The sequence below is a fragment of the Hibiscus syriacus genome, unplaced genomic scaffold (assembly GCF_006381635.1).
Source record: "Hibiscus syriacus cultivar Baekdansim isolate YM2019G1 unplaced genomic scaffold, ASM638163v2 tig00112488_pilon, whole genome shotgun sequence".
Lineage (NCBI taxonomy): Eukaryota > Viridiplantae > Streptophyta > Magnoliopsida > Malvales > Malvaceae > Hibiscus > Hibiscus syriacus.
The window spans coordinates 388,749-460,837 of record NW_024063342.1 but is presented as its reverse complement, the minus strand read 5'-3'; the positions used below and the strand labels follow the sequence as shown (position 1 = coordinate 460,837).

The 72,089-nt window shown below is 35.5% G+C and overlaps 1 protein-coding gene, 1 long non-coding RNA gene and 2 pseudogenes across 2 annotated transcripts; 2 read left to right on the top strand and 2 right to left on the bottom strand.

Moving 5' to 3' along the window:
* Positions 1-18,055: 18,055 nt before the first annotated feature.
* Positions 18,056-34,098, bottom strand: LOC120180042. Its single transcript, XR_005521663.1, has 3 exons — positions 33,963-34,098; positions 29,663-29,666; positions 18,056-18,067 (listed from the first exon to the last, which is right to left on the bottom strand). It is a non-coding gene; the product is annotated as an uncharacterized LOC120180042 (long non-coding RNA).
* LOC120180040 (PXMP2/4 family protein 2-like) lies at positions 32,874-35,327 on the top strand. Its single transcript, XM_039185470.1, has 3 exons — positions 32,874-33,258; positions 34,052-34,145; positions 34,669-35,327. Exons 1-3 carry the CDS (start codon positions 33,121-33,123, stop codon positions 34,917-34,919), a joined length of 483 nt encoding a protein of 160 aa, XP_039041401.1. The 5' UTR covers positions 32,874-33,120; the 3' UTR covers positions 34,920-35,327.
* Positions 35,328-35,466: 139 nt separating this feature from the next.
* On the bottom strand, positions 35,467-64,912 carry LOC120180062 (annotated as a pseudogene).
* A 2,808-nt stretch (positions 64,913-67,720) lies between these two features.
* On the top strand, positions 67,721-69,379 carry LOC120180085 (annotated as a pseudogene).
* The last annotated feature ends 2,710 nt before the right edge of the window (positions 69,380-72,089 follow it).

Here is a 72,089-nt window from a genome sequence, read left to right as displayed (position 1 = left end):
ACTACTCTATCTAAGTATAGTTAGTGTTGATATGTACTAATATAAAATGTCATGGCAATGTAAAGTAAATGTGGGTAGATATAGATTGATAGTATGATGGGGTAGCAAATGGAAATGTAGTGGCAAGAATATATTTTAATGGTGAAAATGATTGAAATGTCAATGCAATGAAAAATAGTAAAAACAAAAAAAATGATAAGTTGATAATCCTCACACGACAAGCTTCCACCGGAATAAATGGTAGGGATTGATTTAAGGATGCAAAAACTTATTCCTCATGTAGATTTAATCTATCTAGACTTCACTTTCTTGACAGGGTTTGCTGAAAATGCTCTCGCTATCTCTAGTCAAAGGAACCTAACATAATAGAATGTCACGGCATCTCCTCTCTGTCTCAGCTATGGCAACGTAAACTATTGATAAAAGCTACCTTTTTTAGTCATTAAAATATTGTCTTAGTCTATCACAAATACTAAGGGATTATGATATAGTATCAATACAGGTATTTTTTTAGCTAAGCTTCTCTCAAACACCTAGCTTAATAAAGTACTATAGCAAATGGCTTATGTGGATCTTTTCTTGTATTTCTCTCGAATACTACAAGTATTTTTAGCTAAGTTTCTCTCAAACACCTACCTTTCATCTAAGACATGGACACTCTTATGCCTCTTACAAACTTAGACGATGAAGCATTCATAAGCAAAGCAAGCAAATAAAAAAGAAAAAAAATATAAATCTACCATTAAAATAAAGTTAAACATCCATAAAACAACCCCACCAAATAAAGTTAGTTCATGGTGGGGTCGAATCATTCATAGACCAAGCCATGAAATATTCATTCCAAACAACCCAATAATAAATGGAAAAATAGCATCAAAGGGAAGGGAGAAGAAGCCTTCGACGCGTGCCATCAGAGCTCTCCTCTACCACCAAGACTCGCCTTAACTCACTAGCTCCTCTTGGATGTCTAGCTCGCCACTCCTTGAAGCTTATCAATGGAGGAACACCACTCAAGGAAGAAGAAAGGGATGGTGAAAAAGATAAGAAAATATTGCAGAATATTCCTCATCTCCTCTTCAGTCTCTTGTGAGGTGTAATATATAATAAAAATATCTAAGGGTAATGACGAGGTTGTTGAACTCAAAATATCCCTCATACCCCTAGGGTCACTCCTTGTGTGTGAACCTTATCTTTTAGGTGGCAGTGCTCCCCTAGCAGGCAGTTACAACCATCATTCACGTGCTGTGCGAGCTTTTCTTTTACAGAAATATATTTTTATCCATTTATGCGCCAGAAATGCAAAGCATTTCAATCTGCTTCAATAACATATGATGTCATGACATTCCTTCTCGGTGCGACATTCTGCTTGCTATTTCTTTCACACCATAAGCAATCTGTATCTTTCTCTCATACAACATCTTTCAAAGATAAAATAGCACTACCACCACAAATGCAACTATATTTAACTACATGATCCTAAAATGACTAAAATGTGCTTTTAAACAAATAATAAATTAAATGAAGATGACTTTAAAAGTATCATTTTTAGGAAGTTATCATACCCCCAAACTTAAGTTATTGCATGTCCTCAAGTAATGGATAGCAATTAACATAAGTAGAACGTCATGGCAATTTTCAACAATAGGACAACAGGACAAAAATAGAATTTTAACCCTCAGAAAAACTGGCTTTAACATGCTTGACATATCAAGAATCCAAGTACTTTTCCTTAGGTCAGATTCTTTGTGGTAGTGTATCTGCGTGATTATATCCAATTTCTAATCAACTCTAACCAAGGCATTTACTTACATTAAGCACATTTTTACTCCCTTTTTTAAATGTTGCTACGAGGGAGTCAGCTCATCACACCTACCTTCCCACACTCTAGGTGAAAGGGAGCATACCTTCCACCCCCAAGCTAGTTAAGTAGAGTAATCCTGTGACTAATTTAATTCACTCATATGCGCGTGGCTGCCATTTATTAAAGAGAGTTTAAGGCAATGCCATGGTAAAGCGGAGTGTCCCTCTATAACAATGCCTAAGAATTTATTCACAGTTTCAGTTATAATGGAGTTATTTTTTATTTCTCTTTCAAGCACAATAATAAATTTCAATGCCAAAACTAACTAGGGTTTCTTCATAAAATTTTTCTAAATTTCCTAAGTATAGAGAACATACAAATCGTGTAAAAATATTTCAAAATAGTCATTTATATTAAATTTCTAACCTACCAAGTTCATAATCATCGAGTATCATTAAGACATTTTATCTAACTGTCCTACCACTTACTGATGCCATGGTATAATGTTACCCGTTAATGTTATCATGCATATGTTCTACCAAGAACACTACTTCCCCCAAACTTAAGGGAAGCATTGTCCTTAATGCTTAAGAGAACTGAAATAATAAAACTATATGACATGAAATAAATGAAAAATGAATGCAAATGATGCAGTGGAGGTACCTCATGGTTTGTGTGGTGTTGCCTTAGAGGTGCTGACAGCTCCTCGTCTAGTGCGCATTCGCAGTGGTGTAGGACTGGATTCTGAAGAGCTAGAATGGTATTGCTCTACATTGAAGCGTCCATCCAATATTTTGGTACATCAGCCATTGCGTTATTCAGAAGAGATGTCAGGCATAGGAACTGGACTGGGCGTTTTTTTAGCTTGATCAACATATGAGTCAGGGGTCTGGGAACGTTGAGGGTTAGGAGTCGGTTCTTCAACTAGAGGATCGACATCATCTTGCTCTGGATCGGGAGATGCCTTGGCATTGAATGTCAGTAGAATTTCATCCAGAAAGTTTGGAAAATTTTGTTGGACATGGGGAAGGATTTCTTGGAACATCGTTTCCACCACAACATATCTCTGTTTGACATATCCAAAGAAATTTCGAATATCACTGTGTAAAGCTTGTAAATGAGTCTGAGTTTGTATAGCAACTTCTTCAAGAGCAAGCATCCTTACCTCGGCATTAGATTGTGCAACATCTGCAGATTTCTCATGAATAGGGGCCTTAGATTTTGGGTTTTCAAGTCCCAACAATAATGGTAATCTAGCCTTTGTAATGCCCGAAACTCCAGATAAAATTTCATCAAAAGCATTTTTACTTACCTTTTTCTTTCGACACAAAACATTAATCAAATTTGGAAACACTAAAGCACTCGCCTTTTTTCCTAAACAATCATGCACTTGTTGAACAATGATCCTACCCTCATCAATAGAATGGGTTTCCAGAATCAAATGTAAAAGCATTAAACTTGTAAGAGATATCATCGTATTGTGGGATGTGGCCATTAGCTTGTGCTTCAGGAAGTGGTTCCACAGTTTGGCACGCGATTGGAGATGTTCATGGTTAATCGAATAACGACTAGTTTGGTAACCATTCCATGAGGTATTTGCAAAGCATAAGTCTTCCAAAACTCCATCATAAGTGGCACTGTCAGCTTCATTTTTGAACTTGGCATGTTGGTCTTCAACACCCTGCAAAAGAAAGTATCGATTAATAGTAGTTGGTGTAAACTGAATATAATTACCTTGCAAAAACAAATGGAATGTTGGTTCGGTTTGGAAATGTTAGCATAAAACTCTTTCACCAGTGAGATATTCACTGAACCAGGATGCCTTGCAAACTTTTTTCATTTGTGTGGAACAACTATATCCATCACATCCGATCCTAAACTGCCATCGACTTTATCAATAAAATGAACCCCAACTTAAAGAAAAGCTTCATATTTTTGAAATTTTGAAGCTTTACTTTGGCTTCATCATTTTTGAACTGTTGAGCGATGGGAGCTTCATCTTCGGTGGGTCTTGTACGTACCATTTTTTCTCAAAGTTTTGAAGAAAGAAAGAAAATAAAGGAAGAATAAGAAAAAAGGAAAAAAGATAAAAAAGAATAAGTAAAAATAAATTGAGTGATAAGGCGATTGAAAAAAATGAGTGGATGGGGGTAAATGGGTAGGTGGGAAAAGAAAAGTAAATTGTAAAAGTAATGGTGTTGAGAAAAAACACTGGAGAGAGAAAGTGAAAAAAAGAAATAAAATAAAAGAAAAAGGAAGAAATCAAAAGAATCTTTTCCCTAATTGATTAATTTGTCGATTTTTCCATTTGGTAACTGCTCTTTGCACGGCTGTAGTATTATGGTCCCCTATAAAACAAATCAAAATTATCTACAAAATAAAATAAGAATAAAAATAAAAAAAAGGAAAAAAAGGAAAAATAAAATTATTATTTATGCACAGTCAATGGAATTAAATGTCGTGGCATCAAAATTTGGTTCTTAGTTGGGCACACTTCAGCATCGTACAGATACAACACTGCCTTGTTGTTCAATGGTGGGACTCCATTATAAGATTTCAGACGGTGTCCATTAACTTTGAAAATCATCCCATCATCTATATTCTTGATATCAACAACTCCATGGGGATAAACATAATATACCTCAAATGGACCTGACCATCGAGATTTAAGCTTCCCAGGAAAAAATTTGAGTCTGAATTATAAAGCAATAATTGTTGGCCAATATGAAAATATTGTGGCATCAATTTTTGGTCATGCCACTTCTTGGTTTTCTCATTGTATATTCGAGCATTTTCATATGCTTGTTCTCTAAACTCTTGTGTTTCATTAAGTTCCAATAATCTCTGCTCTCCAGCTAATTGAGCATCAAAATTCAATTGCTTAATGGCCCCGTATGCCTTATGTTCAAGTTCAACAGGGAGATGACAAACCTTTGCTTACACCAGCTTGAATAGTGACATGCCCAGGAGTTCTAAACACTGTTCTATATGCCCAAAGTGCTTCATCTAACTTTGGCGACCAATCCTTCTATCTTGGGTTCACCACTTTTCTAAAATCTGCTTGATCTCTCGATTGGATATTCTACTTGGCCATTTATCTGTGGATAATATGTTGTGGCAATCTTGTCAACTCAATATGTTCTTAATGCTTTAGCAATCAATTTGTTATCAAAATGGGTTCCTTCATCACTAATGATAGCTTGAGGTACTCTAAACCGAGTGAAAACATGCTTATGTAAAAACTTGAGTACGGTTTTAGAATCATTCCTTGATGTTTCTATTGCTTGCACCCACTTTGATATATAATCCACAACAAGTAAAATATATAGATTTCCTCCGGAAGATGAGAATAGTCCCATGAAATCGATGCCCCAATCATCAAACAGTTCTATTTCCAAATATTTGCAGTGGCATTTCATATCATCTGGATATGTTTATAGTACGTTGGCATCGATAACAAGATTTATAAAATGTATAAGCATATCTAAATAGAGTTGGCCAGTAAAAGCCTGATTGCAGGACCTAAGCAGTAGTCTTTGCTCATCCAAAATGGTCTCCACTCGGGGCTGAATGACAATGGTATAAAATGTCTCGTGTTTCTTCTTCAGGTACACATCGTCTAATGAGCTGATCATCACATTGCTTAAACAAATATGGCCTGTCCCAAAAATAATACCTTGCATCATGCTTGAATTTCATTTTACCCTAGCTGTCTAAATCAAAAGGCAATATTCCACTAACAAGAAAATTAATAAGGTCAGCGTGCCACGGGATTGTCGTGGCATATAAAATTTTCTCATCAGGAAATTCTTGAATATTTACAGTTTCATGGCATTCATAACTGTTCTCTAGCCTGGATAAATGATCAACAACTTGGTTTTCAGTTCCTTTCCTATCTACCACCTCTATGTCAAATTCTTGCAAAAGTAAGATCCACATATTAAGTCTAGGCTTTGCATCCTTTTGTTCACTAAATATTTTATAGCTGAATTATCAGTGTTAACAATAAATTTAGTGTCTATTAGGTATGGTCTAATTTTATCAAAAGCAAATATCATGGCAAGTAATTCTTTCTCAGTGGTAGTGTAGTTCAATTGTGCTTCATTCAATGTGCAGCTAGAGTAATATATAACATGAAAAAGTTTACCTCGGCGTTGCCCCAAAATAGCTCCTACGACATAATTGTTTGCATCACACATCAGCTCAAATTGTGATGTTCAATCGAGAGGAACTACAATAGGTGCCGAGATCAATCGTTGTTTCAACTCAGTAAATGCTCCGAGGTATAACTTGTTGAACACAAAGGGATGGTGTAACCCCCTAGACCCGACCTATGCGTTTCGACTAAGTCTAGTGGATCACATTATGATTATTAAAGACATTTTTCGCAACCGTTATTCCATCAATATAAAATCACATTATAAATAACATGAAATTATAAACAAATTATACTATCAAAATCCAACTCGTAAATATAGTACAAATAAATAATAATTTAATTTAAAACATGTCTTCAAATTCAAAATCACAATAAACCGAGCAGAATTAGCAAAAGAGTTATCATTATAAAATCTGATATTTTAAAATAAGGTCCATGTCACCAAAATAAAATGAACTTGCCAGATAAAAACATTACAATCTGATTTACTTCAAGAGATATGTTGATCCTCCAAGTGCTCGAACCAAGGTATCTAATCAACAGTATTTGAAAGGGGGAAAACATTTTCAAAAGGTGAGCTAGGCTCAGTGTGTCCCAACATTTCCATAAAATCACAATAGGTACAAATCATAGTCCAGTAATCTCACAAATTTGTAAAAGAGTTTAACTTTTTGAAAATCATAGTTTAAACCCTTTTCTGGTACACCATCAGTAGTTCCCAAAATTATTTTCCATATAGCTTACTTTATGCACATAGCAAAAAGAAAGCCGACTTAAGGATAGGCTCTGAAGCTTGTATCCTTAAGCCCAAGTCAATAAGTCCATATAGCTTACCCTAAGCACACAACAAAGGAAAGCCGACCTAATGAAACATCTTGGGGCCCTCAAGAGTCACATTAGGCCCAGTTAGCTTGATCAGAGCTATTCCATCGTAATTCAATTCCAAATTCAATTGCACCGTGACATAAATTCCATAAATCCAAAAACATGGTATCATATACCATTTCAAAACAAAAATTTGATAGCAGCCATATTCCATAAAATTGTCACATTAATTGGTGCATCCATAAAACAATAACCAATGAATTCGGTGTACCACATATTAAAACCAATAAAACAGTTCAATAATAAGTAGGGAACACACCTCGACAATAGATTCAATAACAAATCTACTGATTGCTGGTTTCACTACGCTCTGCTACAGTTTTCGAACGGGTGAATACTGGTACACGTGGTTTAACTGATCTAGAAGAGCTGGGTCGAGCTGTCGAACGATCCGGAGAGTCTCTTGTATCTTCAAACAATAATATTTATCAGTCTCAAATCCTATTTAATTGTTTAAAGCTAAACTTCTTAAGTATATACGCATTTTTCGGGTTTGACTATCAATTTGAGGTATTTCGAGTCTTAATTTGGCCAAACGATTGCGGAATCGGAATCAGGGCGTCGAAAACATAAAGTATGACTTTTCGAAAATTCAAATTCTTGGTCAAAGTCAAAGTCAACCACTTTGACCGTAGATTTGGAGACCTTCGGATTCGAATTTGACAAAACGGACGGAAACGGATTCGGCACGTCGAAAACTATCAGGATAGGTATACTCGGAAAAGATTAACGGTCGTTAATGCTTGGTCAAAGCCATTCTAGTTTTGGTCAAAGAAAGTCAACGGTCAACGGTCAACGTCAACGGTCGGTCGGGTGTCGGGTCACGGTCGGGTCGGGTCAGACCGGTCAAACCGGTCAAACCGGTTCAGACCGGTCAAACTGGTTCGAACCGGTTGAAACCGGTCAAACCGGTCAGAACCGGTTTCTAGCAGCCACTCGCCCTGCGGCGGCGCGTGTGGCGCGTGAGGCGTCCTCCGGGGCCCTAAAAATCCCTGAAAATTTCTAAAAATTATTTTGAGCGATTTCAAGATACTTACAACGATCGGTTCAAATTTTTGAACGGCGGAGAGCTCGATTTCAAATCGGCCGAATCTTTGACTGCACCACCTCCTCACGCGCCGCCGTCTAAGGCGGACAAGGTTGACACCGGTGAACTCGGAACGGCACAAGGAACACGATGGTGCGGGAGGTGTCGTAAACGGAGCAACGATCAGCGGTGAATTTAAGATTTCCTCGGCGATAGAGCTAACAAAACCGTCGCTACTTTGACTGGAAATTCCCGACGTTTGGCCGCGTTTCGCTTTAATTAATTTGAAGGGTTTGTTCCTCGCTCGATGATGAACACAATGGTGGTTTCAAAACAACGATCGGAATTCGGACGGCGTCGGAATCGGAGTTGGAAACTGCGTATGGGAAAGGAAAATTGGGAGCATTTTGGTTCTGAAAATCAGAACCAAATGTACGCTTATAATCAAAGCTGCCGATAGTTTTAGGGTAAATTCAAGGCTTGGTCCTTGGATTTCCTTCACTTCTAAAATGGCCTATAAACTCTCATAAATTTTGATTTAGTCACCAACAATTTACCAATTTTCACAATTAACCTCCAATTTCAATTAAATATTATTTTGTAAATATTCGGGTTGTTACAGATGGTTTTGTTGAAGCAATGTGAACAAGGGCTTAGAAATCTTGGAGAAATCTTTGATAAATATTCTATAAAATCCAACATGTCCAAGAAAACTTTTTATACCGTTGACCGAAGTTGGTGGTGGTAATTTTTCAATTACTTCAATCTTTGCTTTATATACCTCAATGCCCTTGTGAGATATTTTATGGCCTAACACAATGCCTTCAATCACCATAAAGTTACATTTTTCCCATTCAAAACCAAATCAGCCTCCTCGCATATTTTGAGAACTTTTGCCAAATTGTCGAGGCATTGTTCAAAATCGTTTCCAGAAACAGAAAAATTGTCCATGAAAATCTCTAGAAAATCCTCAAACATGTCTGAAAATATAGCTTGTGTATAATGCTGAAATATTGTCGAGGCATTACAGAGTCCAAAAGGCATCATTCTAAAGTCAAAAGTATCATAGGGACAAGTAAATGTAGTATTTTCCTGGTCCTCTGGTGCTATGGAAATTTGATTGTACCGTGAGTATCCATCCAAAATGTAATAGAATGCTTTGCCTGCCTATCGATCCAATATTTAGTCGATGAAAGGTACAAGAAAATGGTTCTTCTTTGTAGCTTTGTTGAGTTTAAGATAATCTATGCATCCTCCATCCAGTAACAATGCGAGTGGTATATCTCATTATCCTCATTGGCAACCACAATCATGCCTCATTCTTCGAACACATTGTACAGGCTCACCCACAATCACTCCATTATCAAGCCATTCCAGAATTTCTTTCATTACCACCTTCTTTATAATAGGATTGAGTATTCTTTATGGTTATATCGAATTGTCGTGGCAATCTTCTAGCAGATCTTATGCATGCAAATCGTGGGACTAATTCCTTTCAGTCAGCCATAGTCTAACCAATCGTTTTTTTATGTTGCATCAAAACACTTAACAAACTTTGCTCTTGGTTATCAGTAAGTTCAGCGGAAATAATCACTGGTAAAGTGTTATCGTTACCCAAGTAAACATATTTAAGATGCCCTGGCAAAGCTTAAGCACTAGAGTAGTGCATGCAATAATGATGGCTTGGGAGGATTAAATTCACAAAAATTCAGAGGTTCAAAATTCAAACCTAATCTAACTTGTTGTAAGCTAGATTTCGCCTCCAAAATTGGTAAGTTGTCATACTCCACTAAGCTTTCATCATCCATCAAATAGTCCTTTTCTGCTAGCTGAATAAAATTGTTCTAGCAAGTTGTTCAGATCTTCTTCAATTACTGAGTTCAATTCATAAATGATTTGGAATTCTTCAGTGTCATCGACATATTGAGAGTTCGAAACATATTGAAAATCACACACTGATCAGCCACTCAGGGTGAGTTCACCTTTTTCACAATCTATCAAATACGACCAGGCTAGGAAAGGTCTTCCCAGAATGATGAGTGCCTTGGCATCAACTTCATAATCCAGAATTAAGAAGTCCACTGGAAACACAAATTTATCCACCCTTATTATGACAATCCTCGACTCTCCCTTCAGGTTTAACATGGGATCTGTCGTAAGTTGCAAAATAATCGATGTGGGCCTTGCATCTCCTATGCCACCTTCAAAAATATAGATTTTGGCATTAAGTTTACACTTGAACCAAGATCACATAGTGTCTTTCCAACAAAATTAGCTCCTATAGAAAAATGAATAATAAAGTTGCCCGGATCATTTTACTTTGGTGACAACTTACTCAATGAAGAACAAAATTATGTTGTCATGGGAACTGTCTCATAAGTCTCTACTTTCCCTTCTTGGTACAAATTTTCTTGAGAAATTTGGCATACGTCGGCATTTGTTCAATAGATTCCAACAGAGGTACATTAATATGGAGATGATCAAGATGTTCACAAACTTCTTGAATTGAACTTCATCATTATGCTCTTCATCTTTTGGGAAGGGTGGTGGAGGTCTAACTTCCTTAACTGTAGAATAAGAATTGTTTTTGCCATGGCCTCTGAATTTTATGCCTTGGCAGGATCATTAGTAGAACCCTCCTCTATGTTTTTCTCAGAAATGATATCATAATGTAATTCAGCTTCACCATGTCAGTAGGGGTGTAGAGTCATCATGTTGTGTCCCACTAACCATGACTTGTTGGTTAATTTGTGTTCCACTCTGAAGAGTTAACACATTACAATGTCGTAGCAATCTGACCAACTTGACTTTCCAAAGCTCTCAGAGACGAGGTATGGATTTGAAGTAAGGCGTCTTGACTATAAAGTAAAACTCCTTGATTCTTAATTGAAGTAGAATGTCTTGTAGTATTGTCTTTGTAGTATATATAAACTCTTGAATTATTGCTTCAAATGAACTCATGCTCGCTGAAGATGAAGCTCCTTTGTTGTTATTATGCATGGCATAGCATTTTGGTAACCTTGAGGCTCATTGTGATTCTGCTACCGAGTGGGCTGACTAGTATTGTGGGCTCCTTGATTTCCCTATGAGAAATTCGGATGCTGACACCATCCAACATTTAAGTGTTAGAGTAAGGGTTATTATGCCTTGATTGAAATTACCTAAAAAGTTGATGGACTCATGATTGGTTGGGCATTCACACTCATGATGATTGTCTTGGCATAATAGACATGCCAAGCAAGTTGCTTTTACTTCCTTCACATCAGTGGAACGTTGTAAAGTTTTCAGCATATTAGTGATAGTTGAGAGTTGAGCGGACACCGAATCCATGGCATCTATCTCAAATGTTCCAGGTGCTTTCCTTCCACTCCCAAGCCTTGAGGAAGGAAATTAATACTCATTATTAGCAATTCTATCCAAGATAGCAAACGCCTCAGTAGGAGATTTATCTAGCAATATACCATTTGTTGAGGCATCCAACATCATCCTCGTGGGTGCATTGACTCCATTATAAAACATAACTACTTGTGTCAAATCGTGAAAACCATGATTTGAATATTTTCGAAGCAAACCCTTGTAACGATCCCAACACTCATACATGGATTCATTATCTCCTTGATGAAAAGATGCTATGTCATTCCTTAGTTGAGTATTCATGATCGGTGGGCAATAGCACAATAAAACTCTTGCAAAGATCGGTCTATGATTCAATCGAATAGGATGGAACACCACTCAACCAAGCCCTTGCTCGATCACACAATGAATATGGAAACAACTTTAATTTTAGAACAACCTCATGCACTCCTTCTTGGAGGAAAGAATCACAAACTTCTAGGAAATTTAAAATATGATGTCTGGCATATTTAGTTGGCATGCCCCCAAACTGCCGAATAGAATTCAACATGTTAAACATAACTGTTTTAAGCTCAAAATGTGCAGCTTGAATTTCAGGTACCACAATCCTAGGATTCAGATCACCTAGCATCAGATTTAAATGATCACAAATAACACGAGGCATATCAGTAGGTTTAGTAATTTGTAATGCCTCGACATTCGTAATTCTGTCATCTTGAACAATGTATTGGTTTCCAATCTGATACATATTTCCTCGAGCACATTGAGCACGTCTCCTCTGTTTAAAGAGTATTTCAATCTCAAGTTCTTTCAGTTCCAATGGCTCTTCAGAATGTATTCTAGGCATACACTAATAAACTTGAAAAAATAAAAACAAAATATCAAGTAATTATACACAAATAAAGATGCAAAAATAAAATGCTCGGAAAAACTAATTAACTTCAGGCTGCCAATCCCAGAAACGGCACCAAAACTTGTGTGTGTGTGTGATTACTATAAATTATATGCAAATAATGTGCAAGTATACATAATCACTCAAGTAATAAAGTGATGAGTGAGTATCATCTCCACAGGGATTGGTTGAAATTACAAAAGTTTAACGAAAGCAAAGAACTACTCTATCTAAGTATAGTTAGTGTTGATATGTACTAATATAAAATGTCACAACAATTGAAAGTAAATGTGGGTGGATATGGATTGATAGTCTGATGGGGTAGCAAATGGAAATGTAGTGGAAAGAATAGATTTTAATGGTGAAAATGATTGAATTGTCAATGAAATGAAAAATAGTAAAAACAATAAATAACTGATAAATTGATAATCCTCACGACATGCTTCCACTGGAATGAATGGTAGGGATTGATTTAAGGATGCAATAACTTATTTTTCAGGCAGATTCAGAGTTTACTGAAAATGCTCCCACTATCTCTAGTCAAAGAAACCTAACAAAATAGAATGGCATGGCATCTCCTCTCAATCTCAGCTATGGTAGCCTACATTATTGATAAAACTACCCTTTTAGTCGTTGAAATCTATCTTAGTCTCTCTCAAATACTAAGGGATTAGGATATAGTATTACTAGGTCGTTCAAAGCTTAAGAAAATACTATAACATATTGCTTCTATAGATCTTTCTTGTGTTCTCTCGAATACTACAAGTATTTTTTGATAAGTTTCTCTTGAACACCTCGCCTTCATCTAAGAAATGGACACTCTCATGCCTCTTACAAACTTAGATGATGAAGCATTATAAACAAAGCAAGCAAATACAAATATAAATATAAATCTACCATTAAAATAAAGTTAAACATCTATAAAACACCACCACCAAATAAAGTTAGTTCACGGTGGGGTTCTAATCATCTATAGAACAAGCCATGAAATATTCTTTCCAAACAACCCAATAAGAAATATAAATAGCAGCAAAGGGAGGATAATAAGCTTTCGACGCGCCACTGGAGCTCTCGCTACCACTAAGACTCGCCTTAGCTCACTAACTCCTCTCGGATGTCTAGCTTGCCACTCCTTGGAGCTTATCAATGGAGGAACATCACTTAAGGAAGAAGAAAGGGATACAATGAAAAAGATAAGAAAATGTTGCAGAATATTCCTCCTCTCCTCTTCTCTCTCTTGTGAGGTTTAATATATAATAAAAATATTTAAGGGTAATGATGAGGTTGTTGCGCTCAAAATACCCCTAGGGTCACTCCTTGTGCGTGAAACTTATCCTCCAAGTGGCAGTGGCCCCTTAGCAGGCGGTTACAACCATCATTCATGTGCTGTGCCATCTGTCCTTTTACAGAAATATCTTTTTTTCTGTTTCTGCGCCAGTAATGCCAAGGCATTTCAATCAGCTTCAGCAACATGTGATGTCACGATATTCCTTCCTAATGCGACCTTCTGCTTTCTATTTCCTACACACCATAAAATCTACACTTTCTATACAACTCCTTAAAGAATAATAGTACCCACCACAAATGCAACTATATGCAACTACATGATCCTAAATGACTAAAATAAGCTTTTAAACAAACATAACTTAAATGAAAAGGCCTTAAAAGTAGCCTTTTTAGGAAGCTATCAATTTCTTAGGTGGAGTCAAAAGAAGGATCACTTCTAATATGGTTATCTTTATAAGGAAATCTTTCCAAAAAGTACCTGTTGCTAACTGGTATTCCAAGAAATGCCTATTAAAGACTTCATGAAAGGGTAACTATTGGAAATGCCCAATCATCCAAAAGACGTAAAATGTTGTCAAAGAAAAGACCTGGTCAAGAGTAAACAAAAAGCAATCGGAAAGAAGTATGAGAGAAACAAACGTTGGACCATTAAATCATTCAAGGGAGTCCTCTTAAGCTTTATATTCTTTTACTTATGTTATGTTTTTTGATCTCTTTACAGTTATAATCTATTTTTAACAAATGGTGAACAATTCATGTTTAGATTACTAATTATGTATTTTATAAAATACGTAACTAGTTTATTTTTAATCACATATTTATATTACTGTTTGCTGATGTTAATCAGCTCATTTATTAAGGTTATTGATTCATATTAGTTTTACATTCATTTAGATAGATTCATTTCATTCATGAATTGATAGCATGTTAATCCTTAATTTCCTATCTATTTCAACTCAATTTAGCTCACAAGTCATTATATATTAGCTCTCTAATATAATATCATTATACTTAGCTCATGATGCCATTCTATAGCTCACAAGATGTATTCACACATGGCAACTGCATTTACATTCATTCCAAATTACTTTGATTTACCTTGTTTCTTTGCACATGTAGGTACTTGAAGGAACGACACATTATGAAGCTTGTTGGAGTGTTTGGCACCCTATGGCAGCTCACAATTAGGTTTATCTAAAGAAGTCTGAAACACATGTGACAAAACCCCTATGTCACATGCCAGCTGGATGACCTACTTCACGTGCAAGCAAGACTTGTTATTTGACAGTCGCCTTTCCTTTTTAAGTTTGGGAAATTAATACAACTAATTAAGGAACTCCAAAAGCATGCAAAGCCCTAGGAGATTCTCCTTATAATTACCAGCCTAGCCGCAAAAAGATGAGGCAATGAAGAAGAAGAAGAGCTTTACCTTAGGCGTGAGCAAGAAGCTGCAGTGCTTTCCCTCCGTCTACCCCAGTCTTCCTTGGTGTCCTCCATAGCCTACGATAGCAGAGCAGTGATCAGGCCTCGAGAAAGGGTGATCACCAAGGCAGGCATGGTGCTGATCAGGATTATCACGACAGATCCCCGATTTTAGGAGTCGTTCTTCCTTTGTTCTTAAACTCTAATTCAATTTGGGGTTTATTAAACAGTTTAATCTTGGATGATCATTGATAACACCATGAATGCTTTACTTGGTGTTAAACTTTGTTTGCCTGAACAATATTTAATGTTTGAATGATGAATTATGTTTGGTTATGATTTTGCTCATAGTTTAAATATTTTACCTAAACACTATAAGAGCATCGAGAGATCGCCTGGGGTTTCGGTAAAACATGTCTGGGCATTGTAAGAGCATCGAGAGATAGCTTTTTGTCTAGAAAGATGATTTGAATTCGAGAGAATTAAGAGAGATCAACGTGAGCAAATGAATGAATCTAGGATGGTGAAGTTCTAACTTGTCTACCTTAGAGATAAGAAGTGAGTTTCAAACAACTAAAAGGGATAAAGGCTAAAGTAGGTTAAGACAACGTCTATAGTTAACGCCGAGAGGTATTGCCATAGCAACCATCTAAGAATACCTAGAAATCCTGTCGGGCAGTTTATTGAGTCATAATAATTCATTTTGGGCTTAAAATAATTGTTGCAGAGACAATAGTTTAGCATCCGTGCTCTGTGACACGTCTGAATATGTGAGGTTGTTTGCATTATATTTAATCCAATACTTGTTTTGTTTTGTTTTGTTTTATCTGTCTGCATATTTTCTTTGTCTCGACCACACTTGTCTGCAATCATTGAATCATTATTCCTAGCTCCTTAATATTAGTTCTTAGCTTTAATACTTAGTAGGATTAATTTGTGGCATTAGTTCTAGTTGTGGTGAAAAGATATTTCTAATCTAATCCCTGTGGAGACGATACTCACTCACTACTATATTACTTGCATCGATTGTGTATACTTGCACGGATTAGCTTGCCTTAGCATATACATTCACAAGCGATCAATAAGTAAATAAGAGTTTAATAGTATTGTTGGAGGTAAAATTAAGGGAATTTGACTAAAATTGTGGAAAAAATGAGCTGAAAAGCGGAAAATCTAGTTAAGGGTATCGATATTAGAAGAACAGTATCGATACTATAGGTTTAAATTTGAAGAATTATGATTAATAGTATTGATACTGATGCAATTAGTATCGATACTGATGTGGGTATTGATATTAAAAGGAAGGTATCGATACCATGCATTACAGAATGTAGAAATGATATTGATACTGAAAATGAGTATCGGTATAATAGTATATAAGTATCAATACCATGATAGGGGTACCGATACTATTGAATCTAGAAACTTTAAAATATGATGAATTTTGATAAAAATTGAATATAGTAGTACTTTTAACTATTATTAAAAGTATAAATGTTAGAAAAATATACTACCATTTAGTATGGTATGTGTACTTATTGGATGCTTGTGTAGATCATAACCAAGCTCCCGAGTCAAGCAAGAAAAGTAGCAAAGATAAAGTTGTCGAATAGCTGGACATCCTTAAAGCATATTAACGAGGGATACCAAGTGAGTGCATATATGGTAATTATATTGGTTGAGGGAGAATCACAATAAATTCACCTCAAATGTTTAAATTAATTTATGTTTTTCCTTATATGAAATATGTTTATAATGGGTGTAGAATTGATACTATGAATAATCTTTAGGGTATAAACCGTTTTAAAATAAAAGATTAATTGCCTAGCTGTGCATTTGACATAAATGTGTCAATCATACCAGTAAGATGAAAGGTTAAATACCTTTGAGTAAAAGATTAATTGCCTAGTTGTGCATTTGACAGAATGGTGTCAATCATGCTAGGTAGATGAAAAGTTAAAGACCTTTGAGTAAAAGATTTATTGCCTAACTGTGCATTTGACAGAAAGGTGTCAATCATGACAGTTAGATGAAAGGTTGCATACCTTTGAGTAAAAGATTAATTGCCTAGTTGTGCATTTGACAGAAAGGCGTCAATCATGCAAGTTAGATGAAAGGTTAAATACCTTTGAGTTAAAGATTAATTGTCTATCTGTGCATTTGACAGAAAGGTGTCAATCATGCTAGTTTGATGAAAGGTTAAATAACTTTGAGTAAAAGATTAATTGCCTAGCTGTGCATTTGACAGAAATATGTCAATCATGCAAGTTAGTTGAAGGGTTAAATACCTTTGAGTAAAAGATTAATTGCCTAACTATGCATTTGACAGAAAGGTATCAATCATGCCAGTTAGATGAAATGTTAAATATCTTTGAGTAAAAAATTAATTGCCTAACTGTGCATTTGGCAGAAATATGCCAATAATGCAAGTTAGATGAAAGGTGAAATGCCTTAGGCATGGAAGGATGCCATAAATGAAAATGCATAATGGTGCATTATCGGCATGAAAGGATGCCATGAATGAAAATGAATACATAATGGTGCATTATAGGCATGAAATGATGCCATAAATGAAAATGCATAACAGTTCATTATAGGCATGAAAGGATGCCATAAATGAAAATGCATAAGCCTTAGGCATGGAAGGATGCCATAAATGAAAATGCATAATGGTGCATTATCGGCATGAAAGGATGCCATGAATGAAAATGCATAATGGTGCTTATAGGCATGAAATGATGCCATAAATGAAAATGCATACAGTCATTATAGGCATGAAAGGATGCCATAAATGAAAATGCATAACAATGCATTATCGGCATGAAATGATGCCACAAATGAAAATGCATAAAGGTACATTATAGGCATGAAATGATGCCATAAATGAAAATGCTTAACGGTAACCAGTTGGCATGAAATGATGCCACCAATGAAAATACATAATGGTATATTAACGACATATAAGGTGACACTCATGGTGATTATAAAAGATAAATGACCCTTTGGCACTTTAGTGCAATACATGTCCATTACTGTATCATTTAACATAGATAGAACAAACAAAGAATGATTGGGAAAAATATACAGAAGGATAGGCATGTTGGGCATAATAAAAATAATTTCGATAAGTGTATGAAATAAATCTGGTTTAACTGAGAAGGATTTATTTGATCCTTAGGGAGAATGCGATTTAATTCGTCATTAAGTAGCCATGATTTACTTATGTATAAATTGTAGTTTCTTGACAATATTATGTCTCGCTACGTAAATACTTAACGTGTGTTGATTTCACGCGTAGGTAAAAGCAAAGACTAGCTGATTAAGGGGTACAATAGTAGCTATCATCAATCTAAGGTTGACTCTCATCAGTAACAGTAGGGCAATCACGTTTTTTGAAAATTTTATGGCATTTAATCGAAATTAAGAAAAATGTTATGTAATGTATTTAAAATGATAATTTTGGTAATATGTTTCAAAGATTGTTTTATTGTTGTACTAAAATGTTTTGTTTTAAAATTTTCGAAACAAAATTTTATTTGTTTTACATGTGGATGAATGTTTTAAAAAGTCATGTGACACCTATGACTTGTGTACGGAAACATATATGGGAAATTTGTGTTACAATACTTCTTTATTCTTTAAATGTGCATGCCAATTATGTTAATGGATTCATGAAGGTTGACATTCATTTCTCCTAAGGTGTGAACACGACTCCTCGGTTGGCTTGGATGAATGTATGGCTTAATGTATTGTTTTGAATGCATGGATTATTTGTATAGCTTAATGGTGCTCTTCACTTGGTTGCTGCCATATTAATATGTTCACATTACCATTCTTGAATGTTCTTTTTAGTTCATCACGGACAAAGGTGATTAATTGTTTTAAATATACTGTATGATTTTCCGGTCTGCACTGCCTTTGGTAATCTAGATGTAACACCCTAAATTTCAAGCTAGTAGTTTCGCGAGAGTTAAGTGGACCATGAATTTTTATAAATTTTGATGTTGGGTCGATTTAAGTTTAATATGGTCGGTTCGGAGCCCAATTAGCCCAAAAGGGGATTTTTTTAATGTTGGAAAGGTGGGAAGGACCAAAAGCATAAATTGCCCAATTTTAAAGATATAAAGGCTTTTTATTCTCTTTATCTTCTCCTTCTCTTCATATTTTTCTCCTTTATCCTCTCTAAATTCCATTAAAATAATGGTAAGTTCTTTAGCTCGTTTTTAGGCTGTAAATTTGTCCAAAATCTCTCCAGCAATATTGTTTTATTGAATCAAAGTCTTGGTTTTTTCTAGTTAGAGAAAAGTGGGAATTTTCATCAAAATCACAAAGGAAAGGAGTTTGGATAAGCAATGGGCTTCAATTCGGGTTTCTAAAATGAAGGTAATGTATTTTTAATCCTTTTGGAGTTTTAAGATTATCATAAGTATGAATTTTTTTCTATGATTTGTGTATTTAAGTATTTTATGATTTATATTTGGTATCATGATCAAATAATGTTTAGGATGGTTTAAAAGGCATTTTTATGATACTATAAGACCCTAGTTAACTCCCTAAAGCTTTAAAACCTAATTAGAAACCAATCTATGGCCTTTATGATGGTTTTGAGTGATTTTCAAAGCCTAAATAACTATTTCAGGGTTTAAGTATCTATATTGGGATGAACAATATCGATATTGGATGAATTATGGCTAAAATTAGAGATTTTAGACTGAAAGTATCTATACTGCCAAGGGGAGTATCTGTATTACCCTTACAGTATCGATACTCAGGGTGGAAGTATTGATATTGGGCCTCGATTTCAGAAATAGAATGTATTTTTGGAACCGATACTCATAGTGGTATCGATACTTGACACTAGGGTATCGAAACTACAAGTAGAGTATCAATACTACTCACTTTGAATGGTTAGTTTTAACCCAGTTAAGGCTTGTAAGAGCTTAGGAAGATCCAAAGTAAGGCATAGCCCGTGAGGGATAAAAAAGGCCAAACGAGCTCAAATGCACTCGTAGAAGTGGGTTACAACTGAAGTAACCATAGTAGGCGTAACACATTCAAGTTTCTTCAGTCGAGCATGTATACAAATTGGTTGAGTATGAGGATCATTTTAGGGGATGTACCAATCATCGATAACGTCAGTGAACTAGGAGATGTAAGTCATCCTTTTAATTTGATGGGTTTTGAAAGGAAGTTCAATAAGAGTGATCAGAGTGTTGATACCTAGAGTTTAACTTGACTCAGGTATCGGGCTAGCTAATAGTACAGCCAGTGAACAACAGATACAGAAGTTGTCGTAAAACCATGAGAATACGTAGAAACTTCGCTAGTGGTAGATAATGATTAATATACCTTTAAGTAGTGATTGACCATAATGTAGTATTATATTAAATAACAACAGTAACAGACCAATAAGCCTTTACATAACATTCTAAGCGAGAGAACAAGCAAGATAGCATCTAGAGAGAGTATGACCTCACCTTAGTGAGTCCAGTTGTGCTAGGGTATACCTATGTTACCTTAGTTACCCTAGTGGTGCATTGTTAGTGCATGAGGCACTTTAGGAGTTAGTGAAGGTGCTAGGTCTGAACTTCACGAGGAGTCAGTTAGCGAATTCAGTGTCATCTGGCATCTGAGCGTTAGGTATGCATGTGTAGTCGCGTCAGTTCAGTTCAGGTGGTGACAATCGTTTAGTAGTATAGGATATCAGATAACACATAAAGCAGGTGTGTGAGGCCCTTCTACAACTATCTATGTCCCAGACCTTAATACTCACGAACGGTGGGTTAGTCAAACTTGATATTTACAATTACTAGTGTATGATAGCTTTGTGAGACTATATACTAGTCAGAATTGCATATAGATAGTACATATTTGAGTTAAAATTGTATTTAGATAATACAAAGCTATCATAGTCAGTCTGAGTAGAGACCCGATAGAGGTGTACTCATGGTGAGGCCCTTGTCCGAGGACTAAGGGAAGCGTGAGACCCTTATTTCAGTGGCAAATCAATTAAGTCTTAAGTAGGTAGCACTTGATCAAGATCATGTATGTGCCTACTACTTAGTATTATATCTTTAGTACGCTTATTTTTATAAAACTATTAATGTTGCTCTAGATTAGAGTACTGTACTGTACTGTAGCTTTCGTGGGCATGTATATTCATAGAACCTTACTTGTGTATTTATTTTATCAAATAGTGAGATGCATTATTTTTATTTTAAATTATGTGTCACGGAGCTCCAGTTTGTAAAATATTTCAATAATTGTTTTATATGTTGTATGATACCATTGAGTGTGTTTTAAAAGAAAACGAGCAGGTTTTGGAAATCGGGGGTTTCCTCGGTAGACCAATGTGATACTTTAAGCCCATTCAGGTTTAGGGTGTTACATTAAGTGATATCAAAGCATCAGGTTGAGTCGGTCCTAGGACCAAATAGTCAATTTTAATAAGGTATCAATGAATACATACCATAGGTACTGAAAATACTTGTATAAGTTTGGAATCTTGATGGTACTTCATTCCTTAATCTGTTGTACATTTTTACGATAGTCGATAGTTCTAATCGTGGTCTGAGGAGGCAGTTCTCTCAGCTAGTTCAGGGAGACCGTTTAGTGTATGAGTACGAGAAATAATTTCTTCTGTTGAGTTGCTATGCTCTAGAGTTGGTTAAGACTTCCTTGAGGTGTAACAGGTTGAGGGACTTCGTATGGAGATTTTTGAGTAGTTGGTGGCAGACTCACCTAGAGTATTTTCAGAGTTGGCATGGCAAGCTAAGACCGTTGAGAGGATGTAAAGTGTGAGGAAGAGTTGGTTGGGTGAGTCTAATGTCCCAAGTTTGAGGACTAATGTACCAATAGACCAATCGCAGACAACCGTATAGAGGACCAGAGTTTTGAGTGAGTAGAGAAAAGTGACGTCAGTTTTGTCACTATATTGGGTCTAAGGTCAGATGTAGGGTCTCATTGGAGACCACCAGTTTCACCATTTGCGATGCGCTTTGCAGACTCTAATAGAGTTTTAAGGTATTAGAGTGCGATCATTATGGCAAAGATCTTCGAGGAATGTGCTACAAGCTTTCTATGTAGTGTTATATATGTAAATCCTTAGCACATTTGGTGAGAGATTGCTATATGTTAAATAGTGATGTTTCAAATCAGTCAAAGGGAGTGTAGCTCAGCATGGAAGAGAGCCTTAGATAGGTGTTAGTTCGATGTCCCGACAGGAGTGCAGAGGAACAGATCAACCTGTTCTCATTTCGACGGTACACTATCCTACATGTCAGTTTATAGAAGGACAGAGTCAAGATGTTGACGTCGCAGATGAGATGATAGATATGTTTTTAGTTATCTCAGTTTCTTGTGGTTTCGTCAGGCATAAGTGCATACATTGTTTTGGTGGGGTCAAGTTAAGTAGGTAGGAAATGTATTCGTATAGAGAATCTAGGAGTAAGGAATCCAAGTAAATAGTTGGTAGACCTTAGTGGAATATACTAGAGTGATCTCAGATATTTTTTGAGGACTTGAGTCAGATTTAGTAGTCGACTAAGGGAAGTTGTTAGCACAAGCGTTGCTTGACCTCATGATTATGGGTCTAGAGATAGGAGAACAAATGATTGTCCCTTGTTGAGTTGAGGATCAACTATAAAAGAATGTTGATCCGCATAATTTTTCACCCTTGTGTGTGTTTCCTAGGGGAGTATCTTCGTGGGTTGTCAAGCTAAGTACGAGACTATAAGGACTTTTCGCATCATCATTTGAGAGGGTTCGTGGGATTAACCCGTAGCGAGTTAGTAATCACAAGTTTAGCATTGGAGATAAGGATATTTGTGAGAGCATTAAGAGTACCACAATCACCTAGGTAGAAATATCAGGATGTATCTTAGTTAGTACCAAGTCACTTCAGTTGCTAACTGGGCGTAAATGACCTTAAGTACTCACGAGGAGTAAGTTAGCAAGGTGTATGCTTCGATACAGTATTTTTGCAATTTCACCCTAAGTAAAGAGGATAATTCATGTAAGATATAGTCACAAGTCTCAAGGTGCAGAGAACCCTTCAATTCCGTTAGTATGCGTTTGTACGCGAACGGTAAGTGAATTAGCTAAGTGAGTCAAGCCTCGTCAGTTATGTCTTCGTGTTGGTATATAAGCGCGAGCTATATATAATACATACTGGCATGCAACTTTAAGTGGTACCATGGATTTTAATGCTTCTAACTAAAGGAGATTGAGTGTGTTAAGCATCGTTTGACTAGTGTTAGTCATCATCAGATAGATCGGGGTCGTAAGCAATAGTGAGCGTAAGATGTAGAGTCTCAAAATCCTTAATTTAGAGTGTGGTCACGTGAGAACTATGTTTTGTGAGGCGTGCTCTCTAAGAGAGCTAGATGTTGTTAGTTCATTAGGTAAGTGGTGATTTCCAGTTGTGAGCACTTTAGTCACTCGATCAGGTGAGTAGAGTAACTGTAAGTCGCAAGGTAATGAGAAAACAATCATGTAACATGGAGGAGTATTGAATAACAATTGCATAGAAAAGCTTAAAGATCGATGTTAGTTAAGGATCTTCGTCGTATCTTTAATAATCGATATCAAGATAGTTTGGTAAGCGTTGTAAGATCTTAGAGTTATCTATGTTCAGCAAGTAAAAGAGGTTATTGGGTTATGCAGTAAGTTAACTCGATTGAGTAAGGTTAGCCAAGGAAATATTAAGTGATAGTAGTGGAGTCGTTAGTAGAGTCCTCCTTGTTAAACATTTTAAGTATTCATTATTAAGACAACCAAAGTAAGACTAGACAGTTATGGTCATCTCAATGGTTGATGCTTAAGGTCCAACGTAATTAACACCCTATAAGAAAGGGGAGAGGGTTATAGATTAGTTTATGAGTTTCTCCATTATGACTCATGTTGCTTGGATTTCTTCAGGGTAAAGTAGGTTGATATGAGTTTAGGTGCTTCGAGGTTTTCAAGTGTTTGATCTAAGGATGAATCGTTGTTTGGACCGAGTAAATTTTCGAGGACAAAGTTTCTTTAATGAGGGGTAAGTTGTATCACCTCAAATTCTGGGATAGTAGTTTTGGGTTTACCCGAGAGGTAAGTGGACCCCATGAATTTTTATAATTTAGGTATTGGGAGTTGGGTTTAATTGGGTCGGTTTGGAGCCTGATTAGCCCAAAAAGGGATTTTTTTAATGTTAGAAAAAGTGAGAAGGACCAAAAGTGTAAAATTGCCCAATTTTAAAGAGAGTGAGGCTTTTTATTCTATCCATCTTCTCATTCTCTTCATTTCTTTGTCCTTTCTCATTTTCATCTCCTTTCTCCTATCCAAATTCCATAAAAATAATGGTAAGTTCTTTAGCCCATTTTCACACTTTAAATTCGTCCAAAATCCCTCAAACAACATCATTTTATTGAATCAAAGTCTTGGTTTATTTCTAGTTAGAGAAGAGTTAGAATTTTCATCAAAATCACAAAGAAAGAAGTTTGGCTAAGAAAAGGGCTTCAATTCAAGTTTTAATACCCAAGTAATGTATTTCTAATCTCTTGAAGTTTTAAAATTATCATAAGTATGAAGTTTTGCTATGATTTGTGTATTTAAGCATTTTAGGGTTTATATTTGATATCAATATCAAATGACGTTTTAGGGGGTTTAAAAGTCGTTTTTATGTTACTTTAAGACCCTAGTTAACTCCATAAAGGTTTAACACTTGATTAGAAACCAAGTTATGGCCTTTATAATGGTTTTTGGGTATTTTTTACCCTAAATAACCATTTTAGGGTTCGAGTATAGATATTGGGATGAATAATAATGATATTGGATGAGTTCCAACTAAAATTAGGATTTCATGTTAAGATTATCGATACTGCCAAGGGGAGTATCGATATTACCCTTACAGTATCAATACTCAAGGTGGCAGTATTGATATTGGGCCTCAATTTCAAAAACACAATGTATTTTTGGTACTGATACTCATAGGGTTATCGATACTACAAGTAGATTATCGATGCTACTCATTTTGGATGATTAGGTTTGACCCAATTAAGGTTCGTAAGAGCTAAGGATGATCTGAATTAGTAAGACTTAGTTTGTTAGGGATGAAAAAGGCCAAAGGGGTACAACTGAAGTAACCATAGTAGGCGTAACATGATCAAGGTTTTTTAGTCAAGCATGTATACAGATTGGTTAAGGACGAGGATCTTTGTAGGGAATGTATCAACTAGGGGCACAATGAGCAAGTCAGATTCAGAAATAGCAGGAAGCATGGGCTTCGAGAACGTCAGTGAACTTAGGAGGTGTAAGTCATCCTTTTAATTCGAGGGATTTTGAAAGGAAGTTTAATAAGAGCGATCACGGTGTAGCTACTTAGAGTTGAACTCGAGTCAGTTATCGGGCTAGCTAATAGTACAGTCAGTGAATAACAATACAAAAGTCATAGTAAAAATATCCTGAGAATATGTAGAAACTTCATTAGAGGTAAAGAATGATTAATATACCCTTAAGTAGCGAGTGACTATAATAGAGTATCGTATTAAATAACAGTAGTAATAGACCAATAAGCCTTTGAATAACGTTCTAAGCAAGATAACGAGCGAGATAGCATTTAGAGAGAGGATGATCTCACCTTAGTGAGTCCAGTTTTTCTAGGGTATACCCAGGTCACCTTAGTTACCCTAGTAGGGCGTTGTTAGTGCGCAAGGCACTTCAGGAGCTAGTGAGGGTGGGAGTTCTAAACATTAACTAAGAGTCAGTAAGCGATGTCAGTGTTACGTGGCCTCTGGGTCTTCGGTATGCATGTGTAGTCGAATCAATGCAATTCAGGCAATGACAATCATCTAGTAGTATAGGATATCTGAGAACACCTGAAATAGGTGTGCGAGGTGCTTCTGTGGCTAACTATGTGTTGAGGCCTTAAAACTCGCGAGGGATGGGTTGGTAGGTGTACTCATGGGGAGACCCTTTTCCGAGAACTAAGGGAAGCATAGGACCCCTATTTCAGTGGCAAATCAGTTAAGCCTTAAGTAGGTAGCACTTGATCATATGTATGCGCCTTGTAACACCCTATAACCAGTCTGAAAGATAGACCCAGATACCTGAGTGTACATTAGATTCCAATCATGTTGGGCAAAATAAAATTCTAAGTCATGTGTATTATGCAGAAGAATTCAAATTAAAATCAATTCAACATGTGACATGTGGAAGCAAAACATATTCGATAACATGGAATTAAACACCAAAAAAAACAGAGCATGAACATCGCAACATTAAATCAGTGGTAAAACAGACATTTCATCTAAAATAAATTCAAGGTCAATTAGTCAAATTGAGTTTACCATTCCTTATTATTAATCTTCAATTATCAGCATGCAAAATTTCTAGTCATTCAAACATCAAACGAGTACCTAATTAAACACACAAGTCTAGAGACTAAAACATAAACAATCAAAATTTACATATGAATAACAAACACTCAATTTATGTTCCCATTATGAAATTAAGTATATTTTAATAGTGATAAACATGTCCCAACAAATTCTGAGTTATCGTTAATGATTAATTAGTAGTTCAATTTCAGGACCATTTTGAACTCACACAAACATTTAGGGGACATTCTAAGACTAAGGAACACTTCAGGCCTTTAATGAATGCGATTTTACCTTTTACCGTCGGGCTCAATAGTGAAGGGATCAATCCTCTTTTAAAAGAGATCGATCTTTTTTTGAAAGGGATCGATCCTTTTTCACGGGGAATTAATCCTATGCTCGATAGTATATTTGGGATCGGTCCTTCTGGAAAATGGATCAATCCTTTTGAAAAGGAACAATCTTGTCCTTGAGGGATCGATCCTTTCTATGAATTTCTGTAGATTTTTCAAGAACATGCATTTTTTAGTTGCCAAACATTCACACCAAAGTTTCTATAAGCTATGATCATGCTTATACACTGTCAAACCACCTCATATATGTCAAAATACAGGTGTAGCATGCTTCATAACATAGGTCAACACATCATACAAGAATTTGACATCAAAAGTCAAATATTGCATAAATGTTCATCTTTAGTACAAGTCATTACTCAGCTTTTGCATTTTGGGTCATTTCATGCTACCTAAAGGTCTAACAAGTTTGGTTTACTTGATTACAGTTGTCTAGGCACTCCACACACTTGTTTAAGGTTCAAGTCAACATTTGAGCATTCACATGAATCATTCAACCAAAAACATACAAACAAATATCAAAACAACAAATCAAATGATCGGCAAGTCTCCCATCACAAAATCAACCATCCACAACACAAGTGCAATTATTACAAATCAACATAACATCAAATGACTAAGTCTTGAGATGTCTCCTACATTGCCACCATTTATTTTCAAAACCACATACATTTCACTTGAACTTTTGCCATGCTTGATCACTTCCGTTGCTAGCCCCTCGCCTCTGACTCATTTCTAATCCTCTGAAAACGTTAAACAAAGAGTGTGAGCTGAAAAGCCCAGTGAATAACAATCATTCAAAGACAATGCACATAGCTAAAATGAATCAAAGTCCTACATACACACGCCTTACTTGTTTTTATCTCAACATATATAAAATCATGTCATTCTCGGATGATCACTTATCGCATACTAAATGCACACAAATTATAGAATGTTCAAGTATCATTTGTCAACATAAACCAATAACAACCACATACTCACATGTAAAATTACCTTATTCGGCAAGTCACACACAATGCACACATATTTTTCTATTATAAGATCAATGGCCTTTGTTCGAAACACCACTGATTGGATAAATAGACTCCTATTTTATTTGTGAACTCACATAGGTCCATAACCACGAAATTACAGAGCATTGCTCAAAGCATCAATCGGACCCTGTATAACCTGATCACACATACATATAAAACACATAGAGTACTCTTTCCTAGGCATGCCTTTCATATCCAAAGGTCATATTAAGAACAAATAGCCAATTAATTCGAGATACCAAGAGCGGTTGTCAATGATGCATAGTTTTTCACATATATTTAATCAAACTCATTTTGAAACACAATACTAATTGGTTGTCATGATCAACTCACATTATGGACATCGAGAATGTTCGACTTGTCTAATCACATATTCACATTATATATAGATTTTCATAAAAACATTTTCAAAATTCTACTTATCATTTGCGACGAATTACATTCACATTTCCAATATATGTTGCATCACACTCAATGTAGCACAATCCATATTATCATTAGCATCATCAATTAAGTCACATAATCAGAATTAAGATCAAGTATTAAATCAATCTACACTTTCCTTAACCTTGAACACATACATTCTCAAAAAATGAAAGTCACTCACCTGGTTGTCCGGTAACCGAAAATGCTTCCAAACGCTCACAAAAACACAAAGCACAAATTCTTCTCAATATATAGGACATCAAACACCTTGAAAATAAAAATAACACATCAAAACTAATGTTAAAATAGAGTATATTTTTTCTATTTCTAAAACAAAGTGAAAACATTGAAATTATCTAAATCCTTACCGAAACAACTCTCCAAAACCTTCGATTCGAATGAAATCACTTCTCCTCAACAAAAGCTTATCAACGACAACTAAAATTAACATCCAATCCAGCTAAAACCGCACTATTTAACCTCTACAACTCTTAATTCCTAGATTTCCAAAAAATGCTAAAATCAAGCTTGTTTTTAATAAATCGATATCTAAATCAAAAGCAATTGAAAAACTATTTTAACATGATTATAATCATCCCAAAAAATATCAATTTCATCAATAAAACCTCATAAACACCTTAATAAAATTAGCTCAATAATTAACTCTAAAAATCAATTTCAGCTCATAAAATCCTTTTTAGTAGATTGATTAATCAAAAGAATCATTAACAACAAATCACTTATCCTCAAAGCATGAAAGAAACCCAGGGAAGGAGCATTACCTTTCTATTAAAAGGTTGAAAAGAGAAGAAGGAAATCAACAATAACACTCCATCATGATTAAAAGTAAAAATCGGCAAAGAGGAGAGAAGAATTAGAAATCAAAGAGAAGAAAAGATGAAGAAAATGCTCAGCAAAAAGAAAGAAAATGATAGATTATAAGTGCTTTATTTAGTTATTATTTTATCTTTAAATTGCTCCTTAATTGTTAGTTTTTTTGGTTGATTTGTTCGTTTTGATTCATTTTCTGTGTAGGACACTAGATTCTGGAAATTGCACTAAAAGGACAGAATTATGCAGTTCTTTATTTTCAGAATCAAGACTGGATTAGTGGGCATGAATCTGGGCATGACACATATGACGAGGAAATGAGTCAGCATTCTAGAAGGTCCGCTCAGCGCTTCTAGAAGGACGAATAGATCATCCACACGTTTCTGTTATTCGAATTTAAATTAAACTCATGTTTTTAGGATATTAGTTTAAATATTATATTTTATCTTATCTTTGTGTTTAGTATTTTTATTTAAATAGTTTAAGTATTATCATTAGGAATTATCTCTTTATTTTAGGAATTATATTTTCCTTATTTTTAGGATTTTGAAGGCTATAAATACCCTCTCAGTGTAAGCTTAGAAACACATTCAGAAATCATTCTTCTTCTTTTCTCTGGTTTTATAAAAGTTTTATTTTCTTTTTCAAAGTTCTTCTTTATTTTATTCTTATTTTTATTTTCAAAGATGCTAACTATGATTGCCATACTTAGGTAATTTCTCCATAGCCAAGAGCTGAAGTGATGACTCAATCCTTATTGTGAGGATTGGAAAGCACTAAAATAACTTCGAGTTATTTTCTCAATTTTCTGGAGGAATAAGATTGGTAATCGACCTATCTTTTTAAAATCAAAACGCTTTTTAATCAAAAAGTTGAAGTTGGTTCAGAAGTTGTTCTGATTTATAGTTAGGAGGAAGAATAGGCTGGTAGCAAGTTCGACTTCCTGTGAACACACTTAGCGGCGGTCCGCTAAGGGAAATTGAGATCGGGCTCGATTCTCATTGAGGCAACATAGTCTGAGTCGGGTTTTTCCAGATCTATAAAACATTTTGGCGCTAACGACAATAGTCGTAGTTGGTCTCCGTAAATGACTGATATCCAAAAATAGATTTTGGGTCATCGGTTCACAAGAGAGAAAAATAAGTTACAGGGGTTGGGCCCTGTAAACTGTAACCGGTGAATAACCAAAGCAAAAATTTATTCCGAGGATCAATAAGAATTTGAGGCAAAAGCTGAAGCCCGAGACTAATTTCACTATAAGTTTATTTTTATCTCAATCACTTTAAATTTATTTAATTAATTATTTTCTTTTATCTAATTCTTATCTTTTATTTTAAAAACAAATTTTAAACCCCCTATTTAATCTTATCCAAAACTCTACCTTATCTCATCATTATCTAAATCAGAAAGTTTACTTCATCAGAAACACCAGAGTCCTTGTGGACCGACCCTGCTTCCCTACTCTACTCTTTTTTTATTTATTATTAAGAAGCTGAAATTATTTTGATAGTAAAATGACATTTGTCAAGAGAATTTAGAAGTTAAAAAATAGTTGAAGAGAAAATGAAAGTTACGTGAAATGAAAATCAATGGATGAAAATGAATTTTGATTAAAGAATGAATCTACATGGATTTTTGGTAAAAAGGAAATATTAAAATACGGTTAATTTAGGAAGGAAAAACTCTAAACACAAACCTTGGTAAAATAAGCTTCATAGACTTTGGATTTGTGATAATTTACAAAATAGTCACTAAAATCATAATTTCCTATCAATTTAATTTAATCACCAAATCAAAACACTAATTAAATTCCAAAATAAAATTCAACAACTAAATATCATTTAAAACCTCTCAAAAATATTTCCCAAATTAAAATGTAAATTTTTAACATTGTTTTCTTTTATCAAAAATTCGAAAAATCGACCCGAATACCGACCCAAACTACCAGCCTGAACTTTAGAACGTTACATTCCTACTTCTTAGTATCATATCTTTAGCACGCTTATGTTTATGAAATTCTTAATGCTGCTCTAGATTAGCTATTATATTGTTGGGCTTTGTAAGCTCAACCTTCGAATGTTTTCCGTCGGCATGTTAGTAACTTGAGCAGATTGTGGAGTACCATCACAGTAGGACTTCTAGAATCTCCTTCAAAGTATTGTATTGTAGCTTTAGTTGCTATGTATATTCAGAGAACCTTACTTGTGTATTTATTTTATGAAACAATGAAATGTACTATTTTGATTTTAAATTATGTGTAACGGAGCTCTGGTTTGTAAAATGTTATAATAATTGTTTTATATGTTGTATGATACCATTGAGTGTGTTTTAAAATAAAATGAGTAGGTTTTGGAAATCAGGGATTGCCTCGATAGCCCAATGTGGCATTTTAGGCCCATTCAGGTTTAGGGTGTTAAACTGGACATATCTCAAGCTCCCGATATCGGATTGATGCGATTCAAAGTGTTTTGGAAAGCTAAGATATAGGAGATTAAAAGTCAAGAAGACTTAATAACCCGAAGATGCTTGGAACCTGTTCAAAATTGGCAAACAATCTAGAAGATGTGAAATGTCCCCCTTAGATTGCCTTGAATTGTACCTTGTACCAACATGTTTATAAGTCACATATACACAAGTTCATGAATATGGAACATTTTATTTTAAAAAAATGAGTAACAATCTAATGCAACACATGTTCTATGCCTAATATAATAATACAAATGATATGTTAACATAAGTAAGGAATGTGTAACATAACATATGCATGAATTAAGCTAAGTAAAGATGTGATTTAATAAGTTATGCATGAATATCATATGTTATACAATATAATACTCAAACATAGTCTAAAGCATATTCATGTTATATGTAATGCATAAATGAACAAATAAACAACGAAATAAGGTAAAACTCCCTTAGAATCAACATTGTAAAATGTCCATGATGTGAGCATGTGTTGAAGAAGTTTAGCCCTAGGAAGGATCACATCATATAGTGTATCATTCTATTAGACCAACCAGTTATTGGTGGGTTAATGAACTTATAGCATTGACCATATTCAACATTTTTTTTTGAATCAACATGATTTAAAAATTTTAAAATTCAGTTTTTGATAGATTCAAATGTTTGAAAGATATCGTTTGCTTGTTATCCTCTGCGTTTCATGTTCTCTATTAAACTCACTGATGGTAGGCAAGGTTTGTTTGCAAGTACACATACTGAATAATATAACCATTGTTAATAAGATATTAATTCAGTGATAATATTACAATCTTAAGACCTTTAATATTCTAAATTTAAGTTTTGTTGCCTAAATAATATGTATTGAATCATTGATGGTGACCTTTCCTTTTCTTAGCCACCCACATTAGGATAGCTCAACCCCACATTTCTCTTTTCAATCCAACACCCTTTTGGCCTTCTTCTGTACCAACACGTTCTGAATATTATTTTCTGTAATCATTCATATATAATTTATTAATATACTAATTCAAATAAGAGATTATAAAAAATAGGGTAAACTATGTATTTAGTACCTAAACTATTAGTTTTGATCGATTTTAGTATATAAACTTTCATTTTTTTAAAATCATACCTAACATTTAGTTTTCATTTCATTTTAGTACCTCATGGTTAAAAGCTTAACGCGTTTAGTACTTAAACTATCAGTTTTGGTCTGTTATAATACCTAAATTTTCAATTTTTTTAAAACTTAACGTTAAATTTTGAACGGGTACTAAAATGAAACAAAAACTAAAGTTTTTAACGGTAGGGTACTAAAATGAAACAAAGATTAAAGTTTTTAATGGCGGATACTAAAATAAAACAAAAATTAAACTTTAGGTATGGTTTTAAAAAATTGGAAGTTCATGTATTAAAATAGATCAAAATTGATAATTTATGTATTAAACATGTAATTTACCCAAAATTATTATGAATACAAACTTTTCTATCCAATTTTCACTTCTTATATAATCAAATTTCGAATATTTAATTATTTTGTTGTCGTCGTAATTGTTGTGTTTTGAGTACAAAATAATTATAAAAAAATCAATATTTTTTGGTTTTAATAACCCTCCAAAGTGAGCCAAAAACACATAAAAAACTCGAAGAGATGAGTCATGGAGATGGACATGGTCTGCCTCTGACCTCCTCCAGGAGAGGCGGTCACCAGTAATACATGGTTTCCAATTTTTCCTTGTTATAGTCTCCAATTTCTCCCCCTTTACGGCTTTAGTAATCCCTTTTTTCTTTGAAAAAAAATCTGTACTTTTGAATAAAATGTTGAGGATATGGAAATGTTACCAGAGCTGTTTATCCCATCATCATGTAAAACACAAGTTATCAGCTCATGTTTCATTTGGGGCGTTGGAGATATTGCTGCTCAATACATTACCCATTCCACCGCCAAGAAACGCCTTCAATTTAAAGTAAGCAGTTTTTCTCTCCAATCCCAGAAACCCCCTTTTTATTTTCCAATCTCACATTCATGTTGATTTTGTGCCCAGTTTTCACCAATTTGGGCTATTGGGTGCCTGCTGTTTTTGTCTTATCATTTGAAAAGTTCCTTTATTTGTTTTGAATTGAGTGTCTGCACGCTTAGATTTTGTGTTGATATGTTGTGGGTTATGGAAGTCCTCAATGGTGAAATTTTATTGAAATATATTTGCATTTTTGTTATATATACTCGTGCTTGAAGTTCATAGGTTATGTCTGATCCACTACTATTGGTTGATACTTGGTAGTGTTCGAGGTATGTTTTAAAGAATTTATTTTCAAGTGGTAATGTAAATTCAGTATAATTGTAGCAATCTCTCGTGAGAAATTTGTTTACAACATATGGCATTGCTAGAAGAGCTGGTAAAGTTTCATAATTGGCTCTGTTTCGGTAATGCAAACGAAGCTAATATTTGTGACTTGGATTGATGGTTCCAATGTTATGGGTGGTGACTATATTCCGAAATCCCATAGATGGTGTGTAGTTTAAGCCATTGGGACATCCTAGTGTGTTACAAGGGTTCACTTGAGATAGGGTTGTTAAGAAAAGCATGTCCGTTGTTTTCTTCCCTCATTTTGTTATCGTTTCAACTTTTCATGCTGATCTACTTGTGATTAAGCTGAAATCGTGTCTTACCCTTCATTTGCGTGTGTGTTGAAGCTGGATTCTGAGTAAAACAGCTCCATTTGCACTAGTAAGACATTGATCGGTGTTTCAATTGGAAGGATGAAGATGAAGAATTTAAAGTAAACTGGAAAAGGGTAGCTGTCACAAGTACATTTGGATTCGGCTTTGTAGGATCGCTTGGACACTTCTGGTCTGTTTTTCTTCTTTTCATTTCCCCTTCTTTACTGTGATTTAATCAGGCTGATTTTTGTTTATCTGTGAAATTATACTTGGCTGCCTATAGAGCCCTATCTTAAATTAGATAGAATTTGTTCTCAGATATTAAAAGAAAAGAAAGCTCTAAAGGTGTTCTTTGGGAGCTTTTGACTGTTAGTAACAGACTGTTTTTGTATGTGATGGTTGTGAGTTAGCATTCTACATACCTCCAAGAAAATCAAGGTTTTGTCGAGTTCAAATTGCTAAGTCTTGAACACTGAAATTCTACTTCTCGGGGATTTAAACATGTTTCCCTGATACATTTGATAAAATATTGCAGAATTCTTCAAAATTCTTACAGATTTCATCGAACTAATTAGTTGGATAATTTGAAGTGTATTGTAAACAGAATTTAGAACTGTTTTTAACGTGTAAGATTGCAATGTTGTTATATCTTCAACCGGTTATGTCGAATGCACTTCGCAATGCAAGCTGGCAGCTACTTACGACCATATCCTAAATGAAGCCTTGGACAAATTTATGAAGATGAGGCTTCAACTCCGCCTGAAGTCAGCAAGGTTAGTTGGTGCCAAAGTTGCAATGGATGGCCTTATCTTTGGCCTCTTTGACTTGTTCGTGTTTTTCACTCATATGGGGTTTTCCACCGGCAAAAGTGTTCTTGAAGTGAAGGAAGACTTGAAGAGAGATTTCCTCCCGGCCTTGATTTTGGAAGGTGGCATATGGCCAATCGTTCAGGTTACGAATTTCTGATATGTTCCGGTAAGATACCAACTCCTTTATGTCAATATGTTCTGCTTGTTAGACAGTGCCATTTTGTCGTGGACCGAACAAAAAAAAAAGATGCTCCATGGAAACAGAAGTTTACTTCTTTTACATCAATGAAAGAACGATGAGGCCCAGGCAGATTGTGAATTTTTTTTTTTTTGCTTCCTCTTTTACCTCTTACTGATCAGAGTCTTAAGTGTACAACAGAAAATTCATGTACCGCTGAAAAAATTAATGAAGAAAACCTGAAATTTGGTCTGGTTGAATTAGTTTAAGCTTTTGGTCGAATATTACGAGCAATCTTCACTCGAATGGGATGAACACTCAGAACCATATCTGAAAATCTGGTATACAATTTTTCTTGAATCTATATAAATTGTTTACAGATGTATCCATCATTTTACTATTTTGTGTTGTCTCATGAAAATAAAAAACCAATTCATGTTATACAGTATAAAAAAAGGATGGGATCTTTACAATGTAATAATAGGGTGTCTTGCATCACGAGGTTGAGTTTCCGCTATAACCTTGGCTATTTTTCATATAAACAGTATTTGCTTGTCAGCTCACTGTACTCATTACTAGCAGCGCATTTGTTTGTGCCCAGTGTCGCCTTCCTGAACCTTTTCATGTCTTCGTTGTACTGGCTTGTATTGTACTCGGAGCTTTCATAAGAGTAGTAGACATTGCCATGTCCGGGTTTCAGTTCTTCATTGAGATTAGACAATCTGCTTGGTTACAGTTTTGATCAGATTCTACTTCATTAAAGTGCTATAAGGTCAGATGGAAATTTTGTTTGACACCATTTACCTAACAGCAGTGCAAGCAGCCATGTGAATCATCTCGTTGTGGTTATATTCCTTTTGTAACTTGGGATCAGCCAGACTATTGAAGTTTCCATCATCCAAAGCTTGTGGGAGCAATGGCCTAGCCTGCAATGCCGAATCAGATTTACTGAAACTGGTTTGGAGAGTTGGAGAAGAATATGCAGATGAAGTATGCGTGTTTGTGTTTGTGCTCGTGAGTGATTGCTCGGACAAGCATAGACCAAAATTGATAACTAACCCACTCAACCAAACTGTCTTCCATGTAAGAAGAGTCTGTCTACGAGTCTGCATCCAGTAATCAATTCCAAAAGCATGACTCCGAAAGAGAAAACATCCAATTTGTCCGTGAGTTTTCCACTCGAAGCATACTCGGGAGCCAAATACCTAGAGAGTGAGAATGAAGTAAACCGAAAACAACCAGCGTATGAACCGAGAAAACAGAAAGCAGAGGTCTTCTTACCCAAAGGTACCCATCAGCCTAGTGGAGACACGAGTGTTGAAATGAAAACTTTGCGAGTCCGAAATCAGCAACCTGAAGAGTGAAAACATCTTTATCCATCGTCTCATGACGATATTGTGAAAGCATACGGATTTGGGTGACGACGAAAAAGACCAAGACGACCATTCAAAACAACTGAAATCAATACCTTAGCTCCAAACTTGTAATCCAAAAGAATGTTAGCCGCCTTAATATCACGATTAATGATCTTAGGATGACCTGAAGACATTGATAATAGTTAACAAGTGACGAAAATCCCAGATCTAGAGTAAGCATGCAAGGGAGAGAGCCAACAAAACCATACAATCCTCATGAAGATATGCAAGTCCATTTGCCGATACTATAGCGATTTTGGACGGTAAGTCGCCCCTTTCCTGGAATTAGCATTATGAACATTATTCTGCATTCACAATAATCCAAACAAGCTCTGTGACCTGCAAATCAAGACTATCATACCATGCAAGTGAAACTCCAAAGTGTTGTTTGGAACAAATTCATTAACGAGCATTCTTGTTGTCCCCAAGATGCAATATCCGACCAATTATACGAGATGTTTGTGATGGACACGGTTGATAATCTCGACGTCTGCATGAAATTCTCTCTCCCCTTGTTCACTTCCGGCCTTCAGTTGCTTGATGGCTATTTGTTTCGCATTCAGGAGAACTCCACGGCGCACATACCCGAAACCACCTTGTCTAAGGAGGTTTGCATCTGAGAAGCTGTCTGTTGCACTAGCTAATTCTTCATACGTAAATCTGTTCTTTGAGAAACCTAGCGCAATACCAGGTGAGGACGGCAGCAGCGAGGTTTCGTAACCTGAATAAGTAGATCCAGAACCTCCACTGCTGCTCATGAAAGGTGAGGGTGGTGGAGGTGACGGCATTGGCTGAGGTCGCCATGCTGTAACTGGTGGAGGATTCAAAGGCTGCAATGGAGGATTTTGTTGCCGGGGATACTGCCGGCCACCATATGGATCAGTTGGTGAAAAAAAAAACCTCTTTGAATTATTATGATTAGTTGATTACCAAGAGAAACACTATGCACATGCACCAACAACAATATACCAAAAAACACCAAATTTATGATTCAATTGTCTATCGTCAGCTTCACCCAAGCAAGCATCATTCTTCATATTTTCATATTTTTAATGGAAAACCAAACCAAAATGAAAAAAGAAGCATTTTCATGTTTAAAATATTTAACAAAAATGGAGGAAAAGGATCTAACCTTTAAGACCAGAAAGTGGTGGGGAAGGCACTTAGTAAATTTCATCATATCTTCTTCTACTCTTCTTACAACATATACACAACAAACTCAAAACCAACAATATCGCCACTCTCCCTATTGCTGTCCCAACTGCCCTTCCCGTCGTCACCTCACTTCCTGGTTCAACGGCAGTGCTGATGGACGAGATGGAGTCCCCAAGTCCCTCGAAGGCGTAGTACTAAATTGAGTTCGTAATATAGCGTAACGCCCGCATCGTAATGTTTTTTAAGGTTACCGCGACGCAACGCGATAAAAGAACTGCATCACAATTGTTGCGGTCAAAACCCATTACGTAACACCGCAACACGCTATAAATTGCACCGCAACGCCGCAACAAACTTTAAATTATCTAAAATATAAAATTAAATAGATGAATTGTTCTAATTTAATTATTAAAACTGAATTATAAATATATATAATTAATAATATCGTAATAGTTATGTTTAAAATTAGTTACTTAAATTTGAATTAATTAAATTATTTATTAATATTATTTTAAAATTAATTTAATTTTTCTCGTATCTAAAATTGACGTGATTAATTTTAAATTAAATTTTTATATTAACATTAAGTATCATAATTATATGTTTATTTATTATTATATAAATTTTGTATAAGAGTGGAATTCACTTTATAACACTATATAATATATGTATTTTATATAGTTACTATGAAACTATAAAATTTTATCTGATCTATTTATTATAAAATTTAATCATATAACATGTTTCATACCAATGATGCATCTTATGATCCACATAATGTGGTATATGTCATAACCATTTTTTTAAAAAACAATTAAATATTGTTTTAAAAAACAATTATGACTTTTATTTGGAAAATTTTGGTGATTTTGAATTGATTGGAGTTAAATTGAATGAAGTCGCCATCGACCTTTGGGTTAGGTAGGTCGAATATCTAAAAATGTTTTTTAAAAATAATTTTAAGGAAAAATCATTTTTTAAGACAAAATCTTGTATGCGTTTACCATAGATTCGTTTAAACGAGTTCGGGATGTGGGAAGGGTAAGCACCCCTACAACGCCCAAAAACTGGTATTGAATCACTTACACATTGTCGTAAATAGTGGAAAGTATGAATCAAATATAAAGTTAAATTATCATCCATTTATTAAAATTTAATTAACTTACTTTGATTTAATTATTTAAAAGAAAATCCTTTTACTCGATAAGAAATCTTGAAATTCGCAATCCTTCATCGGGAAAGCTATATCAACCATTTCTCATTCGTAAAAGAATATTCTACCTTTGAATAACACGTATCGAAATAAAAATGAATATCGACATTTGCACAAAAATAAAACAAATTAATAAAAACGCATTGAATCATTCACATAAAATATTTAATTAATAAAATAAAATAGATTTATTCCAAGTCCCATTTCATTATAACATCGTATCGGATTGTACCACTTCGATCAAGTGATACTTTCCACGCTCATTCTACAAATTGGTTCTTGAAATATTCGAATAAAATTAATCGTTAAGGAAAAACAATATAAACAAATACGATTGTAAATGTGAAATAAAATATTTACAATAAGCAGAGTAACCCAGGGCCAAGACTAAAAATATTAAATAATACAAGCGCTGAAAATGTAAATAACCCGAAAAATGCTATAAGGGACTAAACAAGAATTAAACCAAATGCCAAACAGTGACTAAAATAAAATATTTACAAATTTCATGGTCAAAGTTAAACATCAAGGATAATATCATAACACACTCAATCAGTGACTAAAATAAAATAATTACAAACATAGTGACCAAAGTCAAATATTAACAGGAATTACGTACCATATAATAATAGGACTAAAACGTAAATACTGAAATATAAGTGCTCAAAGTCAAATAAAGTAAACTTTCATTTAATGGCTTAATAATAAGATTACAAAAACCTAGGGACCAAAAAGGCTATTATCCTCTAAATAGAAAACATGGATGGGGTTGGGGGCAAAACAACAGCGTTTTGTGTTCACTATATAGACCCTAATTTAGGGTTTTTTCCCATCACCCCTTCATTTCTCCTCTTTATCAGAAAAACAAAGAGAGAGGGTCACAGACTCTCTCAACCCTCCCCTCGGGGAGAAGAAAGGCCACAGCGGCCTGAGAGGCACACGGCGGTGCACGGTGGCCGGAGAAGCACAACCGACCCTAAACAAACCCTCTCCTTATCCTCAAACTAAAACCCGAATCCTTTTAGCCTAAAAATCTCTCAAGAACCCTAGATCTAGTATAATACTTTCAAAGAACCCAAAGTCCTGGTGACCCTCGAGCTTCCTCACGTTCTTCCGATCAAAGGTAGGGTTTCTCTCATTGTTCTTTCTTTTTTTTCGTTTGGTTTGAATGGGTTTTGCTATTTTTCTATTTGGTTTGATGCTTGGGTTCGAATGGGTTCACCCTCCCTCTCTGTATATTTTTTTCTCGCCAAACCCCCTCATCGAATATCTTGATATCTCTCTTTGTTTTTTCTTTTGAAACCCCAAAATCCTTTTTCTTTTTTCACTAAAGGCTCTTTCATGTTATATAATAGTGATAGATTTCTTTTTGGATATGATTTGGATTTTATATTTTTTTATTGGGATTTTGATGAACGGTTGATTGATTGAGTCACTGTTGGTACAGATGGGAGTAGTCGACGATGACATTGGAGAACATGCGGCAGCGTCAGACATTATATTTCTAGGGTTATGGTTTCAGAAACCCTAGGGGGTTGGGTTAGATCTAGATTCTGGTGGGTTGCTGAGCAGGGTCAGACCCTAGGTCGGTTTGGGTTGGCTATTGGGGCCTAGTACTGGGTCAACAACTGGTAATGGGGTTGTTGGGATGTTTGTAATTGGTCTCTATTTGGGCCACGGGTAGGTTAGCCGGTCTATTGTAATTGGGCTCCAGATCAAGCCTGTAAAATTTGTAAAATAATTATTAATAATAACAAAGATAATAATAATAATAATAATATTTTTCTACCTGAACAAAAATGGGTGTCTACAGCTACCTCTCTTTGCACATTCTTATGTTAACAAGAATAGGGAAAAGATGAAAAAGACAACCAGTTTTTGTTCGGTTCTCTTTTTTTTAGGTTTAGAAATTTGATATGTTTGTTGGGGAACGACACTGCTCATACATGATGAAGAGGTCTGGTCGTCTAAGGATGACATAGCTCCTACGTGATGAGGAGATCTGGTCGGTGGATGACACAGTTCCTATGCAATGAGGATGGTAGGCCATCTTTAGAGAGGGTGATAACACGGTTCCTACGTGATAAGGAGGTCTGGTCAGGGGATGACACTGTTCTTACGCAATGAAGATGGCAGGCCATCTTTAGGGATGATAACACAGTTACTACCTGATGAGGATGACCGGTTATCTAGGGGTGACTACAGCTCCTACGTGATGAGGAGGTCTGGTCGGGGGATGACACGGTTCCTACATGATGAGAACGGTATACCATCTTTAGGGATAATGGTTTCAAGAGAAAGCGACTCAAAGATGATGCTTCAAGAGAAGCTGTATCACGAGAGACAAAAATTTGTTTCAAGGGAAATGATCTCAAAGATGAGTGTTTGAAGATAAACTATCTCAAGAGATACAAAATTTGTTTCAAGAGAAATAGACTCAAAGATTGGTGTTTCATGAGAAACGATCTCAAGGGAGACAAAATTTGTTTCGAAAGAAACAGACTCAAAGATTGGTGTTTCATGAGAAAGGGTCTCAAGGGAGACAAAATTTCTTTCAAGAGAAACAGACTCAAAGATTATAACTTTTGTTTCCAGTGAAACAAATTTCATAATGTCTTTTTTAAGGGGAAATTATCTCAAGTGAGACGAATCGATTTTGAAAATCTCAAGTGAGATTAATCCTGTTTCCATTGTAATAATTTTGAAATTTGTATTCCGAGAAAAACTGTCTCAAGTGAGACAAAATTTGTTTTGAGAGAAATTGTCTCAAGCGAGACAAAATTTGTTATTAAGAAATCTGTCTCAAGTGAGACAAAATTTGTTTTTAAAAGAAATTGTCTCAAAGGCGACAACCAGTCTGCTTGTTCCTGTATGTGTAGGAGAGGTCTTCAGAAGATTTGATTGTTTATTTCAGGAATTCAAATCATTGTTTCTTCGGGTTAAAGATATCTGGTCATTTTTTAACATTGATTTCCTGAAAGATCAAAACGATGCATTTCTGACAGACTATCTTGGATGTTATGATGGATGCTAAGATGAAATTTATTTGATGTGCTTGATTTGATGAATTATTGTGTTTTTCCTCAAAAGAGGGAAAATGTCTTTAATGCACATGATGATGAATACAAAGATGCAAATTTCATGTGTCATGTATGTATGTTGATGTATGTATATGTTGATCTGTGAGGGGAATGGTTGTGTGAGCAGTCTTTATTCTATCCCTGACTCAGTTTGTCTTCATTTCCACCAGGGTGTACTCTTGCAAACCTCGACCTGAGATAATTTATTTTCCTTGCCCCTCCAAATTTTGCCCAAAAATTTAGCTTCTCTTGCCCCAGCTTCAATCTTGTGCTTCGGAGAGATATTCGTTGAATTTCAAGATACTTCCAGAGAACTTATGTTGTTTGAAAATGCTTTTCTTTTTTTGAATTTTCAAAATTTTGAAAAATATCAAAAGGAATTTTGAAAAATATTGCCTCTTTCTAGGTTTCATGATTGAAACAAATCATAAAATAGGAGTTCATTGGATATCAAAAGAATCAAATTCTCTTTTAATCTTTCATAGCTATGAATCTTTGACAAATATCAAGATCGCAAGGTTGGTTGGCTACCTAAATCCTAAGGTTTGTATCCTTAATTAAGTCATTGTGAAGATCATGTCATGCCTCTCTTTCTTGGTTTAGCATTTTGATCGAATGCAGATAAAATGTCGCAACTAGCATAGTCAATTGCTAAACTCTTTAGAACACTTTTGTTTCAGTTCTATGAAATCTTACATTTTTTCAAGCTTCGTAGACTCATCTAGTCAAGGTAGTGCAAAAATATTGGTCTAAAAATGAGATTTCTGATTGCTCATGTGAAGTTGATTATAACAGGTGTTCCTCAACTCCCTTAGTCCATATTCACTGAAACTTTTTGTTTAGTAAATTTGATTTAATTTGCCATTGTTTGGGTAGCTGAATTCAACTTTATTGTACATATTTTTATAATTGCCTTAAAGTCTTCGACTTGACAATCACAGTGGAGCAAACACCGAATTGCCAAGTACCCGATCAATGTCATGGTTTGAATATAATCTATTCATAAAGTCAGGGCTTTCGATTTTCCTCTATAACCAATTACTTTAGTGGAATAGCTCAGATTTATTGTGTGTGTGTGTGTATATATATATTTTGGGTAAACGGATTCAACTTCTTAAGCTTGTTAAGAAGAGCATGTTATAGTCCATGTGTTTGTTGAAGGTCAGGAAATCTCATCGTTAGAGTTCAATTTCCAAGTAACTATCTTAAACTAGATTCATCTACTTGACCATTCCATATGAGAATATCATGATCATCATTGAACGTCATCAACAGAAGTAGAAACCAATTAGTTTTGCAATCTCATGTGCTAGTTGCCCCATTTTGTCCGCTCCTAACACATACATGAATGGCAAGCCTTTGATTGGTTGTACATGCAAGGAGATGGTTAGCTTGGTCTTTTCAAGAGAATGGTATATATTTGGTGTAGGATTGGGGTTCTGTTTTGCATGGTTTCAATCTTGTCATTTGTCAAATATTTACAACCTCAATTATTAAAAAGCTTCATTATGATGATATTCAAAGAATTCAAGATTAAAATTTTCTCATTGCTCATTTCCTTATAATGAAGCATTTTATTGAAAATGTTCGAATGTCAAGTGACTTACAAACATTCACACATAGATAGAAAAACAAGTTCAAACAAGATGACATGCATGAGAATACAACAACACTCCAGATGGATGCCCCAGTCGACTTCCAATCAAAATGCTCCATCACACATTGAACATCGAAGCCCCTAAATCGATCAGATCTTGGACCTTGCACTTTAATTCCCTACAGTTCTCAGTGGTATGTCTTGAGCTCCCAATATGATAGCTGCATACGGTGTTAATATCATGACCTTCATGATATGGGGCTTCTCTTGGTTTAGATTAAAATTGAATCACAAGATTCTTCTCAACTAGCGTTGGGAGCAATTCCTCATACGTCATTGGGATTAGATTGATGCGAGTCTTTTCACGAAATACATTATGAGGTATGGTCTCTAGACTAGCTAGATAAGATCCCATGATGTTAATCTCAGCTCTTTCCTCATTTTCAGTATGGCTAGTGCCACTTATCTGGCCATTCTTGATTGTTGTTTTGATAATTTCTCCACACATGACGATGTCCGAGAAACTCTTGGTGGTAGATCCTGTTGATTGCTTATAAATGTATATGTTAAGTCAAGTAATTATGTGCAAGTATACACAATCGATTCATGTAATATAGGGTAAGTGAGTATCGTCTCCACAGGGATTAGTCGAGAAATATATTTTTACCACAACTAGAACTAGTGTCAGAACTTAAGTCCTACTAAGTATCAAACTAATATTAATAAAATGAAGAAGTGATTTAACGATTGCATGAAAGTTTGGTCGAGGCAAAATAAGTATGCAGAATACTAAAACAAAATAAAACAAGATAATTGTTGATTTAAATCTAATGCAAACAACCTCACATATTCAGAAATATCACAGAGCACTGATGCTAAATCCTTGCATTGTCAACAATTATTTCTAAGTCTAGAATGAATTATTATGACTTGCTAAAGCTGCAGGACAGGATAACTAGGTATTCTTAGACGATTGCTATGGCAATACTCCTCAGCGTTAACTATAATCCGTTGTTGTAGCAATACATCTCAGCGTAAACTATAGGCGTTGTCTATCCTACTCTAGCGTCTATCTTAATTCTCTCGATCTAAGAATCACTATCTAGACAAAAGGTTATCTCTCGATTCTCTTACATTGCCAAGACATGTTTTACCAATACCCCACGTAATCTCTCGATTCTCTTACAGCGTAAGGTAAAATATTTAAACAATGTGCAAAACAGTCATAAGCAAACATAATTCATCATTCATAAAACATAAAAATATTGTTCATGCAAAACAAAGTTTAACACCAAGTAAGACATTCATGGTGCTATCAAAGATCATCCAGAATTCAACGTTTAATACAACCCCAAATAGATAAGAGTTAAAAACAAAGAAAGAACGACTCTCAAAACCGGGGGCTATGTCGTGACGATTCTGATCAGCACTACGCCTGTCTTGGTGATCACCGCTCTGCTAAAGTCTGGCTATGGACGACACCAAGAAAGGTTGGTGGGTAGACGGTGAAGAAGCACTGCAGTTGATCGCTCATGCCTGGGATAAAGCTCTGTTCTCTTCTTCCTTGCCTCTTTTCTTTGTCGGCTACAGCTGGTTATTTATAAGGAACGGTCTCCTATGGCTTTGCTTGCTTTTTGGAGGTTCTTTAAATAACTGTTATCAAATAAATGTCCAGACTTAAAAAGAAAATACGGCTGTCAGGATAATTAAGGCTTGCTTGCACGTGAAGTAGGTCATCCAGCTGGCGTGTGACATAAGCGGTTTCATCACACCTGCTTTAGACTTTTCTGATAAAACTTGCCTCGACGAGATAAATCTACTCCTCACGTTCTCATCTGTTCCGTTGGCCTTTGCAAATTTACGTTGTCACAACTGAAATGTTCTTCCTCTGTAGGTTTCCTACACAAACACAATCCAAATAGCCCTTTCTCTTCAGCAGCATCAGTCAAACCAAATAAATCTTGCCTAAGCAAAATTTATTCACCACAAGCTAACGCAACCTATATGCAACTAAAATGATTTGCATACTTTGTTTAGACAAGCAATAACTTAAGTGAAAAAACTAGAAATTAAGTCTTTTTACGGAGTTATCACACCCCCAAACTTAAGTTATTGCTTGTCCTCAAGCAATATATAATAGCTAGAAGAAAATCAAAATTGTCATGACAAAGTAGTGTTAAGAAAATCATATGGTTTGAGATTTCAACCCTCAACAAAATTTGTTTGGCCTCAACATGTTCGACAGTCTTATCAGTCAAGTCCCTTCCCTAGTCAGGATTCTTTGCTATAGTGAGTCCGTGATTGTAACCAGTCTATGCATAAAATTAAATTGAAAACTTAAGTAAGCACTTATGGTTTGTCAAGGGAACAAATTATTTCTCAGACTTAGTTTATACTCCTAGTTATTTATCCACCTTTTTTTAAGCACAGGGGAGTCAGCTCATCACACATACTGTTCCACGCTCTAGGTGAAAGGGAACATACCTTCCACCCCCAAGCTAGTCGGGTAGAGTCATCCTGTGACTACTTTCATTCACTCATATGCCTTGGATACTCTTAATTTCTTATGGAGTTTTTCTGTTTATGTCTTTACACAGAGGAGTGTTCCTTCTTATTTCTTTCTTATTTTTCAAGTTTCTAAACACTAGAGAGTTTTCACTTTACCCTTAAAATATTTTTGAAGTCTCGGTAAGCAGAAAGTTCTTTTCCAAAAATTTATAGATTACCTGAAACAAAGACAACCTACAATCGTGTTTATTAACTTCAAAGAATCATGCCTAAGGTTGGTTCTCTTCTTTAGACAGTCTTAACAATATGCATTCATCATCAGCCATCCCTAATTCATTCATAACAATAATCTTAACCTGCTATGTCATGACAGCAAAGATTTTCAACCAATTATCATCAATTGCTTTCTAACAAAGTATGGCCGAATATGGTACAATACCTCCCCCAAACTTGAGAAATGCAATATCCCCAATGCATGAAAATTAAAACTATATGGATCTATATGAAAATAAGAAAAAGAAAAATGAAAACTAAAATGAAACTCACTATGGCGGGGTGGCTTGACTGGACGCCCTCATTCGGCGTTGTTTGGGAGTAGAGGGACTCTCGAATCCTGAGTCTACTGCTTCTACTGTCACTGTTGGAGATGGCTGAAGTATATGACATGTCGTTCTCTTGTAGCGCTTCTTGCTGGATGTGGCTCGTGCTGGCATTGGCTGCTCGATAGTATGAGTCGATTGTGCTGGAACTGGTGTTGGACTAGGATCTGCTGCAGGGACTGGCATTGCTTGACTGACAGGGGACGAAATGGGATCTTGCGCAAGTTGCAGCAGTGTTGGAGTAAAGGCTTCATCGGAGAAGAAGTGGGGTGGAGTATCATCACTGCTCTCGGTGGTAGAGAAAGATGAGGAGCTGAGGAGTTCTTTTGTGTCATCTTGGCCTTTCTCTAGTACGGGTGGGACATGGGTTACCAGTGGTGGAACATCAGCGGGCACATCGAGGGGAACTTCTGGAGGGACATGCGACGTCGAGGCATGGTATGTGCTACCGCCTACAGTGTATTTGAGGATAACACTGGGGAAGGTCGGTAATCTGGTGTTAGTGTTCGGGAGTAACTCCTTGAAGAAGACATTGAGTTGCATGTCCCTAGCCTTGACATACTTGAAGTATATTTCCATATGGTCCTCCAGGTGTCCGATCTTTTCACGCGTTTCTCTAGTATGTGTGACCACAGCGGCCATTCTAACCGCATCAACCGATATTGCTCCTCGCTCCAAATCTTCCTGTGGGGGTCATCATTGAAACTCATCAACTCGGGTACTTTCTTTTTGGTGATTCCCTCCTTGGATTTAATGAAATCCTCGAAGGGCTCCTCAGGAACCTTCTTTTCTTGCACAATGTGGTTATCGGGTTAGAAAACAGTAGGTTACCCCAGTTCTGTTTAGTACATTCATGGATTTGTTCAAAGATGAGTTCTCCAACGTCGATATTCCTTTCGTATATGATCGAGCGAAAGAGCATCAGTCTTCTCACGAGGACAGTGGTGTTGTGGGATGTTGGCATCAGTTTGCCTTTGAGAAAGTGATTCCACAACTTCATATACGGTTTTAGTGCTCGACGATCTACTCTTTTCCTCGTTGGGGCATTCCCTTGGTACTTGGTATTTCAACACTTCGCTGTACGTTTCTTGATCCGCCTCAGCCACAAATCGATTGTGTTGTTCCTCCATTTTCCCCAACTTGAAGTGGCGGTTGAGTCCTGAAGGGGAAAATCGAAGGAGCTTCCCTCTATCGTACACTGTGTGGTTGGATGGGTCTTTGAGATGTGCGTAGAAGTCCCTCACCATCGTCGGTGCTACAGCTTTGGGATGGCGAGCAAACTTCTCCCAGTTATGTTTCTTTATCACATCTATCACCTCTAGTCCGAATGGTTCCTCTTCCTCGGCAGGAAAGAAGAGTCCATCTTCCAAATAGACTTGACATTTCTGAAAAATTTTGAAGCGTGCTTCTGCTTCAGCTGTTTGGAAATGTTTAAAACTCTGTGTTGGGGTTGGGGTTTTTCTTGATCTTACCATTGTTCTTTGCTGAAATCAGTGGTGGCACTGGGGAGGAATTATTTTGAGAAATAAAAATTTTCTTGCTTAGTGAAGAGAGAATGAGGCACGATGAAGAAGAAGAAGTTGGGCAGTTTGTTTCTTTAGAAAGTAATGGGTGGTTTCGGGGTAGTTTTGTCCTTTCTTGGAGGGAAATGATTTTTACATTAATGAGTAATATATGATTGGACATAAAGTGGGGGGAAAGATCTCTTTCCCTCTTTATTCTGTCGCCAAAACCATGTGTCCTAGGGTTTGTTTTCTTCTCATGCATGCTCTAACTCCCCATGCATCCACGTGTTCATTGCTTGCCTATAACAAAATAAAAAATTCAAATAAAATGGATAATGAAAACAGAAAATAACTTAATTTATTTATGTACAAAATTCAAATTTTCGTTGCCTAGGCAACGAATTTTGTTCAAGTGGATAAAGCAAATTCTTGGGCATCATGAACCAATGATGTCGGTTTGTCACACTTGACTGGGGCTCCTTTGTACTCCTTGAGTCTCTTCCCATTCACCTTGAAGATGGACCATCGTTTTGGTTCTAGATTTCAATTGCTCCATTGTCATGGACTTGGTGTACGATGAATGGTCCTGACCATCGTGATTTTAACTTGCCTAGGAACAACTTAAGATGTGAATTATAGAGCAGTACTTGTTGTCCAGAATAAAATTGCCTCGGCAATATGTTTCTGTCATGCCATCGTTTTTTTCTCCTTGTATAGGCGGGTATTCTCGTATGCGTGTGCTCTGAATTCATCCATCTCGTTTAGTTCCAAGAGTCTTCTTTCTCCAGCAAGCTAAGCATCCATGTTTAGCTTCATGATGGCCCAATAGGCTCTACGTTCTAATTCAACAGGCATATGACATTCTTTTCCATAGACCAGTTTGAATGGTGACATTCCCAATGGTGTCTTGAATGTTGTGCGATAAGCCCATAGTATTTCATCTAGCTTCGGCGACCAGTCTTTTCGACTTGAGTTGATCACTTTCTCAAGGATCTGTTTAATTTCCCGGTTAGACACTTTGGTTTTTCCATTTGTTTGAGGGTTATATGCCATAACAATCCTATGTCGTACTCTATATCGCTTCAGTGCCTTGGCAATCAATTTGTTGTCAAAATGTGTGCCTTCATCACTGATGATTGCTCGTGGTGTTCTAAATCGGGTGAATATATTTTTGTGCAAAACTTTTAAAACCGTCTTGGAATTATTTTTAGGTGTAGCAATGGTATCAACCCACTTTGATACATAATCTACTGCCAAGAGAATGTACAAATCTCCAAAATATGTGGGAAAAGGTCCCATGAAGTCTATTCCCCATACGTCGAAGAGTTCAATTTCCAGAATATTTTGCCATGGCATCTCGTGCCTTTTTTATATGTTTCTTGTTCGTTGGCATCTATCACATGACTTATAGAATTCATGCACATCCTTGAACAAGGTTGTCCAATAAAATCCAGATTAAAGCACCTTTGTTGTTGTTCTCATTCCACCGAAATGCCCTCCATATGGTGACGAGTGGCACTGGTGTATAATATCTTTCTGCTCTTCTTCTGGAATGCATCTTTGGATTATTTGGTCTCTGCATTGCTTGAAGAGAAACAGTTCATCCTAGTAGTAATATCGCACATCATGTCGAAACTTCTTTCTGCCCTGGCTAGATAAATCAGGAGGAACAACACCACTAACAAGAAAATTAACTATGTCAGCATACCACGGAACAACCGTGACAAATAATATTTTCTCATCAGGGAAATCCTCTTGAATTTCAGTTATGTCAGGACAATCATGTTTGTTATTTATCCTAGACAAATGGTCTGTCACTTGATTCTCTATACCTTTTCTATCCTTTATCTCTAAATCGAGCTCTTGTAGTAATAATATCCATCAAATTAGTCTAGGCTTCGCGCCTTTTTTATTAATCAGATATTTAATGGCAGAGTGATCTGTATGCGCTATTACCTTAGTGCCTATTAAGTATGGCCTAAACTTATCGAATGCAAATACTACTGCTAAGAGTTCTTTTTCAGTGGTAGTATAGTTTACTTGTGCATCATTAAGAGTATCACTCGCATAGTATATAACATTAAAAATTTTACTTTTTCGTTACCCTAGCACTGCTCCGACTGCATAGTCACTGGCATCGCACATGAGTTTAAATGGTTCGTCCAATATAGCGGGACAACGATTGGTGTTGTCGAAAGCTTTTTCTTCAAATCTGTTAAGGCATTCAAACAATCACTAGTAAATTCAAATGGATGGTTTTGTTGAAGCAAAAGACATAAGGGTTTAGAGATTTGAGAAAAATCTTTTATGAACCGCCTGTAGAAGCCTGCATGTCCAAGGAAACTGTGTACAACTCGCACATTGATGGGTGGGGGTAGGTTTGCAATTATGTCCACCTTGGCTTTATCGACTTCAATGCCTGGGCATGAAATTTTGTGACCCAACATTATTCCTTCGGTCACCGTAAAATGGCATTTCTCCCAATTTAGTACTAGGTTGGCTTCTTCACACCATTTCAGTACCTTGGATAAATTGTCGAGGCATCGTTCAAAATCATCTCCCGAGACTGAGAAGTCATTCATAAATATTTCCATGCATTCTTTCATCATATCTGAAAAGATTGCCATCATGCATATTTGGAATGTAGCTGGAGCATTACACAGTCTAAACGGTATCCGTCTAAATCCATACCATCATATCTGAAAAGATTGCCATCATGCATATTTGGAATGTAGCTGGAGCATTACACAGTCTAAACGGTATCCGTCTAAATCCATAGGTACCATACGACCATGTAAAAGTGGTTTTTTCTTGATCTTCGGGTGCTATGGCTATTTGGTTATACCTTAAATATCCATCGAGGAAGTAGTAAAAAGCTTTTCCAGCCAACCTATCAAGCATTTGGTCGATGAAAGGAAGGGGGAAATGGTCTTTCTTTATGGATTTATTGAGCTACCTGTAATCCATGCATATGCGTCAACCCGTGACTATTCTTGTGGTGTTCGCTTTTAATCACAGTCACACCACCCTTCTTTGGCACACACTGTACCGGACTAACCCATAAACTATCGAATATAGGATATATTACTCATGCGTCCAACCATTTTATGATTTCCTTCATGACTACCTTCTTCATTATTGGATTGAGACTTCTTTGGGGTTATACTAAAGTGCTATAGCTATCTTCGAGGTTGATTTTGTGCATGCATATGATGAGATTGATCTTTTCAAGTCTGTCATTGTCCATCAGAGAGCTTTTCTGTGTTGTGACAAAACATTCAACAAACTATTCTCCTGTTCGGAGGTTAGGTTGGCAGAAATTATTACTGTAGAGTTTCATCAACTCCTAGATAAGTATACTTCAAGTGGGATGGCAAAGTTTTAAGTTCCAGTTTCGGTTCATGTTGTAAGGATGACTCTTGAGACTTAACTTCATCATAATCTAAGGGTTCAAATTTCATTCCTGGTCTACTATGAAGATATCTCAATTTATCCTTTGTCTTTCCCCCGTATCGTGCATTGGTATGATTTTTAAGATGTTTATCATTCATATTTTCGTGGTCAGGGCCATGAATCTCTAAATCCTCTTCTGAGCATAATTTTCTTGGACCAAATATATTTTGTTCGTGTATCTCAGCTATAGGGTCATGATACAAAGCATTGTATTCATCAAATCTTAAGGATTCACCTTGTCCAAGGATTGTTTTCTCCTCTACCTCTCTAATGCATTGGCATTCTTCTGAATCGTCCACATATTTCATGGAATTGAATACATTGATGGTGACACATTGCTCTCCTACTCTCATTGTGAACTCTCCCTTTTCACAATCTGTTAGGATTCTTCCAGTGGCCAAGAAGGGTGTCCTAGAAGTATCGGGGTGTTTTCATCGGCTTCGCAATCTAGGATAAGGAAATCAACTGGAAATAAAAAATTATCCACCTTCACTATGACGTCCTCTATTCTTCCCTCTGGCCGCACATATGACTGATCGGCTAGCTGTAAGATGACTGAGGTTGGACAAGTGTGATACCCGTCTAGTTTCATAAATATGGACTTTGGTATCAAGTTTACACTTGATCCCAAATCAATAAGAGCTCGTCCTATGAAGTCATTACCAATTGAGCATAGTATTATGAAGCTGCCAGGGTCTTTTTGCTTCGGTGGGAGTTTGCTCACTACTGAACAGATTTCTGTTGATGTGGCGACACGTTCTACTTTCCGTTTCTTTGTAATAATGTCCTTAAGAAACTTGGCATAGGAAGGCATTTTCTCGATGGCTTCCAACAAGGCTACTTTAATACACAACTTATGTAGAACATCTATGAATTTCTTGAACTGGATGTCATCATCATGCTTCTTCAATCGTTGCAAAAATGGTGGTGGAGGTCTCACATTGTCTGTTGTTGTTGCTAAAGAATCTCTAGCCTTGGCCATGAATTTCTCGTTGTTTGAGTGATGCTCTGCAGTTCTTTCCTTCTCTTCAGGTGCTTCCTCTCGTTCAATATTTTCAGCTTGATCCTCTGGTTGTGTTATGCCATAGTGAAAACTGTTTGAATTTTCTCCCCCAAACTTGTCATCTTGATTGACCTATTTTCCACTCCTTAGGGTAAGTATATTGCATTGTTCCTTCCCATGATGCTTGGTGATCTCCGTATCACTAGGGGGATTCCTTGTGGGTGAGAATGTAGTGTTGTGGCAATTTATCCCACTTGGTTCTCTAATGCTCTTAGGGATGAACTATGGCTTTGCAAAAGTGTTTCTTGGCTTTGTAACAAATTTCCTTGATTTTTAATTGTTGCAGAATGGTCGTGCATCAAGGTCTTTGTGGAGGCCATGAAATCTTTCGTTGAAGCCATAAATTCTGCAATGATAATTCCAAGGAATTAGTATTAGAATTAGTATTAGAGAAAGAAACTATACCTTTATTGTTTTGTCAGGGCTGCTGATGATGTTGATTCTGAAAATGTTGATGATTAGAATTATTTTGTTGTGGCCTATAATTTGCTGCTTGATTGTTGTTGTTTCCTTGATTACTCCATGAAATATTTGGGTGTTGTCTCAAACCAGGGTTGTACTTATTTGAATAGGGGTTATGTTGCTCCGATTGTAGTTGCCCATGAAATTGGCTGACTCATGGTTTTCCGGGCATTCACTCTTACGATGGTTTTGTGACAAAATAAGCATGCGTTATTGGTCACATTACTTCTCTCACCTCATTAGGACGTTGTGAAATTTTCAACATATTGGTTATGTCAGAAAGTTGAGCTGCTACCGAATCTTTACCCTCTAATTCATATGCTATAGAGGTTTTTCTGTCGGTTCCTAATATTGTATTTAGAAATTGATAATCATTATTTACTATCCTGTCGAGGATGTCAAAAGCTTCTCGGGTGATTTGTCCAGTAAGGTGCCATTTGCTGAGGCATCTAACATCATTTGAGTTAGTACATTGACTCCATGTTAAAACATTACCACTTGCGTCCAATCATGAAAGCCATGGTTAACACACTTGCGAAGTAGGCTTTTATACCTATCCTAACATGCGTACATTATTTCGTCATCTCCTTGGCGAAAACTAGCAATGTCATTGCGAATCTGTGTATTCATATTGGGCGGATTGTATTGGAGTAGAAATATCTTCCATAAATCTGCCCATGACTCCATTAAGCCAGAAGGAACTCCGTTGAGCTAGGCTATATCACAGATTCAGACATATCAAAGGGCACTGATGCTAAATCCTTGCATTGTCAACAATTATTTCTAAGTCTAGAATGAATTATTATGACTTGCTAAAGCTGCCCGACAGGATTGCTAGGTATTCTTAGATGGTTGCTATGGAAATACTCAGCGTTAACTACAATATGTTGTTGTAGCAATACCTCTCAGTGTAAACTATAGGAGTTGTCTATCCTACTCTAGCGTCTCTCCTTTTTAGTCGATAGAAACTTACTCTTTATCTCTAAGGTAACAAGTTAGAACTTCACCATCCCAGATTCATTCTATTGCTCATGTGGATCTATCTTAATTCTCTCGAATCTAAGAATCACTATCTAGACAAAAGGCTATCTCTCGATGCTCTTACATTGCCAAGACATGTTTTACCTATGCCCATGTAAGGTAAAATATTTAAACAATGAGCAAAACAGTCATAAGCAAACATAATTCATCATTCATAAAACATAAAAAATATTGTTTAGGCAAAACAAAGTTTAACACCAAATAAGACATTCATGGTGCTATCAAAGATCATCCAGAATTCAACGTTTAGTACAACCGTAAATAGATAAAGAGTTAAAAACAAAAAAAGAACGACTCTCAAAACCGGGGGCTATGTCGTGACGATTCTGATCAGCACTACGCCTGTCTTGGTGATCACCCTCTCTCGAGGCTTGATCACCGCTCTGCTAAAGTCTGGCTCTGGAGGACACCAAGGAAGGTCAGTGGGTAGACGGTGAAGAAGCACTGCAGTTGCTCGCTCACGCCTGGGATAAAGCTCTTCTCTCTTCTTCCTTGCCTCTTTTCTTTTTCGGCTACGACTGGTTATTTATAAGGAGCGATCTCCTAGGGCTACTTGTTTTTTGAAGTTTCCTTAAATAACCGTTATCAAATAAATGTCCATACTTAAAAAGGAAAGGCGGCTGTCAGGATAATGAAGGCTTGCTTGCACTTGAAGTAGGTCATCCACTTGGCGTGTAACATAGGCGGTTTCGTCACACCTGCTTCAGACTTCTTCAGATAAACCTTACCTTGGCAAGATAAATCTACTCCTCATGTTCTCATCTATTCCGTTGGTCTTTGCAAATTTACGTTGCCACGACTGAAATGTTCTTCCTCTGTAGGTTTCCTGCACAAACACAATCCAAACAACCCTTTCTCTTCAACAGCATCAGTCAAACCAAAAAAATCTTGCCTAAGCAAAATTTATCCACCACAAGCTAATACAACCTATATGCAACTAAAATGATGTGCATACTTTTTTTAGACGAGCAATAACTTAAGTGAAAAAACTAGAAATTAAGTCTTTTTACGGAGTTATCACCTATCATGTAGTTGCTATATGGAAACTTCAATGTATCAATGAATAAAGGATGAACTCTCTTTCAGTCATTGGTGGATGCACTTGGGATGCTACATCCCTCCATCGCTGAGCATATTATCAGAAGCTCTCACTACTCTTCATCTCCATATTTTACAGTGTTGATTGATCAGGGGTCATATCAGTCATGTGCTTGTATTGGCCCAAAAAGGCACGAGCCAAATCCTTCCAGGAAAGGATTTGAATACGACTCAGTTGATTATACTACTTAGAAGTGAGTCCAATCTGTTGGGATTTACGGAAGCTCGAATCAATAACCGAAAGGGTTCACCAAAAAGGGTTGAGTCAGTTATTGTGTTTAGGGAGTAATGAGATTGAAAGATAGGAAATTGCACAATGATTTATAGTTGTTCAACTTCTTAACCAAGTCTATATCCACTACCTTAGCTTCTCACCAAGGGGTTTCCAATAAATTCACTAATTTTTCTTTCTTTTTCAAGGACAAAGAGATAACCTTTACAAACTCCCTAGTTTTTCACGAGATAAACTAGAACCTTTCCCTAGCTTTTAACATGCTAAGCTAGAACCAAAACCCCTTTACAATGAAAGGAAATGTAAACAAGAAAACCTCTCTAAGGTAGGTGTTTACAAGAATTAAGCTCACAAGAAAAAAATATTTACAACAGAAAGATAAAATAAGATTGAAAAACTCTTCTCTTGTGTTTGATTGCTTGGATAGGTGTTCTCCTACTTCTTTAAGTGTCCTCAGCTTGTTTTTATAGCTTGAAATGAGTTTGAAGTCGTATATAGCCGTTGGGGATGTTTTGGATCCGTTAGGGATTCATTTTCTGCAAAATAAAACTTTCCAGAACAAGTAGTATCGGTACTCCTTCAATGAGTATCGGCACTACCATTGTAATATTTGAATTTTTTACCGTTGGGCTTGATTCTTCTATAGCAGTATCGATACTACTGTAGCAGTATCGGTACCCATTTTGCATTCGATGTTTTTTGAGTATCGATATTATTCATTACTGTTCACACAGTATCTAATACAATTATACAGTATCAGTACTATTCATACAGTACAATATTATTCATAAAAAAATTTGTGCTCAATTCCAACTTAAATGGACTTTGAATTATTTTTGAAAACTTTGAATAAATTCTATTCAAGTCCAAAAACATTTTGTCATAAATTGTTATATCAAAATATAGTTCTACAATCTCCCCCTTTTTGATATAACAAAACATTTGAAAAATTATTTTTTGCAAAACTCTCCTTAATAAAATGTTTAATGAAAAAGATACCAAGTGTTGGAAAATATATGAAAATGTTCAGCTCCCCCTTTTTCATTAAGAAATTGAATTTTTCAAACCATACTTCTCCCCTCTTTGTTATATCAAAAATAATTCAACTATTAAAGTTCTAAAATAACATTGGAGAGTAAGTGGTAATTTAACATTAAAAACATTTGAAAAATCAAAGCTCTCCCTCAAAAAGTGCATTCCAAACAAAATTTAGCTTTAAGATCTTGACACTTAAACAAAATTAAATTTCAACAAAAAATAACAAACATGTTAGTAGCATATGAAATTCAATATATCCAAGTCTAAAATACTTTATGCAATATCAATTATTGAAATTAAGTACATGTGCATAAAGCTTTAAAAAATGTTATGCAGTTGAAAATTTGATATCAATTATTAGAGATATATCTTTTGCATTTAAAACACGTGCATAAACATTTAAATTTAGGTCAAAAATTTAAAATTTGTAAAATCAAAGCATTTGAAAAGTTGATATCAATTGTTAGAGAGATATCTTTTTGCATTGAAAACCAATTTTGACTAAAATTCATTATGATGAACTAAAAATTATGAAAAATCATTAAAACTTTAAATGTTCATCATAAAGTGTTTTCAACATATATGAGATTTAAAAACAATGAATAATCATTTAAAAAATCAAAACTCATGCATGCATAAACTAAATGAGCAACCAAATAACCAAAATTATTTTAAGCTTAGAGGTTACCCATTCCTTTTTTTAGTATGCCTAGAGCATCTTGATTTCTTCATTTTCACCACCATTGCTCCAACACACCTACAAGAGACATTTATTTTGATTTTGGTATCCAAATTGCTTTGGATCCTTGGACGTTAGTTTCAATGCCCCTTGTTCCCTTAGGAACTCATACTTGTCTAATTTTAAAGCGTTTTCCTTTCATCAAAGGACAAGTATGTTCCTTATGACCATGATAATGACAATGTGAGCACTTTGCCATTTTTAAACATAATAAGTTGTTTTTAGAAATTAATTCTTTTTATTTTGTTAAGCTTACAAGCTTAACTTTTAAATCAAAATTTTCTTTTTCTAAATTATTTATTTAGATTTTTGAAAGCTCTAAATCATTTTTCAAAATTTCATTTTGATTTTCAAAATCAACTTTTGCTTTCAAAATCGATTTATTTTCAATTTTGAGTTTTGAAATTAATTTCCTATATTTGGAATTCATGGCATCAAATACCAAATACAACTTATTATAAGCATCTTGTAACTCATCAAAAGAATATGAATTAAATTCATTTGAGTTAGAAGATACCTCAGGCTCTTCACGAGCCATTAAAGACATCACCTTTATTGGTTATTCTTTCTTGTTTCCATGGATTTCCTGGAGCTTATTCCAAAGCTCCTTGTCACTTGAACACGAAGAAACTCCTTCATAGATTTCAGGACCAAATGCACAAAACACCATGTGCATGGCCTTGGAATTTTGTTGAGCTTTCTTCCGTTCTTGGTCACTCCACTTCTTCTCCTTCTTCTTTGGAGAAGAGTACCCGCTCTCGATCATCTCCCATGCATCAAGATCATTGGCTTGGATAAATAACTTCATTAATTTCTTCCGATGACAGTAGCTGGCCCTATTGAAGTGTGGAGGCTTGTCGGTTAGTAGGGAGTCTTCCATATTGAATGAGCCGGAGGTGGAATCCATCTTCTTGGTTGTTTCAGAAATTGATATATCTTCTTCGAGGATCGTCTCAAGGTGGTTAAACCTTCTAACGAGTTAAGTTCTGATACCAAGTGTAGGGATTTGCGGAAGCTCGAATCGATAACCAAAAGGGAAGAGGGGTTGAGTCGGTTCTTGTGTTTATGGAATAAGAGATTAAAAGATAGAAAATTGCACAACGATTTATAGTGGTTCGACTTCTCAACCAAGTGTACATCCACTACCTTAGCTCCTCACCAAGAATTTTCCAAAAAAATTCACTAATTTGTTCTTTCTTTTTCAAGGACAAAGAGATAACCTTTACAAACTCTCTAGTTTTTCACGAGCTAAACTAGAACCTTTTCCTAGCTTTTAACAGGCTAAGTTAGAACCAAAACCCCTTTACAATGAAAGGAAATGTAAACAAGAAAACCTCTCTAAGGTAGGTGTTTACAATAATTAAGCTCACAAGAACAAAAATATTTACAAGAGAAAGATGAAATAAAGTTGAAAAACTCTTCACTTGTGTTTGATTGCTTGGATAGGTGTTCTCCTACTTCTTCAAGTGTCCTCAGCTTGTTTTTATAGCTTGAAATGAGTTTGAAGTCGTATATAGTCGTTGGGGATGTTTTGGATCCATTGGGGATTCATTTTCTGCAAAATAAAAATGCCCATAACAAGTAGTATTGGTACACCTTCAATGAGTATCGGTACTACCTTTGTAATATTTAAATTTTTTACCGTTGGGCTTGATTCTACTGTAACAGTATCGATACTACTATAGCAGTATCGGTACCCATTTTGCATTCGATGTTTTTTGAGTATCAGTATTGTTCATTACTTTTCACACATTATCGATACTATTCATATAGTATCGATACTATTCATACAGTATAATATTATTCATAAAATATTTTTCTTCTCAATTCCAACTTAAATGGACTATGAATTATTTTTTAAAACTTTGAATAAATTCTATTCAAGTCCAAAAACATTTTCTATAAATTGTTATATCAAAATATAGTTCTACACAATCAAACTATCCTGGAAGCAGTATATCAACAAATGATCATTATTGGTGTATCTAGTCATCCTTCGAACAAACATCGTGAGATGGGCATTAGGGAACTGGTTCCATTATACTTCTCAAAGTTGGGCATCTTGAATTTGGGTGGAAGTACCAGATAGGGAACTAAAACTAGTTCAGTTGCATCCATTTCATTGTGAGAGCTCTGTCCTCTCATTCTTTTGAAAGTCTCTCTACACCACTGTTTCTAATTCTCAAGGATCTCATTGTTGGCTCTTCGTCGCCTCAGGAGCGGATATGGTATGATCAGTAGAATTACCCTAAGGATTTAACACGGTGGCTTGAGTTTTAGTGGTAGAGAAGCTTACTTGGTGGTTTGGAAGCTTGTGGGGCGAAATGAGTATAGGTTGATTAGCATGGGCCATCACACATTCGGAGGTTCCTCTAGTTACGGAAATCTTCTCTTTGCCTCTTTCTTGTTTGAGCACAGCCAATTTTGCTACCATTTGATCAACCAGCTCATTTTGGTTTTACAAGATACGATCCATGGTGGCCTTTTGCATCTGTTCCATTTCAACATCCCACTATGCTCGCATCTTTTACAAACTCTCTTCTTTTTCTTTCTTCAGTTTCTCAAATTTTGCTTCCATTCTCAGTACTGTGAATGCAGTTGCATAATTAGAATCATTTCCTCAAATTTCCCCATAAGATATGATCAATGAATGTAAAAATACTTAAAAAATTAAATGCAAATGCAAAATACGAAGATGCAAATGCAAATGAAAAAAGATTGATCCTAACGATGAATATCGTAGAACAATTTTCACCAGAGATAAAAGCCTTCACATTACAAGATAGTCCACTTTACAGACATGCCTTCGCTTAGATGTTGAGTTTGGAGTGGGTCAATAGTTGTCTCATATCCTTGTCCTCGAAAATGATGCCCCTCAAGCGTTCTATAACCTAACTCTGTTACTGCCCCATGCGGTGCTGAAGTCAGTGCGTCACTCCTTGGCGGTTAGCGAGAAAATGATTATAGACAAAGCTTTAATGTTGGATTACTCCTCGGATCAATGGATCATCTTTCCAGTCTCGAATATTGCACGATCTTCGAGCAAGTTTCATTTTGGTACTCTGAACTTCTTTTAGCCCTCGGCGTATGTCTGTGTACGCGACTGCTTGATTGGAAATTTTTATCTCTTCTTGTGAAAATTTTCTCTTGAATATCCCCCTTGTAGATCAACATTTTTCGCATTATGTTATGACGATGCAATGCAAAAAATGATGAAAAATGACACAAACATAAGAAAATAAATAAGTTAGTACAGGTAAAATACTTGGTACAAATAAAATGTTATTCAAAGATTAATATAACACCTACCCTGTCATGATATCTACCCGAACATGCTTGAATTAAATAACATTCCTACCCAGACATGCTTTCTACCCATAATGATTATTTTCCAGAAATTAATTCTAATCATGTGGTATCTAGTTCGCATGTTGTTATTCAACAGAATTTAAAACAAAAGGAAAGGTTCAGAAACGCTCATCCTTTGTGTACACTTATTTTGGTACCTACTGACGGACAGAGGTTCGGTATGTTTATACCTAGGGTGACCGTTCTACTGTTCACTATATGCATGGTTTCAGCTCTAATAGGAAAATGGTACTCGAATTGTCCTTGATGTTAGTGCCCTTTTGGGCTGCCAAACCCTCGATCCTCACCCATTACAGGTTTTGAATGGAACGAGTTCAATTTGAGGGGATTCACTACACATAGGAGGAATAAATCCCTAGGAAGGTACAAGGTATGTATCCCATGGGTTATTTGCTAAAACTCATACGAAGAATAAATTCTTACGAGAGTAAAGCATTCACCCCGACTAATTTAGATCGAAGCTCGGGTTTAGAGCTTATGTCATGCAAATGAATTTGATGTGTGTGAGGAGGAACGTACCTACCTTCGACTCAAAACAGAAAAGGAAAAAACTCAACAAAAACTCAGATAGATCTGAAAGCAAAAAAATTCAAATGCTAGTATGACAATTAAAAATGAAGAATTTAAAAAATTCAATAAATGAATCATAAGTTAACAAAAAACTCAAACTCATAACTTCCACCACAACAATAATTCTGTAAAAACTTACAACCGACTCTCTAAAAAACATCCCCAACAGAGTCGCCAAGCTGTCATAACCATTTAAAAAAAACAATTAAATTTTGTTTAAAAATAATAATTATGACTTTTATTTGGAAAATTTTGTTGATTTTGAATTGATTGGAGTTAAATTGAATAGAGTTGCCATCGACCTTTGGGTTAGGTAGGTCGAATACCTAAAAACATTTTTTAAAAACAATTTTAAGGAAACATTTTTTTAAGACAAAAATTGGTTTGTGTTTACCAAAGATTCGTTTAAACGAGTTTGGGAGTCGGTTATGTGTGGGGAAGGGTAAGCACCCTCACAATGCCCAAAAACTGGTGCTGAATCGCTTACACGTTGTCTTAAATAGTGGAAAATATGAATCGAATATAAAGTTAAATTATGGTCCATTTATTAAAATTTAATTAACTTACTTCGATTTAATTATTTAAAAGAAAATCCTTTTACATAAGAAATCTTGAAATTTACAATCCTCTGTCGGGAAAGCTATCTCAACCATTTCTCATTTGTAAAAGAATATTATATCTTTGAATAACACATATCGAAATAAAAATGAATATCGACATTTGCACAAAAATAAAACAAATTAATAAAAACGCATTGAATCATTCACATAAAAAATATTTAATTAATAAAATAAAATAGATTTATTCCAAGCTTATTTCGTTCGAACATCGTATCGGATTGTACCACTTTGATCAAGTGATACTTTCCACGCTCATTCTACAAATTGGTTCTTGAAATATTCGAATAACATTAATCATTAAGGAAATATAATATAAACAAATACAATTGTAAATGTGAAATAAAATATTTACAATAAGTTGAGTTAAGCGTATTTACTTACATATGATACAAAATGAATGAATAACATATAAAGATATGTACATACATAAGGGATTTAAATAAATACAAATGAATATTACAAACCAAAATATAATGACCAAAAAGTAAGTATTTGTAATTACAAGGACCAGAATGGGACAAACAGAAACTTGAAGGAGCTAAACAGTAATTACAGACAACCCAGGGCTAAGATTGAAAATATTAAATAATACAAGCGTTGGAAATGTAAATAACCCAAAAATACTATAAGGGACTAAAATGAAATAAATAGAACCATAAAGGACCAAACAAGAATTAAATAAAATGCCAAACAGTGACTAAAATAAAATATTTACAAATGTCATGGCCAAATTCAAACATAAAGGATAATATCATAACACGCTCAATCAGTGACTAAAATAAAATAATTACAAATATAGTGACCAAAGTCAAATATTAACAGGAATTACGTAATATATAATAATAGGACTAAAATGTAAATGCTGAAATATAAGTGCTCAAAGTCAAATAAAGTAAACTTTCATTTAATGGCTTAATAATAAGATTACAAAAACCTGGGGACCAAAAAGGCTATTATCCCCTAAACATAAAACATGGATGGGGTTGGGGGCAAAACGAAAGTATTTTTTGTTCACTATATAGTTCTAAATTTAGAGCCTTTTTCCCATCACCCCTTCATTTCTCCTCTTTCTCAGAAAAACAAAGACATAGATAGAGTTACAGACTCTTTCAACCCTCCTGTCGGGGAAGAAGAAAGGCCACAGCGGCGCATGACGGCCGGAGAAGCATAATCGACCCCAAACAAACCCTCTCCTCGCCCTCAAACCAAAACTTGAATCCTTTTAGCCTAAAAATCTCTCAAGAATCCTAGATTTAGGTAATACCTTTCGAAGAACCCAAAGTCCCGGTGACCCTTGACCTTCCTCACGTTTTTCCGATCAAAGGTAGGGTTTCTCTTATTGTTCTTTATTTTTTTCGTTTGGTTCGAATGGGTTTTGCTATTTTTCTCTTTGGTTTAATGTTTGGATTCGAATGGGTTCACCCTCCCTCTCTGTATTTTTTTCTCGCCAAACCCCCTCACCGAATATCTTGATATATCTCTCTGTTTTTTCTTTTGAAACCCCAAAAATCTTTTTTTTTCACCGAATGACACTTTCCTGTGATATAATGGTGATAGATTTCTTTTTTTATATGATTTGGATTTCATTTTTTTTTTAGGATTTTGATGGATGGTTGAATGATTGAGTCACTGTTGGTGCAGATGGGAGTAGTCGAGGGTGATAGTGGAGAACAGGCGACGGTGTCTGACATTATATCCCTAGTGTTAGGGTTTTAGAAACCCTAGGGGGCCGGGTCGGATATGGATTATGGTGGGTTGCTGAGCAGGGTCGGACTCTGGGCCGGTTCGGGTTGGCTGTTGGGGCCTAGTACTGGGTTAACAGTTGGTAATCAGGTTGTTGGGCTTGATGTTTGTAATTGGGCTCTATTTGGGCCTTGGGTAGGTTAGCTGGTCTGTTGTAATTGGGCTCTAGATCATGCCTACAAAATTTTTAAAATAACTAATAATAATAACAACAATAATAATAATAATAATAATAATTAAAATAATAATATTTTTTGACCCGGACAAAATCGAGTGTCTACAATGTCTTCTTCACATAGAATATGAAGGAATTAAAACCAAGACAATGACAAAGATGGAAATGTTTTAGAACCGTCACGCCATTCATTTTGGTGGTAAACTGTAAGATAAAGAATTTTTATATTTGTAGTTATGTATTTTTTTCTTTCTAAGTTATGTAAAATGAACATTTTTATGTTACTATATAAAAAATTTGGTATGATTTTAGTGATATTGTTTATATGTTATTTATTAACATTATATTTGTTATTACTCATTATCCAGTATGATATCACTTCTATGGTTTATATTTGTTTTTAATAATTTTTTATCTATGAAATTAAATTTTTTTTTTCAAATAAAATATTAAAAGAGTATATTAATATTAGTATATTAAAAGATAATTGTAAAATGTATAAATATAATATTTTAGACGTATTGTGATTTTTGAGGAATAGATCACGCACGCGACAGTCGCAACACATTACATAAGGTCCGCAGCATCCGCAACCGTGACACTGCATCCGCAACCGTGACACCGCAACCGCATCCGCAACAAAATCCGCAACCGCAATTTGATACTATGCTCGAAGGTGATGACCACGATGGAGTTCTCGGAGTTGATGTAGAAGGAGATGGAGGGGAAGGACTTGTGGATGGTGGTGGTGGAGGATATGTGACGGTTGGAGCCGGTGGTAAGGTAGACGATGCTGGTGGAGGGGATGGGATGGTCGAAGGCAGAGGAGCTGATAGGGTGACAGAGATGTCTTAGCGCTTGGCGGAGGAGGGGGGTTAGAATTTGTTGACGGTGGAGAAGTCGGTGCTGGAGTAGCCCCGGTGATGGTGATGATGAAATTGTTATCTCCAAAAAAAACCCAGAAACAAAATTTAAAAAAGCTTAAATCTTCTCTGGATTTTGGTTAGATCAACTCTTTACGAAGTTTTTCAAGAGAGAAGTGGGTTTGGAGCAAAAATGAAGGATTTGCTAGTAGTTGAAGCGTTGTTCATGTATGAAAAGTAGTAGTAGTAGTTTACACTTTACACTTGGCAGTTCTTTCTTTTGGTTCTCCGTCACAAGCTGGTGGGAGCTGGCAGTGGGCAGCTGGCCCCCGCCCTTCGCGGCTCCGTGGTGGTTGTGGTGGTGGGGTTGAAAATATACAATGGGTGAATGCAAAAATTACGGTCTCAAGCACCTTTCGATATTTTGGAGGCATTTATATATATTTCCCAGAGAGATCATACTTTGCTTCCAAATGTTAAAATCGTACCGCAAACAACATGCCAAGTTAAAATGGCAAAACAGGTGGAAGCTAATTACAACATCAAAAGATTTGAACATGTTTCCTAACAAAAATGATATTTTCATAAAAAATTATTTAAATTGTGCAAGGACCTGTACTTGTAAGTGAGGCGAAGAGTTTTGTTCAAACCGCCGGCGACAAGCCCAAGGATGAAGAAGCAAGCTGCCGGCAATTGAATTTAAAAATCTACTTATCTCAATAGATTCCACAGTTGAACACTGACCTATATAATCTATTAAAAATTACTCCATAACTTATTTCAGTCTTATCTCATCTTGCTCCTAATATTTTCATCCGATCATTTAGTATCCATTGACCATGATCTTTGGAATCGAATGTATTTCAATCGTTGACCATCATCTTTAAAAACCATGTGAAGAGCATATTTGTCATGTAACATGTGGTCCACGTAATTATTTCGTGTTATATTTTCCTTTCCTTTCTAAGATAAATTATTTTAGGTTAAAGTGTTTTTTAGTACTTAAAATATCGGTTTTGGCCCGTTTTAGTACTTAAACTTTTAATTTTTTCAAAATCATACCTAAAGTTTTGTTTTTGTTTCATTTTAGTACCCATGTTAAAGTTTTAATTTTTTTTTTGAAAGTTTATGTATTAAAACGGACCAAAACTGATAGTTTAGATATTAAACGCATTAACTTTTAACGGTGGGTATTAAATGAAACAAAAATTATAAATTAGATATGATTTTGAAAAAAAATGAAAGTTTAGATATAAAACGAACAAAAGCTAATAGTTCACAGTAAACTCGTTGTTTACCCATTATTTTATAATCTAATCTTTTATCATAATATCGTTGATTTAATGGATGAAAGATTAATTCTCTTAAACAAATGTCAAGAGTTTTTGTGAATTAAATATTGGATTAAAAATAGTATTTTATAGTAAACCATTTTAAGGCTTAAATATCATTAATAATAAATATTTTTTAAGTGACATAATTCATATTTCGGGGAAAGAAAGTTGAGAAAAAGACAGATGTTTTTATTCAAAGTGGATCATGTTTGTATTTCTTTCACGTTTGTTCATAATAATATAATATGCACGATTGACCCAGAATTTAAGGCATATTTCGAGTCATACCACGTTGAAAACGCGTAAAGAATACTAATCCAAAGATGATCTCTCACAAAATCCTCTTATAATATCTAAATTTTATTTGTAATTAGTAATTACTTTATATAGTCCAATTATAATTAGCTAATGGGGTAATTAGGAAGGGAGCAGGCTTGGAAAAAAATTTCTACATATTGGGCTCTAACCAAATTATTTCTTTATCTGAGGTGTTTGTTATAGTGACCTTATTGGTCGTCAAGTGCTCCATAGGTCGTCAAGTGCTCCTTGAAATAAAGTCTCTTCTGTTGCAGTAACTCTTCTCTCTTCTCTCGCTGTTGCAGCTCCATAAGTCGCGAGTATTCCATAAGTTGTCATGGCTCCTGGAGACTTATGGTGATCACTGTAACAATTATTCACTTAACAAATAATTGTTCAATTGTACTATGTAAATTTTTTTTTATTACATTATTCAACCACTTTGGCCAGGGGATGGGAGCAGTTGATTGAATGGTCCATTTTAGGCATTATTAATAATAAGACAGCAAAGATCTGGCCCGCCATTGCCAATTATATATCACGTGTTTGTTACATATAATTATGATATGGGTAAAGTAAAAATTAGATCATTGAATTATGTTCAAATAGTAATTTTAGTTTTTGAACTTTTGAAATTATAAAATAATTATTAAATTAAAACATTATAAAATAATCATTATTATAACGTCATAGTGACTATTTTATAATATTTCGATAAACTTACTGATCTTTTTTTAAATTTTTAAATTTTAATGATTAAAATGATCATTTTAATACAATCTAATGATCTTTGGTGTACTTAATCTTCTAATATTTATGATATTATATGAGAATGAGATTAAATACAGTTCAAATTGTTAGTTTGGTTGGTGAATAAATTAAAATTGAATTTATTTAACTTGTTAATCATTGATCTAATTAATTTTTTTATATTTATTAATTGAATCGAATAAAGCTTAACTAGTTTGACCGATTTTTAAATTAATCAAAATTTATTATAAGTTATTTTAGTTAGATTAATTTAGGCTTGAATAAGTATTCTTTTTAATTTGTATTAAAATTTGATTGAGCCTTGAAAGTTTAATTAGTTCAATTTTAGTAAGAAACCATTGAATTTTGATTCTTTACGAGTATGAACTTAAAATATATATGTAATATTTAAAATATTAATTATTTAATATTTTTGGATTAACTAACCAAATTCAAACTAAATTAGCTGATAATCGAATTTTTGAAAAAATATTTCAATTACTAATCGAAAATATATGATGTTCAAACAGTGTGAAATTAAAATATATAATTATCCAATCGATAAACAAAACTAAATTTTAATTTAGTTGATTAGTTCGGTTAAAACCGAAAAATAAAAACCCCTAACAAGATTCAACTTGTCTGACCATGTACTTGATTTAAACGTAAATATGATGTTTATGGTATTATTTTGTTATAGGAAATGTGTGGGTATAACTAATTACTATTTCTTTGCTGTCTAATACCTCAATAAATACAAAGCACAGCTGGCTTATGATGTTCCTTGAGGAATCAAGGAAATCCAACTGTGTACGCAGTTAGAGTTGTGCTCAAATATAAACATGTTCTTTGTCATTTATGTACTTTTTGGGGCTTTAAGCTTTTTGGTAATTTTATTTTCCAGCCATGAGACTCACTTCTTCTCAAGAATTGGACAAACAGAAGGATTACTATCATCTGCTTGATTCTGATCCCAAAAATGTCGGCCGCCATGAGAGGTGTCTTCGTTTCAACAAATATGTTCTTGCAGCCGCCATTCTTGCCTCCACAAACTCGGTTCTTCTCGGCTATGGTGAGGGACTCACTGAGTCACTGTGTTTTGTATCAGTGTTTCAATCGAAACCAAAACGCTGATCTTACCCTAGTTTTTGTTTTGGTTTCAGATATTGGGGTGATGAGTGGAGCGGTGTTATATATCAAGGATGATCTCAAGATCAATTCGACCCAACAGGAGATCTTGGTTGGTTGCTTGAATTTATGTTCCCTAATCGGTTCACTGGCCGCCGGAAAAACTTCAGATAGTATCGGCCGGCGGTATACGATAGTTTTGGCAGCGGCTACGTTCTTTGCAGGAGCTGTTTTAATGGGATTGGCGCCGTCTTTCCCTTTGCTCATGGCTGGGAGATTGCTGGCTGGGATTGGTGTTGGCTATTCTCTTATGATAGGTCCGCTATACACGGCGGAGATCTCCCCGGCGATGACTCGCGGCTTCCTCTCTTCGTTACCGGAAGTCTTCATCAATATTGGGATTCTATTAGGCTATGTTTCCAACTTTACATTGTCTGGTCTGCCTCAGCCGTTGAATTGGAGACTAATGCTAGGACTAGCAGCATTGCCAGCCGGTGCTGTCGCATTAGGCGTAATCGTGATGCCGGAGTCCCCGCGATGGCTCGTCATGAAAGGCCAATTAGTCGAGGCGAGGCAGGTTTTGATCAAAACATCGGATTCCGAAGTGGAAGCAGATGCAAGACTCGTCGAAATGGCAAATGCTGCCGAAACATGGGAGCAAGAACCACATTTGAGTAGCTCCCAATGGAAAGGCCAAGGGGTATGGAAAGAATTCTTAAGACCAACTAGGCCGATTCGAGGAATCCTCATCGCCGCCATCGGAATCAATTTCTTCATGCAGGCATCTGGGAACGATGCGATCGTGTATTACAGCCCTCAGGTGTTCAAGACGCTGGGATCCACGATTTAAAGCGACAATTCGGCGTCACGATCATCATGGGAATCGTCAAGACATGCTTCGTTTTAGTATCGGCTCTTTTCTTGGACCATTACGGGAGGCGTCCCCTATTGTTGTTAGGTACGACCGGGATGGCCGTCTCATTGGCTTGTTTAGGCCTTGGCTCGGTATACCTTCAGCAATGCAATGAGAAGCCCGTATGGGCCATTGCTTTGTGTGTTGTTGCGGTATGTTTCGATTTCTCATTCTTTTCGATTGGGCTCGGACCGATCACGTGGGTCTATTCATCGGAAATATTTCCAATGAGATTACGAGCCCAAGGTTCGAGCCTGGCTATATCGGTCAACAGGATAGTTAGTGGGATTGTGTCTATGACATTTTTAAGCATTTCGGAGCAGATTACATTCGGGGGTATGTTCCTTGTACTGTCGGGAATCATGGTTGCTGGTACTGTTTTCTTTTACTTGTTTTTGCCTGAAACTAAAGGCAAGAGCTTGGAGGAGATTGAAGCTATTTTTGACGATAAATATCCTCAATCATGACAATAAAACAAATCCAACTTGTGTTGCTTTTCCCTCTGTATGTGTGTGTATATATATAATATCAGATATGATGACAAGATTGAAAAATACAAAAAGTCAACTTAAACGATATTTTATTTTTCTGATTGATTTTGAGATAAATTGAGTATATTATTCAATTTTTGTTAGTGGATTCGATTAAAAATAATACTTTAATTAACATTTACCTGTAGAAATTTTAAAAAGTTAACCAAATACACATCCATTTAATAATATTATCCCCTTATCATTTTAATTTCTTCAATTTTCAATTTTAATCATGGGTGGTTAGCTCATTCTTAAATTATACATATCTAAAACCTTATTTATTATTTTATTTTCATGTTTTTAAACTTATTTTAATATTCTTATAAGTGTGTTTCTAAAATAATTATTACAAGTAATTTTATTAATGAATAAATAAATATAAAGAAGTGTACAATTCAAAAAAGAAGAGTTTACAAAATTCAATAAAAAAAATTATGGTAAAGTACACAAATGATCCCCTATTATATCATGTTGCTTTATTAAGTATGTAAACGGCTGTTTTTTTCGGGTAGAAAAACTATTATTAAAATATATTATTATTATTATTTTATAATGTTTGCAAGCCCACAAAACAAAGGCCCAATACTAGTTACAACTCAACCCAGACCCACTGGAACCCAAATGGAGCCTGACTCGATTAAAGCCAGACCCGACTCGGATTCAAATCTGACCCAAAGGGACCCGAACCGGCTAGTGTGATGACTCATTTAAAATTAGGGTTTTTAAAACCCTAAACTAAACTCAAGTTGCCACCGCCAATTTTAGAAGCCAGCGACTACCCAGATTCCAGCCGATGTGTGAGCCACGACGAGCCGTTGCCGAGCCACCGAACGCTCCAGTCATCATCCACCTGCAAAGATCAACCATATCATGAAATCCAACCTAACCCACCAAATCAATAAAAAATTACCACCACTAAAACCCACTAAAAATACCTACTCCACTATACCCACTAAACCGAATCATTCTCCACCCAAAAAAAAAATCATAAATACATCACACACAACTACCATTATGGAAAAAAAGCATTCGAATCGCAAGAAAAACCAGAGGAAAAACTCACCAAACATCACGCTCGTCGGAGGGAAGCCAAAGAGTCGTCGATTCTCAACTTTTTTTTCGAAAGGTAAAAGGCCAGATCTAGGTGTGAGGATCGGTTTTAGGCTAAACTAATTTAGGAAAAGGGTGAGGGTGAAAGAGGGAAGCTTTTGGGACCGTTTGGTCCATACGACCGTCGTGTGCCACTGTGTCGGCCGCCGTGGGTGCCGCCAGTGAAAGACAACCTTTCTTTCTCGATGAGGGAAAATGAAGAGAGTTTTTATAAACTCTTTCTCTATGTTTTTGAGGAAAAAGGAAAAATGATGAGAGTGGGGGGTTTAGGCATGAGTTTGGGATTAAATATCCCAAGCAAAATGACATGTTTTACCCCATATTACCCGTGTTTTCAAAACTTTAAGGGATAATATCTATCTTAGTCCCCTTGGGTTTGTAATATGTTATTTCGATCTAAATTGAAACGGAATATTTTGCGTTCGAGCCTTTTATGTTGTTATTTTTATGTTTTAGTCATTAAATACATGTTTTAATAATTTGATTAAATACTTCAATTGATCCTGCAACTTGTTTTTATTTTATATTAGTCTTTTATGTTTTTGTTCATGTTATTTTGGTCTCTAGTAATGGATTATTTTCATTTGTAGTACCTATACTATTTAATATTTGTGATTTTAGCTTTGTTTATTTGAAATTATGTTCAACCCTTTAACTTTCCAGTTTTTGTTAATACCAATTTAGTCCTTTAACTTTATATTTTTGCTATTTTAGCCTTTTAAATTCCTGTTTTTGATATTTTAGCCCCTTAAGTCTATGATTTTGCTATGTTGGTCCTTTAAGTTTCTATAATTACTGTTTTAGGACTTTAAGTTTCTATTTTTTCTATTTAGTCCTTTAAGTTTTTGTTTTTGCCATTTTAGTCCTTTAAATTTCTGTATATGTTGTTTTAATCCTTTGAGTTCATGTTTTAAAGATTTCTTATCGTGTCAAAGGATTTTCACTAATTAATTAATTTGAAGCAAATTAATTAAATTTCAATAAATGGATCATATTTTAATTTCATATTCGATTTCTAATTTCCATCATTTGCGACAACATGTAAGCGATATAGTACCAATTTTGGGTGTTGTGGGGGTCCTAATTAGGGCTGAGCAATGAAATCGAGAAAACCGAAAAACCGACACGAACCGAGTAAAACGGTTCGGTTTTGTTTGGCATTATACGGTTTGGTTTTCGGGTTGGTTTAAAGTCTCAATTCTTTTGATTCGGTTCGGTTCGAGTTTTCCATATGGAACCCATTTGTTCCATATTGAACCGAATAGGCAATTTGTTTTAAAAAAAATTATAGTTTCAAGTGATTTTTCATTGAAAAACCGAACCAAAAAAACCCGAACTATTTAAAAAACCGAACCGAACAGAAAAAACCGGTTTCGGTTTTTTAACCATTCGGTTTCATATTCGGTTTCAGTTTAAATTTTGAAAAACGTTTACTTTGGTTCGGTTTAATTTTTGGTAAAAAACTAAACCGAACCGAATACATCCCTAGTGCTAATCCTTCCCCACACGTAACCGACTCCTGAACCTGTTTTAATCAAATCTTTGG

What these genes read in the sequence shown, in the direction of transcription:
- LOC120180040 (XM_039185470.1), top strand. Translation starts at nt 33,121, where the DNA reads ATGGAAATGTTACCAGAGCTGTTTATCCCATCATCATGTAAAACACAA. An exon ending in AGAAACGCCTTCAATTTAAA is followed by an intron (nt 33,259 to 34,051) that starts GTAAGCAGTTTT and finishes TTCAATTGGAAG; the next exon opens with GATGAAGATGAAGAATTTAA. An exon ending in ATCGCTTGGACACTTCTGGT is followed by an intron (nt 34,146 to 34,668) that starts CTGTTTTTCTTC and finishes ACCATATCCTAA; the next exon opens with ATGAAGCCTTGGACAAATTT.